The 55032-nt window shown below is 34.9% G+C and overlaps 4 protein-coding genes and 1 long non-coding RNA gene across 8 annotated transcripts; 2 read left to right on the plus strand and 3 right to left on the minus strand.

Annotated features, from left to right (window-relative positions):
* Positions 1–6741: 6741 nt before the first annotated feature.
* On the plus strand, positions 6742–9774 carry LOC141711710 (uncharacterized). Of its 2 annotated transcripts, none has more exons than XM_074514360.1 (2): positions 6742–6892; positions 8155–9774. In XM_074514360.1, exon 2 carries the CDS (start codon positions 8186–8188, stop codon positions 9473–9475), a length of 1290 nt encoding a protein of 429 aa, XP_074370461.1. In that variant the 5' UTR covers positions 6742–6892; positions 8155–8185; the 3' UTR covers positions 9476–9774. The 2 variants fall into 2 exon arrangements, with proteins under 2 accessions (XP_074370461.1, XP_074370460.1); XM_074514359.1 differs by lacking the exon at positions 6742–6892 and adding an exon at positions 6923–7265.
* Positions 9775–10939: 1165 nt separating this feature from the next.
* LOC141713893 (uncharacterized) lies at positions 10940–12010 on the minus strand. The gene has a single exon (XM_074517458.1). It carries the CDS (start codon positions 12008–12010, stop codon positions 10940–10942), a length of 1071 nt encoding a protein of 356 aa, XP_074373559.1.
* A 288-nt stretch (positions 12011–12298) lies between these two features.
* Positions 12299–13788, minus strand: LOC141711711 (uncharacterized). Its single transcript, XR_012571436.1, has 3 exons — positions 13537–13788; positions 12492–12719; positions 12299–12349 (listed from the first exon to the last, which is right to left on the minus strand). It is a non-coding gene; the product is annotated as an uncharacterized LOC141711711 (long non-coding RNA).
* A 5033-nt stretch (positions 13789–18821) lies between these two features.
* LOC141711712 (putative WRKY transcription factor 20) lies at positions 18822–23722 on the plus strand. Its single transcript, XM_074514361.1, has 6 exons — positions 18822–19054; positions 19898–20092; positions 20572–21121; positions 21215–21368; positions 21465–21623; positions 22942–23722. Exons 1-6 carry the CDS (start codon positions 18857–18859, stop codon positions 23363–23365), a joined length of 1680 nt encoding a protein of 559 aa, XP_074370462.1. The 5' UTR covers positions 18822–18856; the 3' UTR covers positions 23366–23722.
* Positions 23723–23766: 44 nt separating this feature from the next.
* On the minus strand, positions 23767–26852 carry LOC141711713 (scarecrow-like protein 21). Of its 3 annotated transcripts, none has more exons than XM_074514362.1 (2): positions 26725–26852; positions 23767–25702 (listed from the first exon to the last, which is right to left on the minus strand). In XM_074514362.1, exon 2 carries the CDS (start codon positions 25584–25586, stop codon positions 23934–23936), a length of 1653 nt encoding a protein of 550 aa, XP_074370463.1. In that variant the 5' UTR covers positions 25587–25702; positions 26725–26852; the 3' UTR covers positions 23767–23933. The 3 variants fall into 3 exon arrangements, with proteins under 3 accessions (XP_074370463.1, XP_074370464.1, XP_074370465.1); XM_074514363.1 differs by having other exon boundaries at positions 23767–25881; positions 26725–26845; XM_074514364.1 differs by having other exon boundaries at positions 23767–25757; positions 26725–26827.
* Between the last annotated feature and the right edge of the window lie 28180 nt (positions 26853–55032).

A 55032-nucleotide genomic window follows, 5' to 3' on the forward strand; every position in this document is an offset into this window, starting at 1 on the left:
TACAAGTCGACATATAATTTAAAACGGACTGAATATCTTAACACCGTCATTTTTTATGTTAGGATCGGTAAATAGAAAGAAATAGATAAAATTAATTCTAGAGATGATTAGCAAACATTCTACGGTTGTGATTAAATCTGTGCCTGCAACTAAAATCGAATTTAGGATCTTGAATGGTCTTAAACTCCAGATTTTAACCGGTTAAAATAGTCGGAGTATATTGCATCTCCTTAATTTTGGTTATTAGCTCATCAGACTTTATAAAGAATACTTTACATCCCGCGACTTTGAATTTGGCCACAATTTCTGACATTATTCCATCAATTTTATACGTTAACTTTAATTTTCATTTTTTCAAAGGGATAAAACTACAATAAATCATCAAATTTAAACAAAAAAAAACACTAGATATTCAGCGGGAAGAGTCCTAATATAAAGATTGAATTCGGACAGATCATATTTTACTCCCAAAACTAAAATTTGTAATTTAATTTACATACCAGCTCGAAAATTCAAAATATTACTATATTCAAATTCAAATCGGAAAATATGAGACGGACCTCCGTAGATACACTGCTCCCTACATCTGTTGTTCGGAGTCTGAATTATTTAAAGCATATATATAATATAACTTATCCATGATATGTTCTTGAAAAATTAGTAAATTACTACTCAGATTGATGATTTTTATACTAGAAATTTAATCTCACTAACGAGGACAGTAATAAAATTTAGCAAAAATCAAAGTTGGGTTGAATCAAATGCCATCGAGAATGTCAAATTATTGTCGCACCGTCGGTGCACACATCTTGACATTGGTTCTAGAAAAAGGGTAACAACAATAAAAAGAAAATAAACATGTAGTATGTTTAATCAATCTCTATCAAACATAACAGCTATAATTTCTTCGCTATTCGTCAATTTTGGGGGAAAAGACGTGAATTAGTACTAATTTAATTAAAAGTATATGACCCACCACTTTATTTAATATTATCAATGCATATATGTAGAAACAGTATAGATAGTATTTCAACATTAAAGCAATCGCCTAGCCGATTAGGAATTAAAAAAGTTTATCGTAAAGTCCTTTCAGTAAGTTCAATAATATGATCCATGCGAAGCGGAATGTTATTTATTTTATGAGTAATGTTAGAGGCACAAAAAAAATTATAAAAAATTGTCATAAAATAATATGATATGAGCGATGTGATACAATATTGGTTCTATTAATGTAATTACAGGGTTCATTTATATTTAACTAACCAAGATGTGACATGTAACTTTTATAATTATTTTAATAATTCCAGCATTTTCCTTATTTTATTTTGATTTATCGTTATTGTACTCACATGCTAGATAAGTACGTACTCACATGTGAGATACAAAGATTTTTTTTGGTCAGAAGTAGATAGAGTTCTTTTCAATGAATGAACAGATGTTTTTTTCCATAAAAGTCGAATTAGCGAATATTATACGATCATACCATTAAGGGGTCATTTGGCTAGGATCATTCTGGTATCATGTATGAGTTTTGTTCCTTTCAACCCCGTATCTAATATTTGGTTCAGATTTTTTTTTCTAAAAACTCATTTCACGTACCCCAAGATATGAGTTTTTGATACCCAAAGGAAGATGTGAGTATGGGGAAAGGGTATGGGTAATCAATTTTTATTTATAGTATTTCAACTTTATTTAATCACTCAAATATAAATGTTTAATAAAAAATAATTTAATGAACTAAAATTTAATAAAATGATAATTAAAACAATATTTAAATTAATTAAAATTAATCACTTAAAAAATATTTTAAATATAAAATATATATTTCATCACTCAACCAAACACGTGATATAATAAATGATACTTCAATTTCATACCATCTTAACCCGATTTCTAATTACAACTCATACAACTTCTCAAAACAAATGACCCCTAATTGGTACTACGCACTTATACAGTTTCAATAAGTATGGGGAGTTTTTCTACTTAAATAATTAATGATTAAGTGACATGATATTGTATATAAATTCCAACCACAATTCCTATATTTATTTCTTCTAATTGTCATTACAATAATATATCTGGATACATAATGAAAAAAGTGAAAAATCGTTTTTTTAAAAGAAAAAGATGATGATTTTTTTATCATTAAAAGAAATAATGTCCTAAGATTGCTTTTAAATAAATAAATATCCTATTATTTATGAGATCATTCGGAAATTATTGAAACGTCATTGCTAAATTTCCTATATCCGATCTTAAAGTATCATATACGTAGTTAATGGACTTGCTCTACCCTGACCAAAAAAAAGGACTTCCCTAAATGAAAGATTAGATATGAAACAAAACATTGTTCTTTTTGCTACAATTTTTTTTTATGGCATGAATCATGAATGATGAAACTTACGTCTCTATTTACGGACAACACGAGGCTGGGATGCAAGAAAAATCCAAATCTGAAAAGTTTGTCCCATTTTATTCGGAAAAAAATCGGTAAAAATTTGATCTAAACAAAGCCCGATTCTGTTCGATCTGACTATCGAATCTTAACGGGTCACATATTTTTTTTTGCAAAAACCCGGTCTGACCCGATCTGGTAAAAACCCGGATTTAAACTCGATCCAAATTTAGGTCTGACCCGGTTAAAAGTCCGGCCCGATCACCCTAATTCGGTCCTACAAAAACCTGAATTTTACGGTGATTTTGAATAAATATTCAAATAAAATTTTAAAATATTAGTATTAAAATTATTTAAAAAATCTTGTGACCTGGTCGGCCCGATTCCCGGACATGAACAAACATAATTATTTTAAATAAAATCGGACCCGATTTGGTCCAAATTCTAAAAAAACGGCCAACCCTATTTCAAAAATCTATTATTTTTTCAAAACCCGACCCAAATCTAATTTTGAATTTCGCGGTTAGTAGGAATTTTAACCTAGTTCGAACCCCGTAGGAAGCATGGTCTCGAACTATCTGGATGACATGACATCCGCAGGTACATAAATTATAAAAAATTAGTTATTCAGTTAAAATATAAAATGTGTGAAAAAATCATAGCATCCCTATAAAAAAACAAAAAACCGGAGGTAACATAACAAACAATGTAATTCCGCAAATTTCTAAAGCAAAAGTAATAATTAAATTCATGCGGTATAGTAACATCTAATTTTAAAAAATAGGCGATGATTAGCAAGCGTTGGATCCCACATGCTAAAGACAACAAAAAGGTTACATATGGGGTCCAAGTGAAGGCACTGAAACTCAATTCCATTGGTTTTTTGGGTCTTGATCTTGGCAGCTGTGGGCTCTCGCAATTCACACGTCTCGATGCCCTCCTCCCTTCTCAAAATTGATTTTCACATTGTACAACCTTTTTTTATTAATTTTAAAATTATTTTTTACTTAGCTTGAACTCCGTGCATATACAATTTTTTAAAATTATACTTTCACTGTTCAATTCATTTTTATATATTTTCTTTTTTAATATTCCATACATTTCTACTCCCTCCGTCCCAACCATTTGTTTACATTTGGTTTGGGCACAGAGGTTAAAAAAAATAATAAAGTAGTGGTGGAAAGTTTAAAAAGTGAGTAAAGTGATGGTACTGATTAATATTTTATATATAAAGTGGGTATAGTGGAGGTAAGTAGTAGATAAGTTTATTTTTTATATTATAAAATTTTTACTACTTTTGGAAAATTTTGAAATGTAAAGAATTGGAAGGGACATCCCAAAAAGGAAAATGTAAAGAAATGGTTGAGACGGAGGGAGTATAAATTTTAAAATTTACCAAAAATTGTAAAATTTTATAATAAAAAAAAAGTAATTACACCCCACCTACATCCACTATTAATATTGATCGGTTCCATCACCTAACTTATTTTTCTACTTTTTTTCGTAAAATTATATATTTTTTATTAATTTCTATAATTTAGCGGAATGGAAAAAGTAGTATTTCAAACAGTGTCATAACATAGTCTGATTGTTAGTAGTAGTTCGACTTTATTGACCAACCTTAAAACATAATCTCTAGTTTTATAAGTTACATTGAGATTAAATATTCAGTTTTATCTTATATACTCACATTCTACACTTATTTCTTAATCTATATTATTTTTTTAATCGAGTTTTAAAATATATCCAATTGTATTTTAAATTATTAAGACATTCATAAATTTATAAATTGTGCATTACTTTGAAATGGTCGATGCGGAAATTTTAATCTTATGATATTTTAGTTAAATTTGATTTTTATAAATTACAAGATATCTAATAATATTTATGCACAATGTGAAGAATTGGAGACAAAAAAATTTGTGATAACAATTTTTGATAGTTTTCTTACCAAATAACTAAGTGTTTGATTTTGAAAAATGTACTAATATTTAAGTGATTGGTGATAATATATTACTTGTATTGTATAAACTTTATCAGAGCACATTTCGAGCTAAATGAGACGAGTTCGAGTAGAATATTCAAAAATTCGGCTTGACTCGTTTTCTCATCCAAGGTCATCTTTATGTTCAAGATCGTCTCTTCCAAAAAAAATGAATCAAATATAGTTAATTTAAACGAGTCGATTCAGAGTTCTGTACAAGAACAACTATGTTAATTTACAACCTTATACACCAACTTGAATTTGACTTAGATCAGACTTATTATGTTCGAAACTCGACTAGTATAAATTTTGATACGTGTTTAGTCTATCTCCGTTTGAATCAATGAAGATTTTTTCGACGACTGAGCCAGGTTATTATTCAAAAGATGAAAAATTGGTGATTTTTTTTATTTTTGATTGATATGAGTTATTTTTTTTGTAAACCTGGACCGTAGTCGATGATTTTACGGATGTTATGGCGTAATAGTACAGTGGTTGTAGTTTAATGATGTTGCTTTATAATTAAATTTGTTGTTTTTGTTGTTAATATGGTAGTCGAATTTAATAAGGGAGCTAGTAGTTGGATGTGGTGGGTAGAAATGGTGATTCATGTTTTATAGGGTGATTTTATTTTCAGGTGGTAATTTTTGATTTGATGGTAGTGATTTTTTGTTTAACAGTGATGATTTTTGGTAGTCGCCGGAAATGGAGGTCGGCGGTGGTTGGAGGTGGCAGGTGGTGAAATTAGAAAAAAGATGGAATAAAATATTTAAATATTAAAAATTATTGTGGGGTGAGAGACTAAAAGAAGTTACGAAAGAAGTGGGTATTATTGGATCTCATATCTCACAGTAACGGGTTCTAATTTGAGTCCGACCTTATATTTATATAAATATATTTTATATAAATTATATTTATGTTATACACAATTTTTAAATATTAAAAGCTGACTTGTAAAGTATTAAGCCAGATTCGATAAAGTATTGGAATAGTTTGAATTTAATATCGACTTGATTATTTTCGAGTCGAGTTCAAATTTTAAATCGTATTTGAATAATTCACAAATCACCTGATTCATCTGAACCCGTAATTTAAACTATCTTATTAGTCTCATGATTCATCAAGATAAATATATAAATAGACATACTTTTAGGCATGAGGGATACTAGATTTCCCTAAAATGATTTTTAAATATATTCTCAAATACTGAATTATTATTAAATAATTAGATAATTTATAATAAATTAATATTTTTTTTATAATTAAACTCACGCAAACGGTTAATCGACTCATCTCTATCAGAGAACCACAGGGCTCGACTAAATGTACTAACCCTTTTTGATGACATGTATATAAATCATACGATAAAAATACATGATAAATAATTTAAGATTAATTTTAAAATTCATTTTTACGATAGAGATTAGTGAGTGCTACTTTCTCTTTTTTGACATGACACCGTAGCACTCCTGTTTTTACAATGTAGATGGATAATCTTACCTTGCCGATTAATCGTTGACTTGTTGCGTTTTTATTTGTTGATAAATAAAAATTGTTGACTCATTCTCCTTCAAATCTATTGTCTTAAATTTCTTCCCTTTAATGGGAGGTGATTGTTCAAAAATTAAATTGTACACTTTTCTATTTGGAATACAACTACTCAGAATTATGTATTTTGCGGGTATTTAGAATAATTTTTGAAGGGGAAGTTGTGTATTTTGATACTAACACTTATTTAATATTAGCTTAAATCCCGTGCGATGCACAGATTTTTATTAATATTTAATTTTTTTATTTATTCCGTTATATTATAATTTTAAAATATTTATATAAATTTATAATAATTATAAATTTTTAATAAAAATAATAGAATAATTTGTGGTCGTATTTTAATAGGATAAATAGACTTAGCTTAGTAGTTTAATAATTTAGTATTTTAGCATATATATAACACTATTTATTTAATCTTTTAATAATAAGTTAAGTTGTGGTCGTAGTTTAGTAAAATAAGTAGAGTATGTCTAGTTATTCAACAATTTTAGTAGTTTAGCGGATATATAATACTATTTATCTATTTTTTAATAATCAAAATCAAGGAATAACTGTTGAACTAAATTATAGCTCATTCCAGTTATTATAGTATAAGTATAAGTAAATAATTAAATATTATAAACAGTGTAAAGAAATTTAAAATAAAAAAACGGATTTAAAAAGTTAAAATTGATTTTGATTTAAAATAAAAGAAAACAAATCTTCTAAAAATTAATTTAGATTAATTTAGCATTATTATCACGTCGGTAGAATACACGGGACATACAGGTAAACGACAAGGGTGAGAATGCTGTAAGAGAACAGTTAGATTTTATTCTTGACATTATTATTATTACATACATCCGTCTTTTTCTACACTTGTTAACCCCCTCTTTCCTCTTTTATATCACTCCTCGATTCTCGTGCCTGCCTCATCGCTAACCTCACTCTCATCCTCACCAATCTTTTCTTTTCTACAGGTAAAATGTAAAATTTTAAACCACTTAAATTAAATTTATTTACTTTTTATTTATATTTTTGTCATTTTTTGTTTTTTTTTTTGTTGTGATTATTTTGCCTGGGATTTTGTGAGATCTGTGTTGTTTATTTTTTTTCCATGTTTTGCTCTCTTGGATTCTGGATGTGGGCTTTGATTTTCTTGATTTATTTATATTTTTTGAGGGAAGATAAAGTAGTTAGCTTTATTGATAGTCTTGATTTGTGACTGTGTGTTGTGGGGGTTGTTTGTTTTCTAAGTTTGGTGTTTAAATAAGTATTTGCACATCATAATTATTAGTGGGATTGTCTGTCCTAACTTGTTAAAAGTCTCTAGCTGCCTGCTTCTTTCTACTGGTGAGTCTTGCTTTGCTTCTCTTCAGCTTTATTTGTGTGTGTCTATGTGTGTGTTTTATGTGTACTTACTGTGTAGTTTAGTTTGACTTGGCTTTTTGTGTAATTGTCTTAAAGATGTAGGAGTTTGTTTAGGTTGTTTTGGTTTGGGGAGGTTGTTTAGAATCTGTAATCAGGTTTAGCTAGTTTGGGGGTATTGGAACTTGGAACAAAGAAGCTTTGTGTTTACGGGTTTCGATTTCGATTCTTTATGGTGAATTTGTTGTTGGTTCTTGGTTTAGGTTTATTATATGGGAGTTCTGTAAAGGTATTTCAGTGATCTGGTTTTGCAAGATTTGTTGTTTTCTTGGAAATTTTGTTTGTATATTTTGTGTTTGGAAAGAGTGGATGTATTTTGCCTTATTATTGGTTTTAGAAACTATAGATGCATTTACCTAGGGTATAGTGTGGTACTGATTCCTAGGAATCCCTAGTATTGTAGGCTTGTAGCCTTGCTGATAATCAATATTCTCCGTATCAAGATTCTGAGCGCTCGCTCGTTTTTAGCACGACGTTTGAGTATATTAAATTCTGATATTAAGCATACCAAAAAAATATAGCAAGAGTTACTTAGTATTATGGCACCACTATAACATTTTAGATGATGTGTCATATCTATGGAATGACAAACTTGTGAAAATTTATGGATTTTATAAGAAGTATAGTAGGATTTGATGACATTGGTTGTTGTCGTCACTGGAGTGTGGAGGTCTTGAATTGCAATTGTTACTAATTCTCTGAGATGATATGATGCATCTTAGTTAACCAGTTTATTAAATAAATAATCAAGCTTGTTTTTTCTCGAATTTTTGAGTTGCTGCGAGTTGTAATTCACCTTTTGCTCTTTAATCAGTGTTTTAGGTTTAACTTATTGGGTCGTCATTATGAACTCTCCTCAATCAGCCCTGTCACCTTTGAAGAACTCTGTCATTTCTGAGCCTCAGAAGCACACAACTGATCTCTTTACAAGGAACTCTGGTTACTTTTCCAAGGAAAATGAGGTGCAAAGAAATGGAACCAACATGTATAATAATGAAAGCTACATTGGTGTTGTTGAGGTTTATGTACATCAAGCTAGAGACATCCACAATGTATGCATATATCAAAAGCAAGACGTATATGCTAAGCTCTGTCTCACCAATGATCCTGAAAATGCTGTCTCCACACAGATTATTAATGGTGGCGGGAAAAATCCTGTGTTTAATCAGAATATTCGGCTCAATGTCAGGAAGATTGACACTTCAATCAAATGCGAGATATGGATGCTTAGCCGAGTGAAAAATTATCTTGAAGACCAGCTGTTAGGGTTTGCATTAGTGCCACTTTCTGAAGTAGTTATGAGAAATGGAAAGCTAGAGAAGGACTTCTCCCTCTCTTCAACTGATCTTTTTCATTCCCCAGCAGGGTTTGTTCAGTTATCCCTCTCCTACAGTGGGGCATCACCAGATGTCATGGCAATTTCTGCACTTTCGAACTCTGTGCCTGACGGGGAAGTTCCAGATTCCCTTGCCAATGCTTTCAGTAAGCTCGAGTTCCCCGATCCTAATATAGCAGATGAGAATCATATGATGGTTTCAGAGTACTATGGGATCTCGTGTTCTAATATTGAATCACAAAGTTCTGACAGTTTAGAGTCCAGTGACACTGACAATAACCTTAATTCGGAGACTGGTGCAGATTTGGTCGAGAACAGTTCAACAGAAGCTATCAGTTCCAATGATATCCCTAAGAGTGAGAATCCTCCAAGCAGTGTTTCAACCAATGTATCCTCATCTGCTTCGATCCCTGCAAGCTGCCAGTCTTCTGATTCGCCAAGAACCTCAAAATCTCCAAGCGAGGAATGCATCTCACCTCCTAAAGATGATCAGAAAGAAAAAACTGCTGAATCTGGAGACACTGAGAGTGATTCAACGGGAGGCGTTGCCGGAAATTCATGTGCAAAACCTGTTGTCTCCATAAGCATTGAACCTGAGAAAAAGGTGGAACAACAGGATTTTGTTAACATGTACATGAAAAGCATGCAGGAATTCACGGATTCCTTGGCGAAGATGAAGCTCCCACTGGATGGTGCAAGCCGAACAACCAGTTCCGGGGACTCGAGTACAGATCAGAATGTGCAGGGATCAACCACACCTAGTTCCCGAGTTTTCTATGGGAGTAGGGCTTTCTTCTAAACTTACTGTTACGCTAATCAAGAAGAATTTATGCAGGTGACTCTAGACTAGGTTCGAGACTGCTGCATGGTGCTATTATGTAGTATGTTTTTATGCATTATGACGTTATCCTTTATATGTTGGGATGTTTTAGCTAATATTAAATGTTTGACTTGTATGTGTGCAACTTACAAGCTTTGTTAGTACTTGGATGATGTGATTAACTTCTAAAGTTATCCTCTCTTGTTTAATAATTGTTTCTGACCAAATAACAATGTTTGCGAACCTTTTACCAGTTAGTAATATGTTTACATTTATGATTTCCGAGGGCTAAATATTTGAATATGAATAGAGGATAACAAGTAGCTACTATAGTTTGATTTCTAGATTGTCAAGAAAACATTACTAATAAGCAGATCGAATCTGATCGGGACTTCTAATCGTCTATTTAGTCAGTTCTTACTGTATAAATGCCTTAAGAGAGATCTCCTGCAATCTAGTAGTATGTCATTAGATTAGTACTATTAAAATTGCAGGAGATTACTTGGTTGCTGCCTGGGTCTGAGATATTTTTGTTGGAACAGTTACTGATCTAGTTGTATGTCATTAGATTGCTTATATAGTTTGATTTTGATGATCAACTACATGTTTCATGTAAAGTCTATTCTGAATTTTCAACTTGAGTGCCAGTTTTTTAAGCTATTACAATCCATATGAAAACGTCCTTTGCAACGCTGTTATAAATATATTGTTCAGTGACATGAGAAAATAGAAACATTCGACAATCAAAAGAACATGATTCTAATGAACTCGTATTGGGAAATGAATCCAAGGTTTAGGATACAAAATCAAGCAAAACACGAAAACATTCTAATAATTTTAATCAAGTACACGGTCAATGCTCGATATGCAAAGAGCAGAAAGCAGTAAAATCACTCTCAAGTCTCAACTAAACCAGTTTTATGCCTAAAGTAATATAATGAAAATGTGGAAAGTATGTCCATAATCAGAAATCTAAAAAAAATATTTAGAAAGTAATTAATGGGATCATATCCCTTTACTAATTTACACTGGTAACTCCAGCACAAATTCTCACAGACTGAGAAAATCAAATCCTAAGAAAGGACGAAGTAGTAAGACCCAAGTATAGAAACCTTGCTAGACTGCAGACAGTCAAAAGGTTAACATACAAATTCTCATATACTAATGGTGCTTACAGAACTCCTTAAAATAGGAGTAGACTGTGCCTGTCCTAGCCAAAACTCAGAACGTGAGAGCAATATTCGAGTTGATCAACAAAACATTTTCAGCTAAAGCAACTTGCAAAGATTAGACATGACCTCAAAAATTGGCTCTAGATTTAGTAAGAGTGAAGACATCACGATGAATTATCTAATCTCAGATATGTGTGTGTGTGTCTGTACCTCCTGTTAGTCAGGTAACTGCAGTTAATGAAATCACAAGGTTCATGCCCCTATTTTCGGATTATATTTGAGTGGAAATCACTTGAAATTGAGAAGTAGACTCTATACGCTGAAGAATAGTCTTACCTCTACTGGCTTGTCTATCTGCAATACCACAAGATCCAACGAAACCATCAGAGCTTTTCACTGTGGATTCATCTGCACTGCCAAGTCCAAACCCATATGAACTAGAACCATCAACCTCCGAAGATGTGGACTCCCATGGTGCATCTACAAACCTTAAATTGGCAATGTATAAGTCATCATGTGATCGTTGATAATCACCCGTTGATGCAACAAAAGGTGAACTTGCAGCTCTACCCGGTTCAAAGTTTCTTCCGAGCCCTGTAGCTCCCAACTGATAATTGTTTTCTCCACCTCCATACTCTATATACCTACTGCTAGATCTAGAGACACTCCCTACATTTTGAGCAGAAACAAGAGAGGAACCAAAATTAGCCAAGCTATTTCCAAAGATTCCAAGACTCCCATCTCCAGACCCCAAGTATGAACCAGCAGAAGCAACATCTGCAGACCTATTAAGGCCAACAGTTTCCCATACATTTCTAGTTCGCGACTTTGGAAAAGATTGACCTCTACCCACATTAAATCCAATAGGAGTGCTGTAACTGTTTAGGTTACCGCCATAATTTAAACTTGGAGCAGGCTCATATCCAAGGTTGTTACTGAAGCTGGAGCTTCCTCCAAAGCTTGGACTCAACCCTGGTTCCAGACTCATATTTACTCCATATGGAAGGGAACCATATGGGGAGAATCCAGAATGACCACTAACAATTGGATTAAGTCTGCCTTCCATCCTGACTCCATAGCTCCGGATGGGGCTCAGGCTCAGGTTATATCCCTCACCATAGCTATTGAGAAAATTGCTGGTTCTACCAAAACCATAGTTGTATCCGAGCAGAGGGCTACGAGCCGGACCTGGGGAGAGCTCTTTGGGAACTGCCCGCTTGACCTCGACCATTTTACCATTGAGCTCATGAAAGGTTCTCTGTAACACCCTATCCACTGCTTCCTCTAGATCATATGTTATGAATCCGAAACCCCTAGGCCTTTGTGTATTGTGGTCATACATCACTACAACATCCGTAATTGTACCAAATTGATTAAAGTACAACTTAAACACATTCTCAGTGACTTTAGATGCTAAACCACCAACAAAAATATTTTTTGTGCTGCCAGGACCTGGTGATCCTTGATTTTTATTACTATTTCTATCTGTTATGCGATGATCATCTCTGGGAACAGCTTTCTTTGCCTCCACCTAATAATAATGAAGAAGCCAGGAAATGTTAGTACACCTCGATAGGAGTTGCTAAAATTTGAAAAACAGCTCATTCATCAGGCAAATTCGAGATGCCTGAAAAAAAAATCAACTCTTGCTGCAGCTATAGTAAGACGGGATGCTTCTCAGCTGTGCAGCAGTATATAAAAAATAACATTAATAAATTTACTTCCGGACTCAGAAATCAATATCTGTTTAGAGAACGAAGTATATACTTATGTTACATTGTGATATCTACAAGATAATAACGATCAAGAAATAAACTACTTACTGGACGACCATCTATCATATGCTTCTCCATAAGCACTCTCTCTGCAACCACTGGATCAGCAAAGACAACAAAACCAAAACCACGAGCACAACCAGTGGTGCGGTCTCTCATGATCACTGCCTCCAGCACTTCTCCGTACTCTCCAAAATAGTATCTTAGCCGATCTTCATCCGTGTCCCAGGAAATCCCACCTATAAAAAGCTTGCTGAGATTCGATTCCATCTGTTTCTACAGTTGTGAGAAGTGTTAGAATACTAATATGGAAAGGGTCTTCCTAAGAAGAATTAGCATAAGAATGAATATCATCACCTAAAAAGTAACTAACTTTAAAATAGTCCAATTTAACTAAAATTTAAAACTACAAACAAATATTAGCGACATGTATGCAATCAACACTCTGCAAGAACTCAATGAATTCACCATAGTAGAATTAAAACATGACAAACAATTTACAGTTTAACTAATACATAATTGAATCATTCCAGCCAATCTAACAGATCTAAATGTGTACAAAACTCAATTAATCAAGAAAAAACATACCTTATTCAGGAGTTTAAGTACTAATAGTACCGATCAAATACTAGGTGGAAATTTCTCAAAATGAAATCTTGAAAAATCTGAATCATATTAGAATCAATCACAACTCATTCTTATCATCTTAGCAATCAAAATTCATGTAGATCAGATACACAATTCACAGTAAGTAAAGAATTACTGAAAATTGTGAGCAGATAAAAATAAGACAAAAAGAATTTAACAAGACTTGCCATTTCAGGCAACCTAGATGTGGAAAGATGGAAAGGAACTAAGATCCCTGAGAATGTATTTACAGACCAATTATAGATTTATAAAATTTTATACATGTTTGTGTAATGAAAATAGAGGAGGTTCTCATCACACCATCTATCTCTCTCCAATGTCATCACCTTTTTTCTTTCTTATTCCACCACTTTCTAACTAAATTAAACAAAAAAAATTCAAAAAGCTGAGAAAGAATTATATTAAGAATATAAATACATATGTTGAGGGTGGAGAAAGTGTGTACTAGGCAATCTTCTGGTGTATGAATATTTAGAGGAGTCTTTATAAGAGATGACAAGAGATGATGCTGAACTTCTGAATTATGAAGCATAAATAAAAACATCACATTTTTCAAGAAACTAAAAAACAACATGATTGAAATAATCTACTGAATGTAACTCCTATTGAAAGTTAGAATCTTATGAGTTGATGAACACCAACTTTGGATCTAACAAAGTTTTTTTTTTCAACTTGTTTTATCAAAAGTGAATTAAATAAATTACCCGCGAAGTGCTCTCCGACTCCTAGTATGTAATACGATATTCGATAAAATATATCGCGGGACGTTTAACATTACACTCACATAACATTAAATCATGATTGTTCAAAATCAGACGTGAATATTCAAAAAATATATCTAGATTTTCAATTTTCATATTGGTCCCTTATTCCAACCTTGACAACTACTAGTATGCTCCACCATTTTTGTTCTTTGATGGATCCATTTCTAGGTGTGTTTTTGTAAGATATGTGCCTGACCAATTTTAGATACCAACTAAACAACTTGCTAATTGGCATAGGAAAAAACTATTTTTCGCAAACAAAATTTAGAGTAGACATTCTGATAGTATCATGCAATTAAATATTACTCCATATTTACATTTAAACAGGAACTAAAAGCTCATATAGCACAAATTTATTCCTTTATACTTGTTCAGTGAAGTTGTTCCTAGCTACTACTATGCGAAACAGGAAAGAGATTCTTAAATATCACAGTAAAACTTGTGCAAAACTTCATTGGATTGATCCAGGAGTCTCCCATTCTTCTGGCACAACAGAGTGAAGTAAACATGCTGGATTTGATTCGATAGAAGTAGTTGATGCAGGAGAAAGATCATCATGCACATTTGCAACATCTTCGATATTCTCAAGGACTTCAGCAATAGTTGGCCTGTCTTGTGGAAGCTGAGCCACACATTTCAAAGAAATGTTCAGCAAAGGAAATGCATGCTTTGCGACTTTAGCAATCTCCTTGTCAAAAACCTCTCCTGTCCATTCTTCCCTCACCATGGCCCTAACCCATTTTGGTAGATCAACTCCACTTTTCTCAACTATTTTTCCGGTTAGTAGCTCCAGCAGAATCACCCCAAAACTGAACACATCACTTTGTTCGGATATAGTTTTCTCCGGTGCTGTGTGTCCATTGGCATTCAAGAGGCAGGATTTCTTCGGGTCCATAAGTTTTGTGCAACCATATTCACTAATTAGTGGCATCTCGTCATCATCTAGCAAAATATTCGAGAGTTTGATGTTACCATGTGGAATAACTTCTTGATCTTCACCTCTTTGGTAAATGTAATTCAAACCCCTTGCTATACCTACTGCTACAGAAAGCCTAGATGTCCATGGAAAATCCTTCTTCCCCTCAGTATACCCTGCAAAGAAAAGAAGTTAAACACTGCTTTCTTTTCTGACTATATATCAGCTAGTTGTTTGATAGTATAAATTTACTTACTTTCGAGCAGGGAGAGAAGGCTGCCGTTATTTTGAAACTTGTAGATGAGGAGTCTTGCCTCAACCGTAAAGCCATAGCCAACAAGAGGAAGTAAATTTGGATGTTGTAACTTCCCTATCTTTCTCATAATGGTGCAGTAGTCGTCGAATGAGACAGGTGATTGTTTCAGTCTCTTGACTGCATAAATGGCATTGTTCTTAAGCTTTACCTTATAAAGGCTGCTACAAAGCCCGTGGCCTTGCAAATTAGCCTGCGCTTCAAGAAGATCAGACATTTTAAACCTTTCTTCTTCTTCCACAAAGAAATGAAGATCCGTGGGCTTTTCTTCAACTGGCTTTACTTCTTCCACATCTTTCATAGGTGGAAAACTTGGAGGAGGTGGAGATTGTGTCAAGATCTTCAAAATCTCCTTATCTTTGGTGGATTGAACAGCCTTTCTGTTTCCAATATAAGCGAGCATAAAGAAAAAAACAAGGCCTAAAACAAATGGTAGCCATTTAAACAATGTCCAGTTGTTCTTATGTTTCCCTTGATCTTGATTTGCCGAGTTCTCAGGAGATAATGCATCCACAGCTTCTCTGTTTCCAATACTTTGCAACAATGCACGATGATAAACCTTTTCGATATTCAACACCTTTCTGTGATTGAATGCTGCAGTTAATCTGATCACCTCTTCAGACTCCGATAACTCATCTGCATTGCTAACTTTACAAAAGACAGCAAGTGCTGCAATGCACATCAGCAACAGCCTCAGAATATGATCAGAATTGCTTTTTCTCTGCTTCATCGTACTTTGTTGGTCAAATGAAAACAACTCATTCATAGTTTCTGCAGATATAGAGCTAATATATTCTGTCAATCGTCACAAACAATGGGTGAGAATGCACTTAAGTGTACGTGTTCATTACAGTCCAAATATTTGATGACTAAACTACCTAAGGATATTATAGTTGTCCATGACCAACATCATAACCAAGAAAAGTATTCTTAAATTTGTTAAGATCGATGGTTGATAACTGTTGATACTCGTACTTGGATTTCGATGAACTTAGTCAGTCCTGGCACTAATCTTTTATCAAACTATTTTTAAAAAAAAATTAGCTGGAGAATAGTTGTTAAGCAATCGGTTACTAGTTCATTTGGTTACATGTAACAAATTATATGAATGTATGAATTTAAGAAATGTACATTCAATTATATACGCTAATAACATAAATATTGACCACATTTCATTTTAGTTCGGCTATTTTGAAATTCTGATTCCTACATTTACTGTTTACATGAAGGCACATAAATACTATCTCACCAAAAATTCGTTTACAAAAGATTGAGCGTTTTAATAAACATTTAATTTACTTTATTCAAAAAAAAAATAAACATTTAATTATTAAAATTTCTTGCGACGGTCATTCTTCGAAAACTATAAATGCAAATGCAATGCTACAATTTTTATTGGCAAATCATGTAAAAGTTGTTAAACATAGGATTTATCGCAAGATTGGGACAATTGAGTACATAGGGGTTACCGAATGACCTATGCATGTATTAAATCTTGATAGAATTGGAAGGTCAATTATCCTCATTTTAGTTACGTCCTGATAGTTTTAAAAGCAAAATTTTTGATGTACAGAATTGTGTACAAAATAATTGTATATTAATTTTAATTGAAATAAGTCATGTATTCATATATATTAATAAATTTAGATAAAATATTTCACATCAATTGTCATTTCATTTTGTACATAATTTTGTACATCTAACCCTCCTCCTTTTAAAATGTCCCCACTTCCGCAAAAAGATTACATGACTTTTAAGTTCCAACGAATGCATTTATGATTTATGTAAAAAATATCAATATGCTGATTGAGTTCTTGTCCCTGAGATTTCAATTGCTTGTTAGTGGAGTATAATCAACTAGCAAAAAAGAAACCCCATTACATGAATAAACAAATGAAATAATCATGTGAATCTCGCTAATAAAAACAAAGAGTTTCATGTTATCGAAGAAATATTAAATCGGTCATAAATTCACTCCATAAAATTAAAGGCCCAAGTAAAGGCAACAAATATGGTTAGATTACATGGGCCCAAGTGTAGTTTTGTTAAAAGCATAAAGAGAGGTTGAATGTCTGCTTAAATTCATTGTCTTGCGGACCCATTTTTGCCATATATGAAAGCCCGTTGATAAAGATTTTGCATTTTGTGTGCCGGGGCTTTTTCGGAATTAATTCAACACAAGGAATCACACATTGTCACACCCAGAAAGGACTATTTTTCTTTTACAACCATCAAAAACTGTAACCGTTAAATAAAATAATAATTTACCCCAACAATTATCCTTCTAGAAAAGTGAAAAATGTTCTTTCTAAATTTGCAAAAAAACAATTTCCAGCTTTTAAATATGCAAAATGTAATAAGCCGAGATCGTGGAGATAAGTATCTTAAATAATTTTATTTGTCAAAAATGACCTTTTCATCATAAATTAGTAATCCAATATGGAATAAGATAGTTTTTTCATTAGAAAAAGTTTATCAAGATATGTAAGTTGCCTTCAAACACTGTACAATCTATTACTATTATATAAAAAATAAAATATTGAAAATTTTGGTACTAAAAGATAAAATATTAAAAATTTTGGTATGTAACCTGTTTTTTGGTACACGCTAAATTTATGAATTACCCTTCTTTTACTTAAAAGTTTTATCAGCCATAATAATCGAATTATAATTAAAAAAAGAAATAAAAAATATTTTCAATTATAACACGTTTCCTTTTTTATTTCTCTCAATTAAAACAACTTCTCTAAATATTATGGACAAACTTATTTAATAGAATTGAATAATAATATTATAACCACTAATAACTAATAAATTACCTTTTTCAACTACTTAAATGTTTATTTTTATTTAATTATTGTTTTACTTAAAGATTTTGTTAAGTTATCCGAAAGGGCAACACATTACAGATGGTGTATGCCGTAAATTTAATCTATTATAAAGGGCAATCTATTTATGATGTATGCCATAAATTACCCATAAATTTATTTTACAATTATTCAACGATAAAATAAAATTAATCAAAAAATATTTATATCAACTAAAACTGAATAATTTATACTTTTTCGGGCTAAAGAAAATTATAACATATATTCTAGTTTAAACAAATTAAATCAAAACTGAAAATAATTGGTTTGATTTGGTCAGTATAATTGGTCTTAAACTAAAACAATAATTAGTTTAATTTATAAATAACGCATAACATATATCGAAATAAGTCATTATAATGTAATAAAAAAATATATTCGACTATATTGATTCAGACATATTTATTCTTTTTAAATAAATATTTAATAATATATTATAAAAAATTATAAAATAATATTTTTATAAAACAACCGTGCGATGGGTTTTAGGTTAGTAAGATTTTAATATTAAAAAAACAGAATATCAATAACCGTAATAGCCACAAGCAATGAAACATATTAAATGATTAAAATTTATTTTTTATCGCTGAAGGTTATCCGTACAATTATCTCTTACGATCAGAGATATGATATGTTGAAACAAATGCGAGAAAAAGAGCCTGATTATTAAAAAAGCATTTTAGAAACTTTAATTCTGAAATGGAGTACTTTTCTCCAAAAAATAAATAAGTTTTAAACAAAAGTAATCTAGAAAAGATATTTGGATTTTGCAAAATAATATCAAGGGATATTTTTGAAATCCCGAAAATACCCCTGTACTTTCCCAGTTTCTCCTTGTTGAACCCAGTCTGAAAAGTCTGGTCAATTTATGTCTTTACCAAACACACACTCTCTCTAGATCGTTAATGGAAGGCCAACACTCGTACTCTCACTCCTTCACTCCCCCCACTTCCGATGCCGTCGCCGCCGGATCCACCGGAGCTAGGTACAAGCTCATGTCTCCGGCCAAACTTCCGATCTCTCGCTCCACTTCCATCACCATTCCTCCTGGTCTCAGTCCTACCTCCTTCCTCGAGTCACCTGTTCTCCTCTCCAACATCAAGGTATCGCAGAGAGAGAGAGAAAGAAGAGAGAGAGAGAGATGAGAGAGAGAGGAGAGAGAGAGAGAGAAACGAGAGAGAGAGAAGAGAGAGAGAGAGAGAGAGGCTGTTTTGTTTCAATTTATTTGCTCTAGATTCAGATTCTAATTTTGCGTTATGTGTGTTTGATTTATATCTATCATTTTAGTTGCTGCATTGCTGTGTTAGTTAATTACTTTGTTGTTTAAGTTGTGGATTATCGATTTCGATTTGATTTGCGTGTTAAGGTGTTAGTAGTTATGGATGTAATTTTGGTTGAATTAGTGGATTGTGGTTTAATTGTGGTATAATTGTAGAGAAATATCGAGATTTTTGTCGTTGATGAGAAAGTTGAAATTTGGATGGGATGTTTGATTCCTGTAATGAATCAATCCTGTTTTGAGTGCTTGTTCGTGGAGAATATGTTTTCCTAATAATAAATGTTCAGTGTTTGTGTGCGTACTTGGGGACCGTGGGTTTTTATGCTTAAATTAGGTTTTAGCATCTTCTTTTGCTAATATCAAGTGTTTCTCTAATCTCTACATTTACTTTATCTACTTTGAACTGCCTTTTTTGAAAATTTTAAATTTATCGGTATTCAGTGTTGTTTTTTCACAGAATGAAAATGTTCCTTCTCGGTTAGGTGCTTATGTCTTTTTACGTAGTGTTAGAAAAAGCAAGTGGCGCAATTAAATAAGCACTCTTGCAATTCAGGGAATCAAAAGAATGTTTGAGTTTGTATAAATTAGTCTGTGTTGCCTCGGTTTTATATAGAACTTTGTGTTGATACTTTATAAAGTTTATCTGAACTTTTCTTTCAATCTTCAGGCAGAGCCTTCACCAACAACTGGTTCATTTTTCAATTCCCAACTGATGCATGGCTTCGGTGGCTCGGTTGCATTATCGTTAAGCGGAAATTGCTCCAATAACAATTCTTTTGATGAACAAAAATCCAGCTGCTTTGAGTTCAAACCTCATGTTGGTTCTAATTCAGTTTCTGGGCTGGCAACATCAGGACATCCGGTATTTTCCATGTTTATTATAGCTAGTAATTATCTGCTAATCATTATGCAGTTTAGACATGCATTTTTGGAATTATTCTTATTCTATAAGTATTTGATATCTAATCAGGTGTTTCATGTTTGAGAGATCTTGCTACCATAACTACTACATATGAATAGCATAAAATAATTTCCCAGCATGTATTTTTCTTCCCAAGATTTGTTGTGTATTTGACCGCATATAAATGCCAATTTGAACGCCATCCTTCTTATAATGTCTTTCTTGATTTTTCAATATTTTCTAGATGAAACTAGGTTCTAGAATTTACTTGCCTTTATATCACTGTGCCATAATAAAATATCTTTGTTTCAGATACTTTTTTTAATACAATCTGGATATTGATAGATAAACTCCATTTGTGTGCGAGTTCCGTTGACACATTGATACTTATTGGTATGAAATTACTTGCTGGTTGCCTAACACTTTACCATGTATTAAAGGTTTCATCAGGTTTTTATCAGCAGAAAAATGAGCATCTTGAACAAACTCAAAATCAATGCCAGTTTCAGTCATATGTATCAATGCCTTTAGCCAGATATGAGATGCCAACCTCTAAAGATTCTAGCCAATATGCTCCCGTGAATATGTCAACTGCAATAACTTGTGCACCTTCTACTGTCGAATATGATGAACTGAGCCTAAGAGGTCACTCTAAAAGTGGAAATGAAGACCCACAATCAGATCAAAGAGATGCCTTGCCGTCTGTTGCACCTGATAAATCATCCGATGATGGGTATAATTGGCGAAAGTATGGGCAGAAACTTGTTAAAGGATGTGAGTTTCCTCGAAGCTATTACAAATGTACATATCCCAACTGCGATGTGAAGAAGATTTTCGAGCGCGCCCTTGACGGACAAATAAAAGAGATAGTGTACAAGGGAACACATGATCATCCTAAACCTCAACCTAGCCGTCGTTTCACTGCTGGTGCTCTTATATCCATCCAAGAGGAAAAAGCTGTTAATGCTTCATCTTTAACCGGTCAAGGAGGTAATTCGATCAAATTTTCTCTATACTTATTAGTTATTATATAAAAATTAGTTGTGCAGATCATAATCATTTCTTTTCTATATGTTACCACAGACACCGCATACAGTCAGACCCTTAGTGCTGATCAGAATGGCACTCCTTTATCGTCTCCTCGAGGAGTCAATGCTGATAATGTTGATGGTTCCTCTCCACTATTCAACAGCGTCACTGATGACATTGACAATGATGATCAATTTATGAAGCGAAGGTGAATTATATCTAGAGCAGTTTCCCTTTTCTATGGTAGCACCATTTTTTTTATTTACTTGGTATCTCACAGTGAACTTTTAAATGCATATTCCAGAAGGACAGATGTTGGCAGCATTGAAATATCTCCAGTAGTTAAGCCCATTCGTGAACCACGTGTTGTTGTTCAAACTTTAAGTGAAGTTGATATACTAGATGATGGGTACCGATGGCGTAAATATGGGCAGAAAGTGGTCCGAGGCAATCCTAATCCCAGGTATATATGTTGTTTCAGTAAGTTCATTTTAAAGCATGTTTCTTGCTAGTTTCTTCTGTTTGGGTTCCAAATGATTTCAAATTTGTCAACTTAAAAACAAACTGTAAACTGCCTAGTAAGTAGGAACTGGTCTTGGTTATTTTAAATGAGGTTAATTTTTTTTTGTTCTTTCTTGTCACTAATGTTATAATGGCTTAGCACACTAGTTTATAGTTTGTGCCAAATATACATACCTTAAGTTAAAGTGTTTTTATTGTGCATGGTCCATTAGTTTGAGGTGTATAATGTTGTAATTTGTATATATGGGGATCAAACTATCATCGCAGTGAACGAATAGAAACTCAAGGGGACCTGCATACTTTATCTTCCACATCAAATTATTCAATAGTGACTGCTTTGTTTCTCATTGTCTCGTAATCTACTAAATTTTCGACTTGACCGTCCTTCCCCTGAACTAGCCGTGGGCTGGCAGATGTAATCCATATGGAAAATAGTAGGCAGAAAAGGCAACAAAAATGAACAGAAGTAAACAAAGCTAAATGGGGATATATCATATAATGGAATGTCGTACAGTATTAATTACTATCAGAACATGGACAATAATTGAATGAGCAATCACTTTTTACTACATAAGGTACTATGTCAGCTGTGTATCTGACGTATTAACATCTTTTAATCCAGACTTGTAAATTACCTTTTCTTGCTTATTTTATAAATTTTTAATTAATTACCATAATTGTCAATTACTTTGAAGGCATGCACATATCAGTACATAATAGTAGGTACACACTTTGATTGAATGTGCTGTTCCCTGCTGCTGGCACTTTTAACGTACATGATGCAAATGATGAACTACGGCTATGAAGCATGACTATTTGCAAAGGGTAGTAAGTTTTGCTCAGTTTAGACCTTAAAATACTGATTCTTGAATCCGATTCACACATATCACCTCAAGGTACTGCAGATGGAAAAACTGCAGCACCCGATCCAATTTATCGTAATCAATTAGTTGATTTGTTTGTTAATCATATTCTGAAACACGGAAAAACAATCATTGGCCTATCAAATTATCTGGTAAAAATCCCTCTTGACCTTGAGTCTGGTAAGACTTGAGAAAAATCGTAAGGTTTGCTGCTCTTCTTTATGAAAGATTATTCTTCGCCTCACGAAAGAGGCTTCATACTTGTTAAACGATAAAGGTTGAACCTAAAAATTAGTCCTGTACCCTTGACCAATTCTGATCTACTTTATGAGCTGTTTGTTTTTTTTGGCTACTATCATTTTGGTATCCTGACTGCCTCTTTTACATGTGACGCAGGAGCTATTACAAGTGTACAAATGCTGGATGCCCGGTGAGGAAACATGTGGAGAGGGCATCGCATGATCCGAAAGCAGTTATCACTACATATGAGGGAAAACACAATCACGATGTTCCTGCTGCAAAGACGAATAGCCATGATATGTCAGGATCTGCACCTATTAATGGCACGTCAAGAGTCAGACCAGAAGATTGTAGCACCATTAGCCTTGATCTTGGAGTTGGAAGGAACTATGGAGTTGAAAACAATGGTTACGAGCAACAAACCACATTAGGTTCCGAGCATGTCAGAAGCCAGGTTCAAGCATCTACAGCTCCAACATGCTATGGTGTAGCAAATGGAGGCATTATTCTATATGGATCTAGAGACAACCATGTTGAAAACCATAATTTCGAATCTCCGCCTTTAGGCCAGTTCTCTTAGTCATAATCATAAAATCAAAGGGACAAAGCTTTTCTGACCAATATAGTTCTGGTCAAAGGAAAGAATAAAATCAATGCAAGGGATTTTTAGTTTTTTGCATCTTTGTGAGGGATACATGGCTGAGGGGGGTAACTATCTCAAGCTGGTACTGGTAGCCCTCATACAAATATCTTGTATATTAATTGGTACCCTAATTTTAAGGTCCAATTCTTGTTAATTGTTTATTTAGCAGAAACTTGCAAAATGAGGACCAGAAGGTACAATGTTACTGAACGTTGATGCAAATTTGTAGTATTTGATTTTAAGTAAACAATCAGTTGTCAAAAGTCGTGTAATGGTTGGTATTCATGTTTTCAACGACTTGCTTGCCTTAGCTACATATTTAACGATGCTCAGAAACAAGTTAGGAAGCAAACTATATACTTACTGTAGGGCAGATGCAATTTTTCAAAATTACAGAAGTGTATACGAGGTAATACATGTACTCAACTAGATGCCAATTTGTACAATATTATTACTTCAACATATCTGGTACTTGTCTTTTATACTACAGAATAGATAGTTACACTCAACTCCATGCACAGGAGGCAACTAAATCTTGCTTCAACCAACCAAGATATAGAGCTCCATCCCTCTCTTTAAGTGTATAGTGTTCACTGTAGTTCTTCAGCAGGCTCTTGATAGTAGCATTGACATAGGGGCTTAATGGGTAGGGTTGAAAACCAGCCGCAGCAAAACGTGACTTCCATTTCTCGAGTAGCTCTTGTCGTTCCACTCTCTCAGCTCCTTCACATGCTACTATATTGACTATGTCTCGTGCAAGACAATGCTGTTCGACATTGATTCTTTCTTTATGATCCCTGGGTAGAGTAACATCAATTGATTCAAACACAGCCATATAGTAATTCATAGTCTCTAGGAACCTTGGCATAAACAGAGTATTGGTGTTGGCTTCTTGCTCGATAATAGTCACAACCTTTGGAGACAGGCTCTTAACAAACCTCAAAAGTTTATCCCGATGATTTACAGTTCCTACGCTCTCATCTGGTATGTGATGAAGTATAAAGGCAAAGTTGACTGCTAGTGCTTCTCCTGGTATAATTTTAATTGTGTCAACATCGGAACCCGAGAGTGTTGCAGCGTTGAATTCAAAGGGCACTCTACAAGATTCTGCAAGACTAGAGAGTCTATTCCCCACGATATCAAGTCCTCCCTCCCTAGCGTAAGCTGATGTGACATCGTCAATACCCGTAATCCGAATTCGTGGGGGTCCTCCAGGACGAGCTGCAAGAGCTTGGATTAGAGTGAACCACTGGGCTCCCTCGGAAATCTGAAAATCTATTATATGAATACTTTTCTCATCCTTCATGGCATCTGCAATTGCTCCATTTGCAGACATATATCCAAACTTGAAGTATGGGCAGACTTCATAGAGCAAGTGCATGTATGATAGCAGTTCTGAACTAGTAGGTTCTTTGCATTTTAAGGTTTTACATATGGAATTCCCTGAAGAGGACAGCCTAGCAACAAGACCTTCAAGCATATAGGCTCCTAAACGTTGTACGGGATTGCCTGAAACTGATACCTTCGGACGTAATTCTGAAATCAACCATTCAGCATGTAATAGGTCATTATATGCTACTGCTTTTGCACAATTGACAAGAACCTCTTTTATGTCACCACTGGCGATGATTGCCATCATTTGTTCAATATAATCTTTTTCAGATGACATTTTCCCCGGTCCACCAAACACTGAATTATCACCTGATATCGCAATATCTGGTTCAGGTCCCAACATAGCGGTTTCGATTTCTCTTATCTTATGCTGCAGGATATCTAAATCGCTCAGATAAGAAGAGTCGCTCACGTGTGAACTGTAAATATTGTTTCCCGGGGAATGATTGACGCCTGAGGGGTATGTCAGAGAAGATTCCCCTGAGATGGGACTACCATTAGCTGAACGACTGACAGCAAAACTAGTACCAGGATAACCACCTGTTGCCATAGCTGCCTCTGGAGTTCCATAGCTCTGAGATGCTTTACCAGAAACCTGCATTTCCTGGCTGCCGTCATCAAACCATAACTTGTCATCCAGATGTTGACAATGATTCCAGAGTTGGGACTCAAACTCGTGAGCTGGCTGAGGCTGATTATAAAACCTTTCGCTCTGGTAAAAATATTGTGGATCTTGAGAAGACTGTACTGAGTAAAAACCTGTCATTTTGTTATCAGAGCTAGGTCTTTTTAATGCTGAAGGCTTCTTGATGCAACAACTCTAACTTGAATTTCTAGACCAGACTGCCAGGGTCCTGCTATATATTCCAACGCTAGCACATCCTGTAGGAAGAGGGTGAAAATGAATAACTGCAAAGGGATGAATGTTGCCAACTGCCTACATGTTCACAATTTTTAGTACGATTTGCTCGTAATACTAAGACTAATCAGCACGGCAATATCAGTAGGAAGTGTTGTACTAATGGGAAAAATACTTCAAGCCAGTTTGCACCTATTAACATCTGCAGCCAAACAAATTATACACTATAATATATGCTACTTCAATTCAGCTTTTTTGGGACAACATCATCAGCCATTATTCAAAAAAGAAAGAACACGCATGTTGAAGATAGCTTTGACCGTTTTCAATCAGTACTAAGACAAGAGTCATGTTGGTAAATATACTAGTCGGTCTATATTAATCCGACCGATACTTTTCTCATCCATTTTGTGAGGAAATTAGACAACCACAACCTATGAAAAGAATAGAGAGTCGAAAAGTGAATACAGATCTTTGCATATTGGATTTTCTTAACCTATACAATTAAGTTGGCTAAACAAACATACCCAACTTCAAAAGCTTATACTTTGATGCCTTTTCTTAATCCTAACTTGAAAAACTTAATAAAATATCAAGATCACCAGCTCTTATTTAACAGATGAAAAAAAATCAACAGCAGGGACTCAAGATATTTGGGAATTCATTTTTCTCAAGATCAATTATAAAATTTCCAAACTTTAAATAAGAAACAACATCAAAGCTTATGAACAACTGGTTTTATTCAGATTTCAGAGCAAAAAAAGTGATCTTTTCATTTTTAATATCTTCTTTTCAAGCAAAAAATTATTCTTATAAGAATATACAAATTTAATCAACACAAAATAACTGATCATTCTATTTTTTCAAGTCCTAAACAAGTTTAAGTAACTATAATCAAATCACATGATAAGAACAGCTCCATAACATACCAAAATTACACAAATTTCAACACATAGAAAGCCAAGATTCATTAAACTGAGCCAAAACAGAACTAAAAAACGACCACCTAATAAGAAACACTGTTGATGGGGTTGTTTATGTTTACCTGTAAGCTTTGATCAGATAAGTATTCAGGTTTGCTTGTTCTTGATTTTGCTCTTGAAACTATTAGAAAAATGTGTGTGTAATAATACTGTAATGTAAATATGCAATCTTGCTGATATTTAAGACTTTAGTTGAAGAATGCAGACCATTGACTATATATAGACCACATAATTTATTGACAAGAATGCCCTTGTCAACAATAATGACACTCATATTACCCGACATTATTAAATTATTGTAACCACCACCTTCTTATCATCACCATATATTTTCCTAACAGTTTCGAAAATGATTATTTAAAAATAAAAACATCTTCCAAAATTAAAAGACCGTGGAGGTCAGTCAACACAGTCTTTAGAGTTTAAAGCACTCCGGTCCAGTCTTGATTTAATAGTTGTTAATTATGACTAAAGATTATTGTAAAATTGATTTTTAAAATTACAGTATCATATAATTGAAAAATATTAAAATTCCCAAAATGAAAATATATCGTATAATTTAATTAATGTAATAACTTTTCTAATGATAATATTATCTCGCGTGCATACATGTACATTTATAAATCAAAAGTCGACACATATTAGTTAAATGATTTAATTAAAAAATTAGAATATATTTTTAATTACCTAACCCTGCATATATGTAATACACAAATACTTTTTATGGTTTATGAATTATCTCACATTATAATTATTTTTTCTTTGGATTATAATTAATAATTTTTCTTATCATGTGTCTATGATCATATAATAAACTTGAAAATTTATAAATTTAGGCTATTTTGATTGGTGTAGCATGTAGGGGCATAACCATTATTAAAAAAAAGCTTAATTAAAATGAATTAAAATTATAATTTCTCACTCTTATTATTTGCATTTGGACATACGAGAGAAAATTCGAATGATTAAATAGCTAATTTAGCGAATAATTTAAAATTAAATAAACACGTAGTTGAAATGGCCTTTAATTTTAGCACAGCACGGGGATCAATACGTCATAGATGACATTTCCAAAAAAGAAGGTCAAAAGATCAGGGGAAGGCGTGCATAAGTCAAAGACGTCAAAGCTTTACAGGTCAATGAAACAGCGTATTTCTTCGGTTCTTATCTTGTGGACTGCTGTTAGTTTTAGAAATATGATGCTTCTCATTTTTCTCCATTATATTTACTTATTTAATGATTTCTAATTTTATTAACAAATACTATGTCCCACACTGTATAGTACTAACTTAAATCTCGTGCGATGCACGAGTTCCTATTATTATTTAATTTTTTTATTTATCCCGTTATATTATAATTTTAAAATTATTTATATAAATATATAATAATAATAAATTTATAAAGAAAAATATGATAACATGTGGTCGTAGTTTAGGAGGATAAGTATACACTATTTTTTTTTATTTTTTTAATAATATGATAAGTTGTGATTGTAATTTAGTAGGATAAGTAGATTATGTGGGTCTTAGTTTAATAATTTAGTAGTTTAGCGGATATATAACACTTTTTATTTATTTATTTTAATAACCAAAATTAGGTGATAACCGTTGAATCAAATTATACTCTATTCAAGTATTATAATACATTATAGATATAGATTAGGGTCATTTGTTATTTATCATTTAAAAATAATTACTCCCTCTATTTTTTTATTTATCGCTTTAGTTGTTGCACACATTTCAACGTATTTTGACCTGTTAGTTAAAAAATTATTTTAAAAATTTTCTTTTTGTAAAATAAAAGTATAAGTTGCCTACTTTTATTTAGAAAAAAAATTACAAACGATAATTATAACTAGCTGGTCAAAATACATTAAAACGTATACAAAAGTTAAAGAAATAAAAAAAGAGGAAGTAATATATTACTCGTGCTGTTATTTAATAACCGACGCTTTAATTTTTACACACATGTTTAAGTATTTTGACTATATATTTAAATTAAAATTAATTTTTTTTAATAAAATATAAAATTTTTAATTTTAATTTATAAAAAATAAAATATATTACTTTTAAATATACACCTAAAAAATTGTGCCAAAAATAAAAATTTCAAATATCAAAAAATAGAGACAGCTGTATACATAATTTCTTTTTTATTTTTTGATCATTTTTTACTTGTATATTTAACGTGTCCGTATCACAAAACTTGTTAATTAATCTTACTTATTTTTTTTTAAAAAAAAAATATATAATTAAACATACTCACACGTGCTATTCTCTCTTTCAACAAAAAAGATCCTAACCGTTTTCTAACTTTTTTGACCCCTCTTCTTCAAATCTTGTATTTCCATTCTTTAAATCTTATATTTTACGATATAGATATGAATCGTTTTTGGGTTTAAACAACGAATCATAATATATTTTTTTAAAATTCTTTTGTATCGGTGTTTTTGAAAAAAGATGCGAGTCCTTGACGCCGGTGGTTCCTCAGAATTTGAAAGATAATCGGGTTGTATATTTTCAAAAGGTTCCGTTCCCGGACAACCATATATCAGGTTTCCGTTCCCGGACAACCGTATATCAGGTAACGATTAATCAACACATCACTTCCTGACTGTTGGATAAACAATCCAACATCTAGGATTTTTTTAAAAAAAATTTCTCTTTTTGTACATATTAACCGCAGAATGGAAGGCTTTCGTGCATATTTTTCACGGAAATGCCCGATGATTCCGCGCATAATATCCGTTGAAAGCCGCGGAATGGAAGGCTTTCGTGCATATTTTTCACGGAAATGCCAGATGATTCTGCGCATAATATCCGCTGAAAGTCTGTACTTTCAGTTTTTAAAATCCTAGACGATCATAATTTACTTTTTGTGCCAGTTGAACCAAATTGGAGATTGAAATTAGGGATTTTCTTACATTTGTTCATCCTTATTCACTAATTTCATTGGAGAAGTTAATTTCTTACTTGTTTGTTGTTTTCATTATGCATAAGATGTATGCTAGATTTGTAGGTGGAAAATCTTTGAAAAAATCGATAAAGATGTTCATAATGTAGTAAATTACGATGTTGATATTAGTAGTGGTAGTTATTTGTATAAATATAATATAGTGTATGTGAATCTTGTTGATGATTGTGATGAAGATATTTTTGTTACCGAAGATGTGTTTGAAAATGAAATTTTGCAGGAGAGTAGTGTCATTATGCATGATAGTAGTGAGAAAATGGATACGAGTGTTGAAGAAGAAGAAAATATTATAATTCATTTCTTGAACCAACCTTTCCCTAAATTAGAAACCGCGATGAATGTATTTAGGGCTTATGCTTTACAAAATGACTATCCAATTAAGATTTAAAACACATAAAGGTGTGTTCGGGACAAATCAATATATGCACGTACATTTGTTTATAATTTAGCTGGAGAAAACCGTGATAAGGAACCCGTTGAGGATGATGTATTTTGATTGAAAGTGTTGGTAGTACAAAGAGGAAAAGGCGTAGAGATAAACTTCCTAGGAGTGAATGCAAATTTAGGATTTACGTGGCTAATAGGAGAAAAAAAAGTCATTCTGAGATAACTTCGTTGGAGTTAAAACACAATCACAAGGTCGTGTCACCATTTAAGGCGAGGTTGATTAGAAGGGAGAGACATGTAATCGCGGTCCAAAGGAATTTAATTAAGAGTTTACATGTTTCTGGTATCCAACCTAAACAATAAATGAATATTTTTGGAAAACTGCACGTAGGCGCGTGACAAGTAGCTTTTGATGCCCAACATTTGAGAAATGTGGTGTGTGATTTTAGGAAGGACAACTTGGGTGTTAATGATGCTCAAGCGAGGTTGGGTTTGTTGTATTAGTTAGAAGAGGAAAGTGGTGGAAATTTTTTCATTAGGACTCTAATTGATGAATAAGGAAGATTGAAGTATCTTTTAAGGGTTGATCCTCGGTCGTTGATGGCCTACAAAATTTTTGGTAATATGGTTGCATTCGAAACAACATATCGAACACATATGTATTCTATGTTTTTTATGCCTTTTACATAGGTCAACCATTACTACTAATCGGTTCTCTTTGAATTTGCACTAATGCGTGATAAATTGAAGACTACAGTTGAGTGGGTTCTGGGTACTTGGTTAGAGGCTGTTGAAGGGAAAGATTTCTTGGCTATTATCACCGATCAAGATAAAGCCACGGTGGGGGAAATTTTATCTCAACTACCGAACACCACTCATTTGTTTTGTTCGTGGCACATTAACAATTTCCTTGAAAAGCTTTCAACCTATTTTACAAAGGATGAATTTAAAGGTGATTTCAACAATTGCATATATTACTCATTGACCGAAGATGTTTTTTAGGATAGGTGGAAAACATGGGTCTTGAAATACAAGTTGGAAGATAATATATGATTATAAGGGTTGTACAATTTGAAGCATAAGTGGATCGAGGCCTGTACACAGGACATTTTCTCCGCGGGTCAAAATACAACATCGAGAAATGAAGGAATAAATACTTTTTTGATGCTTATCTTGGGTCATGCTCGAGATTGAAAGAATTTGTTGAGGGTGCACAAAAACCTTTGAAACTGCAGTTCATGCGTGAGAAAGAAGATGATTATAATACACTTCATAAAAGTAGTTGCATGCAAATGAAGACCTCCCTCGAGCATCATGCCGCTTCAATTTATACAAAAGAGATGTTTAAAAGATTTCAAAACCAATTGGTTGAAGCTTTTAAGTACTATGTGGAGAAGGATGAAGATCGCTCCTTGAAAGATGTAGAAGATACGTACTACAAATGTTATAGACCACTGATGTTTGCGTCCAAGAAAACCACCTATCTTGTTTCCTTCAACAAGGTGTCAATAAGGGGTTCTTGCATACGTAGAATGTATAAGCATTCAGGCATGTCGTACCGCCACAGTATTGTCGTGTTGACAAAGAGGTGTGTGACTGAATTATCAGAACATTTTGTGAAACAGAGATGAACTAGGGATTCCAATAGAGTTGATGGTGTGTTGCCATATCACATGACCGAAGATGATGCATCATCCCATGTTTTGACTCCCACGAAAATAGAGTTGATGTTTTGAGTCCCAACTATTCAAACTCAGAACGGAGTATTAAACATTATTACAAACTTTTACAAACTTCAATTATCTCAAAAGATGCCTGCTAGCTTAACTCGATCAACCCGGACCCCTAGCTCTCGCACTGGATTGGGGATCCTCGCTACCAACTGGTTTCTTCTTAACTGGAAAAGAACATAAACAACATCGCACAAATGAGCTAACTAGCTCAGCAAGTCTCAATGACAAGACTGCGAATAATGATCATCAAGTGGAAAGGGTTATGATATCAAGTGAACAATGAATTATGATTTAGAATTGGATATTATATTTTTATTTTAAAAACCAAGGTTAGGCTGCTGATCAGTCACGCACTAACCCCGAGCAAAGCATACAACACTGCTCTAACTACTGGATCCAATGCATACATTGGCCTAACTTGACCATTAATATGGTCTGACCACGAATCTGGTCCACAATTTTATAAAAATAATCTAATTCTAACATGATAACAGAATAAACAATGTAAAGCAATAAACATAATCATAAATAACAATGGATGTTTGATAATAAAATGGTTTCAATCTTCACAAAGGATCAATGTGGCAATTTCAAAGCTTAGGTGTTAAGTAATGAAAGAATTGGATAACAAAGGAATCAACGTTTCAATGTTTCAAGGATTTGGTCTCTCAAAGCATAAGGTACAATGATTTGAATATGTAAGTAATCCGGTTCAGTGTTTGGTATTTAGTTTGTTTATATTTGTGGAGTAGTATCGTATATTTATGGTTTATATTTGGGTATACAACAATCAATGGTTTAGAAAGAATAAGGTTTACGGCTCAAGATCAATAACTGGAATCAGGGTTTAGGGTTCAGTGCTTCAAAGCACTTGCAATATAAAACAGGACTATCAAGCAACTACAATATATTTCGAGAAAGTTCAGAACACTTTCCTGGTACTAGCTTGCTATACTGCACTAAGTTCCAATTACAACCGTCTATTCCTCGACTATCTGTTTCCCTTTCCTACGCCTTGCCTCTTCTGCTCACATATCATAAGCATCTAGCAATATTCAACTCATACGATTCTATTTGATACACACTTATATCTATCCTTCGTTTTACCCAAATCTGATTAACGGATTGAAAGTTACGCAATAAACAAGTAAACACCGAACATATTGACCGATAATCAATCAACAAGTCACATATAACACGTAACACGTCAAACAATCAATTATATATTATTTATAAAGGAGTCTCGGGTTGTAAACAGGCTTTCGGGTATTTAAAATGATTTTTAAAATATTTTTTGGAATTAAAACGGGTCGTTGGATAAATTTTAAAGCAATGAACAGGGTTCGGTTGGCCAAATCTAGCTCCAAAACAATTTTATAATAATTATCGAGCCTTGAAAACAATTTAAAAATAATATTTTAAAGCTCAAAACTATTTTTCAGAATTTTTAAATCATTTTTAAATAATTAAATCTAATTAAATAATTAATTAAAATTAATTATTAATTAATTAAATCAATTAATTTTCGAATCAATTGACTAATTAATCAATTAACTATTAACTAAAATTAATTAACTAATTAATTCAGATTTATTTTTGAATTAAAAATAAATTTTGGAATTAAAATACTAATTTTTGGAATTTTCAGAAATTAAAAACGAATTTTTATAATTAAAATAATTAGGAAATATGATTTTTAAATATTTTTAAAACAGGAATCCTATTTTTGCAAACTCTGAAAACTTCAGGGACCAAACTGCATCGTCCCCAATAATTTAGTTATCAAACTGTAATTTTGCAGGGGGGTCGTCGGAAAATGCCCTGTCTCGCCGGAAAAGACGATTCAGGGTTACTCAGGCCACCACCACCTCCAGATATGATCTACACCACACCAGGAATCTAACCATGCCATCAAATCGCACAACCCATCCTTGAGTTGGCCGGAATTTGGCCGAGAAGTTCGCCGGTTTCCGGCGAACTCGACGTGAACTTAAAATCACAACTCCCTTCGATTCACGAATCCTCTGTTAACGAGCTATATACCAATCGATTGCAAATTTCATAAGGAACACAACCCACTATATATCAACAACTAATAACCCCTAGATCAAAAAGCCCTAAATTTCAATTAAGAACATTCATACGGGTTATAAACCATAATTTCAAAATTCGAAAATCAAACTCAATTTTGAACATGTTATTGAACTCCAAATCAGTCATATAATATATCAAAATCATCAGGAAAACAAGCTCTACAACATGCAATCATCAAATCATTCAAACAATCATCCGAACAAAAATTCATATTTTTAATTAAAATAATTCGAAAATAATAAAAATTATAGAAAAATAACCTTGATTTTTGCAGGTGTATGGATCACAGATTCTGAAAGTACTCCTCAAGACCTTCGATTTGGTTACTCGAGCTTTCCAAACAGAGATCACTAACACCTCGATTTGTTGGTTTGATTTTCAGAAAGGTTTATGAATATATGAATTTTTTCTGTAAAAACTATATAATTACTGTTTGCAAATGATTTTCGGTACGAAATAAAATACGTTAAAGGCTATTTATAATTATGGAAAATTAGTATCCCATTGGATCATTCAGGATATAAAATGGTACGTTTATTTATAAAAACCGATCCAAACGGTACCGATTTTCGGGATAATTATCCAAATCAGTACAATTTGTACTGCGGTCTTGGACTCAGCGCCTGGTTACACGTATTACGAGGTGATAATTATGATAGTTTAATAAAAAGATCCCGTTTATCAAAAATACGAGTTTTATTGATTTACCGAAACGAATAATGTATCGAAAATGTTGCGCTGGGACCCGCACAGGACAAACTGTACTCCAGATCGAAAAAGTTGAAACATGGAAAATGCTCGGAATATTGCAATTTGGTTAGGAAGGAGTTCTCGGAAGAGTTTCGGGTTATAAAAACGTAAAAACGGATGACGTCGGTTGGTTCTCGATGGTATAAAATAGTTTTTAAATACTCGAAAAAAGATTTTATAAAACCATATATTTCCTATAAAATCATAAATCAACATAAAAATAAATAGGAAGATATGACAATTATTTATATTTTATTTTGGACATATAAAAATTAAAATACTCAATTAATATTATTTTTAGACATCCAAACACATTTAACACTTAACAAATAATTCACAGAATAATTACTAAACATACATAATAATTATTTATTAGCAAAATAATTACACAGTATATCCCAGATATTACATCCTTCCCCCCTTAAAAGGATTCTGTCCTCAGAATCTCCTAAGAAAACAAATGAGGGTACTTTTCTTTCATATCACTTTCTAACTCCCAAGTTGACTCTTCAACCTTTGGGTTTCTCCACAATACTCTTACTAACTTTACCACTTTATTTCTTAATATTTTCTCTCTTTCCTCTAGAATCTCTATCGGACTCTCTACATATGACAAATCTGCCTGAAGCTCTATTGGCTCATATCCTATTATATGCCTGGAGTCCGGATTATACTTCTTAAGCATCGATACGTGAAAAACATTGTGAATGTGCTCCATGTGCGGAGGTAACGCCAACTCGTAAGCTACTTTGCCAACGCGCTTTAAAATCTCAAAAGGTCCAACATATCTTGGGCTCAGTTTACCTTTCTTTCCAAATCTCGTCAATCCCTTCCACAGTGATACTTTAAGTAATACCAAATTTCCTTCTTCGAATTCCATATTTTTCCTTGATTGATCTGCATACTTTCTTTGACGGTCTTGTGCTGCTATCAATCTCTTCTGGATAACTTCAACAACTTCCTTCGTCTGCTGTACTAATTCAGGTCCAAGTATTTTGCGTTCTGCTACTTCATCCCAATATACAGGAGATCTACATTTGCGTCCATAAAGGGCTTCATAGGGTGGCATCCCAATACTGGCGTGATAACTGTTGTTGTAAGCAAATTCTACCAGGGGTAAATGCTCGTCCCGACTTCCTTTGAAATTAATAGCACAAACACGTAACATGTCTTCGATTATCTGGATCGTTCTTTCACTCTGGCCGTCCGTCCGTGGATGGTAAGCTGTACTCATATCCAGTCTCGTTCCCAAACATTCTTGAAAACTTTTCCAAAATCTTGAATTAAATCTCGGATCTCGATCGAATACGATAGACACAGGAACTCCATGACGAATTACAATTTCTTTCAAGTACATATGGACTAACTTGTCGAGTGAAAATCTTTCATTTATAGGCAGAAAATGAGCTGACTTGGTAAGTCTATCCACTATAACCCAGATGGCATCATGATTAGCTTTTGTCCTTGGTAATCCAACTATGAAATCCATGGCAATATGCTCCCACTTCCACTCTAGAATCTCCAATGGCTGTAGCAATCCACTTGGTCTCTGATGCTCTGCTTTAACTCTCTCACATGTAGAACATCTGCTAACCCATTCCACAATTTCCCTCTTCATATCTGGCCACCAATAATTTTCCTTTAAATATCTGTATATCTTGGTACTCCCTGGATGGATTGAATACCTTGAACTATGAGCTTCCTGTAAAATTTAATTCTTCAACTCCGTTACCGGTGGAATCCAAATTCTAGAAGAAAACTTAAGAATACCTTGATCGTCCTTTTGCGTGCACAATTCTTCACCTACCAGACGAATTATGTCCTGATCCATTACTTCTTCTTGACACTTCTTTATCTTCTCTAACAACTCCGGCCGGAAAGTCATACTATACACTTTTGCTTCATCAGGCTTGCAAATTCTAATTTCCAATTCCAATTTCTGAAATTCCTTATATATCTCTTCGGGTACTGATAATATATTTAACTTTTCTTTCCGACTTAATGCTTCCGCTATAACGTTTGCTATACCAGGATGATAGTTAATCGTGTAGTCGTAGTCCTTAATCAACTCTAACCACCTCCTCTGTCTCATATTAAGCTCCTCCTGTGTGAATATGTACTTCAAGCTTTTATGATCCGTGTAAATCTCGCATTTTTCTCCATATAGATAATGTCTCCAAATTTTCAAAGCAAAAACTATGGTTGCTAGCTCCACATCATGAGTAGGATATTTTTGTTCGTGTGGTTTCAGTTGCCTTGACGCATACCCAATCACCTTATCGTGCTGCATCAGAACGCATCCGAGTCCTTTATGGGAAGCATCGCTCTAGATTACAAAATTTCCTTGATCATCTGGAAGTGACAAAACAAGTGCCGTGATTAATTTTTGCTTTAATTCCTGAAAACTTTCTTTACATTTATCGTTCCATATAAACTTTTCATTCTTTCATGTAAGCTTCGTTAATGGTGTTGCAATCCTTAAAAATTTTGAACGAATTGACGATAATATCCCGTTAATCCCAAGAAACTTCTTACTTCTGTTGGTGTTCTCGGTCTTTCCCAATTTGTAATTGCCTCAATCTTTGCTGGGTCCACTTTGATCCCTTAATTACTGACTATGTGCCCTAAGAACTGAACTTCCTGTAGCCAAAACTCACACTTCGAAAATTTAGCATATAACTTCTTTCTCCTTAAAATCTCCAAAGCTGTTCTTAAATGTTCTGCATGATCCTCTTCTGTCTTTGAATAAATCAAAATATCGTCTATAAACACAATAACAAACTTGTCCAAGTATTCCTTGAAAATTCTGTTCATCAGGTCCATAAACGCTGTCGGGGCATTAGTCAATCCATAAGATATCACTAAAAATTCATAATGTCCATACCTTGTTCTAAAAGCTGTCTTTGGTATATATTCTAGCTTAATCTTTAGTTGATGATATCCTGATCTCAAATCAATCTTGGAGAGTACTTGGCTCCTTTCAATTGGTCAAACAAATCATCAATTCTAGGTAACAGATAGTTGTTCTTGATTGTAAGCTTGTTGAGCTCCCTATAGTCGATGCACAGTCTCATGCTTCCATCCTTCTTCTTGACAAATAATACCGGTGCACCCCACGGGGATACACTGGGTCTGATTACTCCTTTCTCTAGCAACTCTTGCAATTGCTTTGCTAGTTCCTTCATCTCAACGGGCGCCATTCTGTACGGGGCCTTGGATACTGGTTCCGTTCCAGGTGTTAAGTCGATTGCAAATTCAATTTCTCTATCTGGAGGAAGTCCCGGTAACTCATCGAGAAACACGTCTGGAAATTCATTAACTACTGGAATATCTTCAAGTTTTGTTGGCTCCTGACTTCTATCAATCACATATGCAACGAAATGCTCGCATCCTTGTCGTAGTAACTTCTTAGCTTGAATCATCGTTAAGAACTTCTTTGCTTGCTTCTGGCCCTTGAACGTTACTATCCTCTCATCTGGCGTCTTCACCATTACCTTCTTATTTCGACAATCTATCTGGGCATCGTGCTTAGATAATCAATCCATTCCTAAGATAACGTCAAATTCCCCTAACTTAAATGGTATCAAATCTACACAAAACTTACTACCAGAAATCTCAATCTCACAATTTACGAAAACTTAATTAACAAATACACGTTCTTGATTTGCCAATTCTATAGTCATTATTTCATTTAAATACTCAACTGGACAATTTAACTTACTAACAAAATCTTGTGAGACAAATGATCGAGTTGCTCCCGAATCTATTAACACTTTGGCACATAAAGAATGCACATTAAGCGTACCTGCCACGACCTCAGTATCCTGGATAGCGTCCTTCATAGACATATCAAAAACTCTAGCCCTTGGAGTCTCATTTACTACAGGGGTAGATCCCATAATTCTCAACGCATTACTGACTGGGGCTGGTGTCTTGCAATCCCTGGCTATATGTCCCGGCTTTCCACATTTAAAGCATGTAAATCCAATGGCTGGAACCTTAACTGCTGAATTCCGGATAGGTTGATCCTTATTTGCTGGCTCTCTCGCTGGCTGATTTCGGCACTCCCTCGAATAGTGCCCTTTCTGATTACACTTGAAACAAACTACATTCAACTTGTTACAAACTCCTCCATGTTTCTTCCCACATACCTGACAATCTGGAAAAGTTAACCTTAACTGATTCGACTGATTCATATTGACTGGACGGTTGCCCTGGCCTTCGTCGCCTGCATTTTGTCTCCTGAAATTAAAATTTCTCCCTGGCTGAAACTTGCCCTTCTTAAAATTTGGAAACTTCCCTGGTTGTGACTGACCTTCATTCCCTTCAAATTTCCTTTTCTTACTTTCTTTTTCCTTCTGTGCCATCTCACTCTCTGTCTCTGCAATCATGGCCTTCTGTACAACTCCTACATAGGTATCCAATTCAAAAATGGCTACCTTCCCTCTGATCCATGGCTTCAGACCTTGCTGGAATCTTTTAGCCTTCTTCCTGTCAGTGTCCACATATGACGGCACATACCTTGACAACTCTTCAAACTTACTCTCATAATCCGCCACCGACATATTTCCTTGCTTTAACTCTAAAAACTTTAGCTCCATCTGGTCCTGAACAAACTGGGGAAAATATTTTTCTAAAAACAATTCCTAAAACCTCTCCCAAGTAATAACATTTGTACCTTCCAATGTCTTCACAGTCTCCCACCAATAGGTGGCCTCATTCTTCAAATAATAACTCGCAAACTCAACCTTCCGTTCTTCCTTCACTTTCACTAAAGCAAACGACTTCTCTATTTCCTTTAACCAGACATTTGCTTCAATCGGATCTAAGGAACCCTTGAATTCTGGTGGGTTTACTGCCTGAAAAGTTTTGAAAGTTACCTGGGGATTGGTCGGTCTCTGTTGTTGTTGTGCCAGGTGAACTGTTTGTTGGGCCAAGATTTAAAGAATCTGGGCTATTGCTGGGTCTATGGGTCCTGGGTTTACATTCTGGTTTGTGTCATCTTAATTGTTATTGTTGTTGTTGTTGGTTTCTTCATTCTGGGTGTTGGTGCGGGTATTTCTTCTGGGAAGCATTTTTCTGTAAAGAATCAAACAACTTATTTAGCTTTTAAATCAAATCCTTTGCATTAAAGAAAAGTTTTGTAAAACAGAAATATCTCTTTTTTGAAAATAGTTGTAACAGTTGAACTAAGTAAATTGCATGCTTCTTTACGGAATATAAACAGTTAAGGGAACAGGGTACATGGTATCACAAGGGTATAACTGGTGCAATAAATAAATAAGGTAAAGTAAAACAGGTGCAGTAAAGTAAATGACAATGCTGGAAAGGAAAAGGTACTGATATATATATATATATATATCAAAAGTTTTAGGTTGTACAAGCGTAAAGACGCTTCGGAAGTAAAAGCAAAAAGGGGTACAACAAACCTACTCACTAGTCAGCATATCTAGTCTATAAGTACAACTCAAAATTCTACTGATACATACTACACACTATTGTACATATTACACAACCATAACAACTCTGATCATCATCTCTATCTCTGGATCTCTGTCTCAACTCCATGGAAACTCTGGTCCTCCAAGCCTCTCAAAGTCCTCCATCACCTCAGTAGCCCATCATATAAGTGCATCAGGGCCTCGACCAGGTAGTGTAGCTCCGTGTAGCCTAGCCTCAAGAATCATGCGTGTCACATGGATCTCCTCTCGAAGCTCCCTCACACCACGATCAACATCTGTAGTCCTGATGATATGCTGCAACTCTCGGATTTGGGCCAACAAGGAATCACGCTCCAATAAAAGAGCCACATACCAGTAATAAGGAACTGGATGCAATGTAGACTGGAATGGGGTACTCACAACTGAATGCCTAGCGGAATCTGAATCAGATGGTGGGGGTCCTCTAATAGATGGCCTCATGCCTGGGGGTGGAATAGCCTGTAATGGTACGGGCTGCAACACAGGTGGAGGTAAAATAGCCAACACTGGTGGAACAACAGGACATGGATCTGAAGATGGTACTCCAACTGAGGGCTCTGAGTGATCAGCTGATACGGGGATGAAAGAGTCGGCCATCGCTGCTATCTGAAATCATATCGCAATATAAGAATCTTGAACCACGACGCGAATCATACTAATACCTATTATGCCGTAGCACTCAACCTCTCGACGTTCTATTTTTCTATTCCTTACTTCTAATCCTAACCCTCTACCCATTCCCGTCAACCAAGGCTTGTGTCAGTGACTTATAACCTGTAGCTCTGATACCAAACCTGTGGCACCCTCAAAACCCGGGTCAGAATTTTGGGGTCCACACACACACACCTTATTTATAACATGCTTATAACAATAATAAAGATAATAATAATATGCAGTGACCCTACTTACCAACTACCACGGACCGCAACAGGTTAAAGTATGTACACAAGCCACACACATACTTTATATTACAAACGTCCAAATCCCAACTATTCAAACTCAGAATTGAGTATTAAACATTAATTACAAACTTTTACAAACTTAAATTATCTCAAAAGATGCCTGCTAGCTTAACTCGATCAACCTGGACCCCTAGCTCTCGCACTGGTTTGGGGATCCTCGCTACCAACTGGTTCCTTCTTAACTGGAAAAGAACATAAACAACATCGCACAAATGAGTTAACTAGCTCAGCAAGTCTCAATGACAATACTTAGAATAATGATCATCAAGTGGAAAGGGTTATGATATCAAGTGAGCAATGAATTATGATTTAGAATTGAATATTATATTTTTATTTTAAAAACCAAGTTTAGGATGCTGATCAGTCACGCACTAACCCCGAGCAAAGCACACAACACTGCTCTAACTACTGGATCCAAGGCACACATTGGCCTAACTTGACCATTAATATGGTCTGACCATGAATCTGGTCCACAATTTTATAAAAACAATCCAATTCTAACATGATAAAAGAATAAACAATGTAAAGCAATAAACAAAATGATAAATAGCAATGGATGTTTGATAATAAAATGGTTTCAATCTTCACAAAGGATCAATGTGGCAATTTCAAAGCTTGGTTGTTAAGTAATGAAATAATTGGATAACAAAGGAATCAACGTTTTAAGGTTTCAAGGATTTGGTCTCTCAAAGCATAAGGTACAATGGTTTGAATATGTAAGTAATCCAGTTCAGTGTTTGGTATTTAATTTGTATGTATTTGTGGAGTAGTATCGTATATTTATGGTTTATATTTGGGTATAGAACAATCAATGGTTTAGAAAGAATAAGGTTTACGACTCAAGATCAATAACTGGAATCAGGGTTTAGGGTTCAGTGCTTCAAAGCACTTGTAATATAAAACAGGACTATCAAGCAACTACAATATATTTCGAGAAAGTTCAGAACACTTGCCTGGTACTAGCTTGCTATATTGCACTAACTTCCAATTACAACCGTCTATTCCTCGACTATCTGTTTCCCTTTTCTATGCCTTGCCTCTTCTGCTCATATATCATAAGCATCTATCAATATTCAACTCATACGATTCTATTCGATACACACTTCTATCTACCCTTCGTTTTACCCACATCCGATTAACGGATTGAAAGTTACGCTTTAAACAAGTAAACACCGAAAATATAGACCGATAATCAATCAACAAGTCACATATAACACGTAACACATCAGACAATCAATGATATATTATTTATAAAGGAGTCTCTGGTTGTAAACAGGCTTTCGGGTATTTAAAATGATTTTTAAAATATTTTTCGAAATTAAAACGGGTCGTTGGATAAATTTTAAAGCAATAAACAGGGTTCGGTTGGCCAAATTTGGCTCCAAAACAATTTTATAGTAATTATCGAGCCTTGAAAACAATTTAAAATAATATTTTAAAGCTCGAAACTATTTTTCGGAATTTTTAAATCATTTTTAAATAATTAAATCTAATTAAATAACTAATTAAAATCAATTAATAATTAATTAAATCAATTAATCAATTAATTTTTGAATTAATTGACCAATTAAGCAATTAACTATTAACTAATTAATTCAGATTTATTTTTGAATTAAAAATAAATTTTGGAATTAAAATAATAATTTTTAGAATTTTTAGAAATTAAAAACGAATTTTTATAATTAAAATAAATAGGAAATATGATTTTTAAACATTTTTAAAACATATTCTTGCAAACTCTGGAAACTTCAGGGACCAAACTGCATCGTCCCCAAAAGTTTAGGTATCAAACTGTAATTTTGCAGGGGGGTCGCCAGAAAATGCCCTGTCTCGCCGGAGAAGACGATTCAGGGATGCTCAGGCCACCACTACCTCCAGATATGATCTACACCATACCAGGAATCTAACCATGCCATCAAATCACACAACCCATCCCTGAGTTGGCCAGAATTTGGCCGAGAAGTTCGCCGGTTTCCGGCGAACTCGACGTGAACTTAAAATCACAACTCCCTTCGATTCACGAATCCTTGGTTAACGAGCTATATACCAATCGATTACAAATTTCATAAGGAACACAACCCATTATATATCAACAGCTAATAACCCCTAGATCAAAAAGCCCTAAATTTCAATTAAGAATTATAAACCCTATTTCAAAATTCAAAAATCAAACTCAATTTTGAACATGTTATTGAACTCCAAATCAGTCATATAATATATCAAAATCATCAGGAAAACAAGCTCTACAACATGCGATCATCAAATCATTCAAACAATCATCCGAATAAAAATTCATATTTTTAATTAAAATAATTCGAAAATAACAAAAATTATAGAAAAATAACCTTGATTTTTGCAGGTGTATGCTCCTCAAGACCTTCGATTTGGTACTCGAGCTTTCCAAACAGAGATCGCTAACACCTCGATTTGTTGGTTTGATTTTCAGAAAGGTTTATGAATATATGAATTTTCTCTGTAAAAACTATATAATTACTGTTTGCAAATGATTTTCGGTATGAAATAAAATACGGTAAAGGCTATTTATAATTACGGAAAATTAGTATTGCGTTGGATCATTCCGGATATAAAATGGTACATTTATTTATAAAAACTGATCCAAACGGTACCGGTTTTCGGGATAATTATCCAAATCAGTACAATTTGTAATGCGGTCTTGGTCTCAGCGCCTGGTTACACGTATTACGAGGTGATAATTGTGATAGTTTAATAAAAAGATCCCGTTTATCAAAAATACGAGTTTTATTGATTTACCGAAACGAATAATGTATCGAAAATGTTGCACCGGGACCCGCGCAGGACAAACCGTACTCCGGATCGAAAAAGTCAAAATATGGAAAATGCTCGGAATATTGTAATTATGTTAAGAAGGAGTTCTCGGAAGAGTTTCGGGTTATAAAAATGTAAAAACGGATGACGTCGGTTGGTTCTCTATTGTATAAAATAGTTTTTAAATACTCAGAAAAAGATTTTAAAAAATCCATATATTTCCTATAAAATCATAAATCAACATAAAAATAAATAGGATGATATGAAAATTATTTATATTTTATTTTGGATATCTAAAAATTAAAATACTCAATTAATATTAATTTTAGGCATCCAAACACATTTAACACTTAACAAATAATTCACAGAATAAATATTAAACATACATAATAATTATTTATTAGCAAAATAATGACACGGTATATCCCAGATATTACAAAACCAACTCAAGAAAGTGGTGATAAGTTGCATGAAACTATTCTTATTCCCGATTTTTCGAAAACCAAATGGAGGAAAAACGAGCACCGATTTAAAATCCCCGTTGAGGATCTTGCAAAAAAAAGAAGAAAATATGGACATTGCGAATTGTCAGGATATGATGCTAGGAGATGTATAGTGAAAATGGAAGAAATAAGGAAAAAAGTCAAAGTGATCAATTGTAACTGATATTTTATATAACATTCTCTTACATATTACTTTTGTCGTGCTTTACATTTATGTCTGTAGTAGTAGTTCAACCTCATTTTACTAGCATGAACTTCTTGTCATGTGTAGGTGAAATGACCAATAATTTGGATGACGAGTCGATGTCTCACGTTAGCAACTCATTCTCGGACTCTAAGTTGGAGGATTGTTTCTCACCAACCTTTAACGAGTTGCACCCGACCGAAGAAGAGGCCTATCTTTCAAGGGTTTGAGCAAAAGCATGCCATTGGTGTACCTTGTCTTGCATGTTTGAAAAAGTGTTAGCAATATGCCGTCCTATTTTTTCCCTATTCTGAACTTGCGTATGGAGTCCCCCATGACCAATGAAGACTATCTGAATGAGATGGTGGTGAAATTGTGGAATGTCATTGGATCGCGGACATACGTAAGTTGAAGCCTCGGGAGGGTGCCACCCGTGACCAAATACACATTGAACACGTCAAGGGTAGGATGTCCGACCTACGTGGTGACGATACCATGACATGGGCTTGGGGGCCTGTACCATTGAGCAAATTCACTCTCTACGATGGGTCGAATAGCATTCTCGTCACTATATGTAATGATCACCAAACTTATGCCGAAGTCACTACCGGTGTGCTCTGCGAATGTTGTGTTCCATTCGGTGCCATGCTTCGTAAGAGCCGACGCCCCTCCTAGAACCCCCATATACCGATTATCGAGTGGTTTTTTTTAACATTTTAGAAATATTTAGTTAGTTAGGATTGCTCGTACGATAAATCCTTTTGTTTATGTATTTTGATGTAATGTTGTCAAACTAGACAAGTTATGCACTAATTTGAATTTGAATTGCGACGATTATGTAATTTCTAATTTCTCATTGATCCATTACTTGAAACTCAATCATGAAGAATAAAACTCTATTTATGTGATTTAGAGTGGAATGCACATTTTTGGTTTCATAGTTAGGTTGTTCATGCATGACCATTTACATGCAAAGTTGGCAAAATGACCAAAAACTAGTCATTCTAGTGAAGTAATGGTTACTTTTGTATGTCATAGTAAACTTCCACCTAATCAATTTTTTAATTCATAACGTGTTTAAGGGAGTTAAATTATAGCTACTCGTACCAAATTTGAGGGAAAGAGGTTTAAATAATAAAAAAACTCATAATGTAACGGTGGAGTAGGTTGTATGGACTAAATCATAAATCATTAAAAATAATAATTTAATTCATTTTGTATCCACATTTAAAAGTGGGAGAAGGATATGTGCTGCATTTCAGAGCCTAGCCAGTCATAAAAGTAAGACATAAAGTGTACGTGGTTGAATTAAAAATTTCTTTGAAATTTAACTTCTTTGAGATTCAAATATGATATATAAATTGATCATAAACATAAGAACATCCACAACAAACAACCATACATAAAATTATAACATTTAGAAAATATATAATTTTTACTTTCACACACATGCACACACACACACACACATATATATATACACTCTTATACATTTATATTTTATTCCTTTGTACACTGCTTCGTCTTGTTAATGCTCAACGTTATGAGTCTGTGTGGGATAAATGGTCTCACACACCTCACATCTCTATGAATTTTGTGTTGTGGTTCTCTATTGCGTGCAAATCTCCTTTAAACTCCTTTCCCTTGCAGTGGTATAACTTCACTTCGTGCCATGCACCATTCATCATAGCTAACCTGATCTAGTTATGTAATTAATCAACGAACAAGTTCATAAATTTTAACATCACAAAATTCTGAATCTTAATGTATGAAAGTCATATTTATGTAAATGAGATGACAATAATCATATGTAAAGATAATAAATTGACAAACGTTATACATCTAAGGGTGCACCACACTTTCAATGTCAAGTTTATTCAAAAGTTCACTTTCAATTTATTATTAAAATAAGTTCATACATTTAGTATCATAATTGTTCATTTAAATTGATTTTCTTTATTGAATATAAACATGCATCAGTGATATCTTTAAAGATATATAAACTTGAGGGCCTTATTTTTTCGGAAACTTATATACATCATCTACTTGTTTGTGGAAAATGTACCCTACCTCATTAGGGTAAATGTACCGTAAACTTCACACTCATTTTTAGTTTTCAATTTAATGATTTTGCAGTGCATTTGACGATTGGGTTTTTACATGGATTTCACATTGTTTTTAAAATCTGTGCAACAATGATAACAAAGCCATGTATGCATTTATTACTCCTCTCCATAAAAGTGATAAAAATATTAGACAAAAAGAATAAAAAAATTCTTATGAAAGTTGAGAGAGAGAGAGAGTTTTGCAATGCACAAAATAAATCTAACATATCATACTTATATACGATGGGATAAATATAAGTGGCTTAAATACAAATGGAATCAAATGTATTAGGGTGAATAAATGGTTATGGGCTAACATTTTTCTTAATCGCCCAATTATTAATTACATATTATTGGTGAGTAGTGAGTTAAGTTATTTTAAAATATTTTTCTTGGATCCGAAACGAATTAAAATGGTGAGAAAAATATTGAGACTGTCTACTGAAAAATATGAAGGATAAGAAGTTGATCTCACTTCAAAATAATTTATATTTTTGTCTAGAAAAATTATTTAAGTGTTTTTCAGAATTAGTCCTTAACAAAGAGCGGAAAATTGTTAATACCATATAAATCTACTAAATTATTTGTCACCCGAAATGGTAAAACTTATATCTATATTAAAAGCGTTTGAGCTCAACAAAGTTGGTGCTACGTTAGAAAAATATTATTGTTCGCTCGGACCATACACTGATTATGAGGATAATTTATTAGAGATTTGGGCCCATTAATATTCAAACGCTAATGCGATATTTGTGTTCGGCCCAAATTATACACCCGATTCCACCGCCACAACTATATAATTCTTATCCTATATATATATATATATATGAATATTCTTGTTGACGGAGGAATTTGGTAACAACAAAATGTGAGGTTCGTCGCTGGAATTAAGATCTACGATGGTGGTTCTTCGCTGGAAATGTCGACGGAATATGGTGGTTGTGATGAATTGGGGGCTGAGATTGCTTAGGGTTGGTGGTGGCTTCTTATGGCTCTCGCTTTCGACCCCTTGCAATTTGCCTACGTATCCCTATTTATAGGGAATCTAGCCAACGTAGTTCTTGGGGAACAAGAAACTTAATGGGCTTAGATATCTCATCCCGAGGCCCAGTAGGAAACCCACTGGAAACCGTCTTCTCCTAGCTTTAGGAATGTCCGCCGATGAGGCCCAACCACTAAGGCCCAAGGTTCGTCTGCGGCTTCGAAGCTTCGCAGATAAGACATCTCCCCGACCGAGGATAACCATCCACTACCAGCTGTTTCTCTAGTCCGCGGACGCAGGTATAGCCGTGGTTCACCCCAAATATTGGACGCATACTTGTCCCCTGGATAAGGAGCCCCTACCAGATTGTAGGATAAGTGATCCCAAGCTTTTGGGTGCAAAATACAGGATACTCCGAAGTCTCCCAAAAAGGACACCCGTTGACTACAGAGACAGAGCTCTCATAGCACACACCAGAGTTTACCCCACATCCCCAATAAGGACACCCATGGACTACATGAGGAGGCCTCTGTCCAAGAATACCCCTGGAGGTCTCTGACCACGAACACCGCCTTCCTGTGGTTGCAGTACAGGAAGGAGTTCTTCAATAGAGTACCTGCAGAAAATATGTTAGTAATAATCTTCCATCATCTTCCTATCCTCACGAAGCATCCAAAGAATTCGTCAAAGCCTTATGTTGAAGTTCCATTATGTGCCATGTTGAACATTAGGGTGTGCCCTAAATCTCATCTGTTGGCGCCACCCTGTATCATCAGTCAAAATCTTTTTCCTCTATAACTCGAGGGGGCGCCCTAATTTCTAGGAAAGTGAAGGATTCCCATACTTTTATGGCATTGTGGGCGCGCCCTAACTTCTTGAGGTTAAGGCTTCTCATGTTTTTATCATTCTAAGGGCGCAGATTGAGGTTTTAAGGCATCTATAATCCGTACATCACGGAGGGCGCGTCCTTACCTTTTCGAGAAAGAGGGCTTGCCTTGTTTTTTTGAACTTGGCATTCTTGCTCTAATTTCATCCGATTAACCCGTTTTGGACCCGGATAATGCTCGTACCAAATTTTGGGCATAACAAATACCCCCCAAATTCCAAATGCCATTGAAAATGGGATTGGAATTTTCAAACCCCCAGCAAACCTGAAAAATTTGTATGTGCGTCTACTAATTTGAGGGTGTGCCCTTACGAACTTATCCATTGCTCTTTCTTCAGTATGCTCTATTTCTTCTTTAAATATGATCGGGTGCACCCTAGATGAATGCGCATCTCGTGAATCTATACAACAACTTCACACCCCTAGCATAACATCTATCACTCTCTACCGCTTCTCTTCTTGATGGCTTTAACCTTGGTTTGTCTAAAGAGGTTTACCACTTATGCACCACATCTCTAAGCTTACATGAGCTAACTCGGTGTAAGAAATAAGGGAAATCGTACAAAAGTGTACACCTCGCATACCTTGGAAAATCACAATCCATTAACAAAGGTTTGAGGGTTCTCTAATTTCTCATCCAAATATTGGTCTCCTATGGGCGCGCCTTAAAATGAAAGGGTCATAATAGGAGGGCGCGCTCTAAGGGAAGACGCAACCAGAATAAAATTCTAGCTCTCTGATCTTCAAGTAATAAATAATCTCTGATGCAAGGAGGACATGCCTTTTTGGTGAGAGTGATCCTTCCACCGATGACACAATACCATTCCATATTTGATTTCTTGCTTCTTACCAAATCATAACTCCAAACCGCTGATCTCGTCTTTTTCACAAATAGTATGATTCATTTATTCAAATCAAAGTCAATCTTTTTACAATATTCTATAATCATCTATTTTTAGAGGTCACTCCCTTTATAGTGGCGACATCTTCCTCAACAAAATTAACATCATTACAGGGTGCACCCTCTTTACAAGGAGCTTCTTTCTCGACAAAGGTAAAATCCTTGAAGGGCGCGTCATTTGTAAGAAGAGCGTCTAACTCGACAAGGTTTTCATCCTTCGAAGGCGCGTCCTTTGTATGAGACGCGTCTTCCTCAATAAAGGTATTCATCCTTGGAGGGAGCTTCCTCTATAAGAGGCGCGTCTACCTCGACAAGGTAACATCCGTGGAGGGCGCGTCCTTTCTATGAGGCGCATCTACCTCGACAAGGGAAATCCTTGGAGGGAGCATCCTCTATAAGAGGAGCGTCCACCTCGACAAAAGTATCATTCTTGGAGGACGCGTCCTCTATAAAAGGAGCGTCCACCTCCCCAAGGGGAATCTTCCTTGGAGGGCGCGTCCTGTGTAATAGGAGCATCTACCTTGACAAGGGTAATCATACTTGGAGGGCATGTCCTTTGTAAGAGTAACATCTACCTCGACAAGGGTATTCATCCTTGGAGGGTGCGCCCTCTGTAAGAGACGCGTCTATCTCGATAAAGGGAATCATCCTTGGAGGGCGCGTCCTCTATAAGAGGTGTGTCTACCTCGACAAGGGTATTCATCCTTAGAGGGCGCGTCATCTATAAAAGGAGCCTCTACCTCAACAATGGTATTCATCTTTGGAGGGCACGTCCTCTGTAAGAGGAGCGTCCACCTTAAAAAGGAGAATCATCCTTGAAGGGAGCGTCCGGTGTAAGAGGAGCGTCCACCTCGATAAGGGGAATCATACTTGAAGGGCGCGTCCTCTATAAGAGGAGCATCAACCTCGAAAAGGAGAATCATACTTGGAGGGCGCGTCCTCTGTAAGAGGAGCATCAACCTCGACAAGGAGAATCATCCTTGGAGGGCGCGTCCTCTGTAAGAAGAACATCTACCTCGACAAGGGTATTCATCCTTGAAGGGCGCGTCCTCTGTAAGAGGAGCATCTACCTCGATAAGGGTATTCATCCTTGGAGGGCGCGTCCTTTATAAAAGGAGCGTCCATCTCAACAAGTAGAATCATCCTTGGAGGGAGCAACCTCTGTAAGAGGCGCGTCTAGCTCGACAAGGGGAATCATCCTTGGAGGGCGCGTCCTCTGTATGAGGAGCGTCCACCTTGATAAGGGGAATCATCCTTGGAGGGCGTGTCCTCTGTAAGAGGAGCATCTACCTCGACAGGGAAATCATCCTTGAAGGGCGTGTCCTCTATAAGAGAAGCATCTACCTCGACAAGGAGAATCATCCTTGGAGGGCGCGTCCTCTGTAAGAGGAGCATCAACCTCGATATGGGTCTTCTACAGAATCTTTATCAAAGATCAACATTTTTAGAAGGCTTCCATCTTCGACGAAACTCAAGGGATGCAAAAACTTCTCATGTAGAAACATCTCTTAACGATGCATCTCATGAAATGGCATCCAATAAAAGGCATCTCACTCTCAGAGACATTTTCTTGAAGTTGAGCGTTTCCTTAAATGTGTGTGTTTTTTTGACCTTGGACATCTTCCTGATCTTTAGGAAAAGTCATATATCTTACCCATGTGGCAATATATAACGCCACAGAACTAATGAGAGGTGACCTACCCTTGAGCGTGGGCCCTGTTAGAAGTACTTTGTATCCTTATCTTCCTCATCCATTTCTAAGGCAACTTCCAAAATTTACTCTTGCTAAAAACAACCAGATGACCTTGGTAATCATACCTAAATAAGAAACCTTAACATATGAGACATATATGCTCAGGGCACGCCCTGAAAACTCACTCAGATTATCGAGGATGTGAAGGCGTGTTCGCTGAAACTAAACTCTCGACATACTAGAAAGATCATGTACTTCATTTGCTTCTTTCTGAATCATGTCTTTAATGTTGAGGAAGATGACATGGGTATTTCAATAGAGGTGTGCCTTTAAAGAGATAGCCTTGAAGAGTTTATATATAACTGCTGAGGATATAACATTACATCCTTAGATGAAGGAGCTTATTCATGTCCTTGGGCTTCATCTTGACAGTCAAGGGGCGCATCCTAGGATTCATGGTACCTCTACTCTGATAGATTCTTTTCTTCTAAAGTTCCAATATTAAGATTCTCCTTGTATTCAATAAAGTTACCTCACCATCAATATTTTTTTTGAGGGCGCGCTCTGAGGAAATGGCGTATCTTGAGAGACAAGGAATTGGTTACAATCGAGCCATTTTTCAAGTAATAACCATAACTCATCTACTCATCAAGACATATTAATTGTAAACTCCCATAGGCTTTTTCTTGTGAGGACGCGCCCTTTGAGGGAAATACACCTTAAGATATCAATCATGCGGAGGGGACGCCATTCTTGACTATGACACAATGCTTGATAACTCTCGATCTTTTTTAGATAATATTTCCTACCTGCAAGAAACACAATTAATATGGAACTTTAAATGTTACCTTGAGGACGCGTCCTAGATGGACGGACGTGTCCAAATCAGTGAATTCTCCTGGAATTTGTTGGAAGTTGTATGGGCTTCAGATATCTTTAATCAAGGTGCGCCCTAAGAGTTTGTGGAGATCTCCTCCTTGCCAAATCCCTTTCATAATCTTCTTCCTACACAAGTCCCATAAATAATTAACGGAAAACATAACAAAACTAGTTGAGTGTTACCTTGAGGGATCGTCTTAAAGGCGATGATTAGCTCATGGTAGTAATGCCTTCTTCTTGAAGTGTTCTCCTTCCGATCATCCTCAGATTTACCCCTGGTTAAGTCTTCTAAACTGAATATTATTCTGAGATCTTCTAAATTAGATAGGATTTTTCAGTCTTCTTGTTGGAATAGGATTCTCCAATCTTCTAAATTGAATAGCATTCTTCAGTCTTCTTGTTGGAATATGATTTCCAGTATTCTAAATCGAATAGGATTCTCACAATATTCTAAACCAAATAGGTTTCTTGCAATCTTCTTAAACCAAATAGGTTTCTTCCAATATTCTAAACCAAATAGGTTTCTTCCAATCTTCTAAACCAAATAGGTTTATTCAATCTTCCAAACCAAATAGGATTTTTTTGGTAAAAATTCGCAGCTGTTGTTTTCCTATGTTTCTGGGCTACTTAACTTGAATTCTTGTAACCATATCATCTCTGAATTAAAGAGAATTTAATAAGTTTCACGTAAGCTGTAAGATCGACCAAATCTGACTTACGGAACTCGAGATAGGGCCCAAACAGTGTAAGCAAATCGATTAACCCACCAAATCCGAATTTTGCATCCAACTTCGCTCCTTCGTGACCATGGATGTAAACTTTAACCCTCCATGGCTGGAAATCATCATCCATGGATCTTCCTCGTGGCCTCGGCTACTATATTCAAATCTCCTTCGACCCCCCGACCGAAAATAGTTATTCACGGATCTCCTTCATGGCCATTGTTTGTAACCTCCTCCATGGCTATCCTTCAATTTTTGCATTAAAGAACCTTCATCATGATGAGACATCTCTTCCTCCTGCGATAATGATCTTGATTAGCACCCCTCTTTCTAGCGCCAATTTGTTGACGGAGGAATTTGGTAACAACAAAATTTGAGGTCCGTCGCCGGAATCAAGATCTACGATGGTGATCCCAAGCTTTTGGGTGCAAAGTGCACTCCGAAGTCTCCCAACAAGGACACCCGTTGACTACAAAGATAGAGCTCCCACAACACACACTAGAGTTTACCCCACATCCCCAATGAGGACACCCATTAACTACAAGAGGAGGCCTTCCATCCAAGAATACCCCTGGAGGTCTCTGACCACGGACACTGCCTTCCCGTGGTTGTATTAGAGGAATGAGTTCTTCAATAGAGTACCTGAAGAAAATATGTTAGTAATAATCATACATCGTCTTCCTATCCTCACGAAGCATCTAAAGAATTCGTCAAAGCCTTATGTTGAAGTTCCATTATGTGCCATGTTGACCACTAGGGCGCGCCCTAACACTCTCATGTGTTGGCGCCACCCTGTATCATTAGTAAAAATATTTTTTCTCTATAACTCAAGGGTGCACACTAATTTCTAGGAAAGTCAGGGCTTCCCCTTCTTTTATGGTATTGTGGGCGCGCCTTAACTTCTTGAGGTTAGGGCTTCTCGTGTTTTCGCGCTTCAAGGTTTTAAGGCATCCATAATTCGTACATCACGGAAGGCGCACCCTTATCTTTTCGAGAAAGAGGGCTTGCCTTATCTTTTTTTTGAACTTGGCATTCTTGCCCTAATTTCATCCAATTGACCCGTTTTGGATCTGGATAATGCTCGTACCAAATTTTGGGCATAACAATTCTTATATAAGGAAACTTGTCGTTTAGAACGTTCCTTCTAGAGAAAGAATAAAATGAGTAGACAACGAATCCTAGAACTACGTTGACTTGATTTTCTATAAAATGGGATAAGTAGGTACCTTGAGTGTTATGTATAATTTCACACACTCGGGAAAACCTCTTAAGTTCACTCTTCAAATTCACACAAAACATTACTTTGTACCTTTAATTCTAATTAAAAGTTTAATCTTAGGACTTACAAAAATGTTAAAACAAGCCCATGTTGAAAGCTTGGTACCACTTTTATCTAAAACAAGCCCATATTGAAAGCTTGGTACCACTTTTATCTTAGTTTTCATCTGGCTAGTGTTAGAAAAATGGAGTTTTAATGATTGGTAGTTTTTCCTTGATATGGGAACTTAAACTTTCATGTATGGGTCTAAGAATTTTCTTAATGAAATTCATAGAGAAATAGAGTTGAAGTTAGTGGCTTGAAAGAGTTTGAAAAGAGAATGTGTTATTTTGTCCCACATTGAAATAATAAAAGGGGTGTTGGCTTTATATTGTATTACACACATGAGTAGTATACAACTACTAAGGTGTGTGATGGTGCATGGTGTTCTTGCGTGCTTTACGCGCGCGCCGCTGTCTCCCCGACCCGCCACGCACCGCACCGCACCGAACCGGGTCGAACGACGATTTGGGCGAATGTCTCGGCATCTCACGTACGCAAGGCGACCTAGGCGAGGATTTTATTTTTATGTGATTTAATTTGAATTAGAATTAATTTATCAGTTGGGCTGAGTTAATTTATCAGTTGGGCTGAGATATTGTTTCTGTTGGGCTCGATTGGGCCGGGTCACTTTGTAAGTGGGCCGAGTCAGATTCATTAAACCTGGACATGTAAATGATAATATATATTCAGAATTAAAAACATTAAAACTGATTTAATGTGTGGATTAAATATACAAGCTGTTACATTTTATTTAAATTCGAAATCAATAGTTTTGATTTATTTATTAAATGAGTCGTTTTGATTCTAATATTAATGTGGGTGGATCAGTTACACTTACCCTCTAGTATAACTAGAGGCCTAATGTAGGCCCGTAGTGAACATGGTTGTTGGTGAGGCTATGGCTTCTGAAACCAACATTGACTGGTATGTTTCCTACAACCCTGTGCTATTTTTTACCTATCTTTCAAATGAATGGTTGATAGATACTGGAGCTAATGTGCATAGTTGTGCTGATATATTATTTATAT

This window comes from Apium graveolens, chromosome 3 (assembly GCF_009905375.1).
Source record: "Apium graveolens cultivar Ventura chromosome 3, ASM990537v1, whole genome shotgun sequence".
NCBI lineage: Eukaryota > Viridiplantae > Streptophyta > Magnoliopsida > Apiales > Apiaceae > Apium > Apium graveolens.

What these genes read in the sequence shown, in the direction of transcription:
- LOC141711710 (XM_074514360.1), top strand. Translation starts at nt 8,186, where the DNA reads ATGAACTCTCCTCAATCAGCCCTGTCACCTTTGAAGAACTCTGTCATT.
- LOC141711712 (XM_074514361.1), top strand. Translation starts at nt 18,857, where the DNA reads ATGGAAGGCCAACACTCGTACTCTCACTCCTTCACTCCCCCCACTTCC. An exon ending in TTCTCCTCTCCAACATCAAG is followed by an intron (nt 19,055 to 19,897) that starts GTATCGCAGAGA and finishes TTCAATCTTCAG; the next exon opens with GCAGAGCCTTCACCAACAAC. An exon ending in TGGCAACATCAGGACATCCG is followed by an intron (nt 20,093 to 20,571) that starts GTATTTTCCATG and finishes CATGTATTAAAG; the next exon opens with GTTTCATCAGGTTTTTATCA.
- LOC141713893 (XM_074517458.1), bottom strand. Translation starts at nt 12,010, where the DNA reads ATGTATGACCACAATACACAAAGGCCTAGGGGTTTCGGATTCATAACA.
- LOC141711713 (XM_074514362.1), bottom strand. Translation starts at nt 25,586, where the DNA reads ATGACAGGTTTTTACTCAGTACAGTCTTCTCAAGATCCACAATATTTT.